The 54,648-nt window shown below is 42.3% G+C and overlaps 1 protein-coding gene across 1 annotated transcript; it reads right to left on the minus strand.

Annotated features, from left to right (window-relative positions):
* Positions 1–21,270: 21,270 nt before the first annotated feature.
* gpr142 (G protein-coupled receptor 142) lies at positions 21,271–48,040 on the minus strand. Its single transcript, XM_014212558.2, is given in 5 exon segments — positions 21,271–24,885; positions 24,887–25,549; positions 25,867–26,024; positions 27,835–27,995; positions 47,838–48,040. Coding segments are annotated over 4 exon segments (1,122 nt in total). The 5' UTR covers positions 27,980–27,995; positions 47,838–48,040; the 3' UTR covers positions 21,271–24,729.
* Between the last annotated feature and the right edge of the window lie 6,608 nt (positions 48,041–54,648).

The following is a 54,648-nucleotide window of genomic DNA, read 5'->3' on the forward strand; positions in this document are numbered from 1 at the left end:
TGTAGGTATGAGGAGACACCTGGTGGTAGGGCAGTGTTTACTGGGCAGTGGTTACTAGACTAGTAGGCCTAGTCCAACTGTTGATCATTTTGACGTCAAAGCCACAAGGTGGCGGCACACTCCATGAACTAGAATATGTCACAAATGGCTATTTGAAATGCAGCCCCTTTGCTTTTGATTGTGATAATACCATTGTTTTCGTCTTCCTTCTAAACAGTCAATTATCAACTTTATTATTGCCGTTAGATTGTGAGAAAAACACTTCCACCCTCCTGTGTAAAAAAAGCATGTTTGTTAGACAGTGTTGTCGCCTGGTTGATACCTTCTCTCTGATCTCTGTAAGCTGCGCACCCGTTCCCGCCACACCACCATGACACAATCAACGTGGCCTCTAAAAGGACAAATAGAAGAATAGCTGATTGCCTCTGGTTTCTTTCCTCCGGTGGTTGTTGCTGTTGTTGCCCATGTGACAAGGTAACTTCATCCAAAAATACATCACCTGGCTTTCCATGATGTGTGTTGTGGTACAGACACAGCTATATGAATGTGACATATAGAGACACTATTGGAATAGGCCAGTATGTAGTGGCTATCCATAATGTGTGTTGTGGTGCAGACACAGCTAAATGAATGTGACATATGTACAGAGACACAATTGTGTTTTACTTCTGTGCCTGGGAATAGCCTTTAAAGAACAGCCTTCTTTAAAATCATATCCCCATTTAATTCACACTGTGGGCCAGGGTTGGCCCTTGCCTTTTGGGGCCCCCCACCTTGCGGGCAAACATTTAATTGGCCTGAGTTCATTTCCGAAAATTCTACACATTTTGCCATTAGGCAAAGAGAAAATATTGCAGTTTTAAAGCAAGGTTGCTAGAATTATATATATTTTTGCTATGGGGCGTCGGATAAAGCGGACCAAGACGCAGCAGGGAAATGTGCACTCATCTTTTTTTATTTAGTTGGCAAAGAAAGTGAACCAAAAATAAACACGTACACAAAAAGAAACAACGACGAATAACAGTCCTGTAAGGCTTGAAGCTATACACAGAAACAATCTCCCACAAAACACAAACCTATATATAGGACTCTCAATCAGACGCAACTAAAAACACCTGCCTCCAATTGAGAGTCCAACACCCAATTACCTAGACATAGAAATACTAAACTAGAGAGAACATAGAAATACAAAAAACATAGAACATAACCCAAAACCCGGAAATAATAAATCAAACACCCTTCTAAACAAACCACCACCCCGAACCACATAAAACAAATACCCCCTGCCACGTCCTGACCCAACTACAATACAAATAACCCCTATTACTGGTCAGGACATGACAGTACCCCCCCCCCCCACCCCGAACCACATAAAACAAATACCCCCTGCCACGTCCTGACCAAACTACAATACAAATAACCCCTATTACTGGTCAGGACGTGACGGAAGTTTCAACTATTTTATACCACATTTCATGTGTGGGTTGAGTGATTGTCAGTGACTGATAAAACAAGCGATAACCTGCTATTGCACAATTACATTTTGAATTACACCTTGGGTATTCTACTATTCTAACACTCAAGCTAAGGAGTCCATTGATCCGGCCCCTAAGTGACCGCTTATGTCGTTTATGCCTAGGGCTGGCCCTGCTGTAGGCTATTTTCTCCAGAGGTATCTCTCTCCACAGAATCCTCACTGTGTGAACATAGAATCTCTGGAGGTTTATAGGTTGTTATCAATAAGTGTCATAGTAAGGTGCAGAACGTTCAATTCACCTAGGGGGCAGGGAGACTCCCAGCTCCGCCATTGACAACTGAATGTTGCTTTCAAGGGATTGTCAAATACATTTTACAACTATTTTGTTGTAATACGATTACCTCTTGAAGAGCAGTTAGATTCTTCCGATTACTCTATGCAAAGGACAACCATCTCTGCAGCACTCCACCAATCAGGCCTTTATGCTAGAGTGGTCAGACGGAAGCCCCTCCTCAGTAAAAGGCACATGACAGCCTGCTTGGAGTTTGCCAAAAGCCACCTAAAGGACTCTTAGACCATGAGAAACAAGGTTCTCTGGGCTGATAAAACCAAGATTGAACTCTTTGGTCTGCATGCCAAGCGTCACGTCTGGAGGAAACCAGGCACCATACCTACGGTGAAGCATGGTGGTGGCAGCATCATGCTGTGGGGATGTTTTTCAGTGGCAGTGACTGGGTGACTAGTCGGGCTCAAGGGACAGATGAACGGAACAAAGTACTGAGAGATCCTTGATGAAAACCTGCTCCAGAGTGTTCAGGACCTCAGACTGGGGTGAAGGTTTACCTTCCAACAGGACAAGGACGTTAAACACACAGCCAAGACAGTGCAGGAGTGACTTCGGGACAAATCTCTGGATGTCCTTGAGTGGCCCAGCCAGAGCCCGGACTTGAACCCTATAAAACATTTTTGGAGAGACCTGAAAAAATTGTGCAGCAACGCTCCTCATCCAACCTGACAGAGATTGAGAATGGAAGAAACTGCCCAAACACAGTACAGATGTGACAAGCTTGTAGCGTCATACCCAAAAAGACTTGAGGCTGTAATCGCTGCCAAAGGTGCTTCAATAAAGTACTGAGTAAAGGGTCTGACTACTTAAATGTGATATTTCAGTTTCTAGAATAAGGCTGTAACGTAACAAAATGTAGAAAAAGTCAACTGGTCTGAATACTTTCCAAATACATTGTAGCTAGCTAGCTAGCTGAACAAACAACTTGTGTAATTTATCTTGACCCAACAAATCTCTGTAGCTCAAACATTGTGTATTTGAGCTACAGACTTCAGGGTAGTACCAATGGATTTGTCTATTACCGCTAGTCTGTGTGATTAACGGGGACTACGCTAGTAGCCGGGTCTTTTTACAATTAATGGGGGCTACGCTAGTAGCTGAGCCGGGTCTTTTTACAAAAACGTCTCTAGAGTCAGAATGGTTTGAGCTGCAAACGATTCAAATCTATCTATGAAAAGCTGAGACTCTCATGAACATACACGTTTTGCTCTATGATGCTTCGATAGAATGTTAAGGGTTCTTCTACATAGAAGATCATAGGAAATCCCAGGACATAGTGTCTATAATACGTTCACATAGCTGTCACAAACTCCATACAGTTGTCACTGACTATTTGGATATTCATTTCCTTGTGAGCAAACCATTTCTGTACTTGCAGCATTAATATAATAACCTTTTTATCAGGTTTTTGCTTTGGCTGACCTTTTTTTATTGACTTTTGTCATCAAAACTCATGAATGCAACTGTTTTTGTTTTTGTAAAGTAATAAAGCAGTTGAAATATTTTGGTTAGATGATCCTAAAACTGACTGTAACTATATACGGAGGAAAATTATGAAGTATGAAAAGGCTTGTTCATTCACATGTCAGGAATTCACTATGATATCATAATATTTGTATATGTTTTTTTTATTATGTATTAGATCATACGGGTTGAAAAGTGTCTGAGTGTTGGAGTGTGCCCCTGGCTATCTGTAAAGTCAAAAAAACATGAAAATGGTGCCATCTGGTTTGCTTAATGTGAGCAATTTTAAATGATTCATACTTTTACTTTTGATACTTAAGTATATTTTTGCAATTACATTTACTTTTGATACTTAAGTTTAACACCAAATACATTAAGACTTTTACTCAAGTAGTATTTTACCACTGCACCTCACACACATATGGTTATTGGCACAAATTGAAGAAGACACCTGTACCATGTCAAATATTGAGTTTATTACACTTTGTATGCAACGCATAACATTAAAGCATAAAACACAATTTTTTGTTTTATGAGGTTTACTGTACATGACAAGTCACATTGGTCAATATATTGACCAACAGTACACTGTTGGTCAATATTCTCCATCGGTGACTCCGTATCATCTTGTCAACATGTGCAAAAAAGCAGATATCTCATACAATCTGTCTGTACACAGTATATTTTATACCAATCTGTCTGTATACTGTATATCTCATACAATCTGTCTGTACACTGTATATCTTATACCAATCTGTCTGTATATATATTATACAATCTGTCTGTATATATCTTATATAATCTGTCTGTATAATGTATATCTTATACAATCTGTCTGTATATGTCTTGTACAATCTGTCTGTATATATCTTATACAATCTGTCTGTATATATCTTATACAATCTGTCTACATATGATTTTATCCATAACATGGCCAGGCGTCCATTATGTAAATAAGTAAGCCTTGGACAAGTAAACTTTGTCAACCGCCCATCGGGGCAAGAGCGTCAGCCTATCTTCTGTTTCTGTAGCGTGAAGCTGCTTGATGTACAAGTACACCCCCTGGACAAGATGCTCCATCTCCTTAATACTGAGTACCTAGCACAGGCATCTGGTCCTCCTGGACAGGGAGCTCCATCTCCTGAATACTGAGTACCTAGCACAGGCATCTGGTCCCCCTGGACAGGGAGCTCCATCTCCTTAATACTGAGTACCTAGCACAGGCATCTGGTCCCCCTGGACAGGGAGCTCCATCTCCTTAATACTGAGTACCTAACACAGGCATCTGGTCCCATTTTTAGTCTTTGGTAGGACTCGACGGGGGATCGAACTTCCAATCTCAGGGAAGACACCACAAGGCCACTGAGTTGTTTCCAGGTGTCTTTTATGCGTAAAAAATGTCCAATTGTCAATTTCTATCACTTACATGAAAGCATTTTTAAGGCCAAAAGAACATTCTTTGATACTATAACGTGTTTATGTATTCATGAGTGTTTCCCAGTGGGGACAGATGTAATTTCAACATCTAGTTTTGGTTTACATTTGGTTGAGTTGTCAACTTTACTGATTTATTTCTTTCTATTTAACCTTTATTTAACTAGGCAAGTCAGTTAAGAACAAATTCTTATTTAAAATGACGGCCTACCAAAAGGAAAAAGGCCTTCTGTGGGGACAGGGGATGGAATAAAAAATAATATATACTGCTCAAAAAAATAAAGGGAACACTTAAACAACACATCCTAGATCTGAATGAAAGAAATAATCGTATTAAATACTTTTTTCTTTACATAGTTGAATGTGCTGACAACAAAATCCCACAAAAATAATCAATGGAAATCCAATTTATCAACCCATGGAGGTCTGGATTTGGAGTCACACTCAAAATTAAAGTGGAAAACCACACTACAGGCTGATCCAACTTTGATGTAACGTCCTTAAAACAAGTCAAAATGAGGCTCAGTAGTGTGTGTGGCCTCCACGTGCCTGTATGACCTCCCTACAATGCCTGGGCATGCTCCTGATTAGGTGGCGGATGGTCTCCTGAGGGATCTCCTCCCAGACCTGGACTAAATCATCCGCCAACTCCTGGACTAAAGTCTGTGGTGCAACGTGGCGTTGGTGGATGGAGCGAGACATGATGTCCCAGATGTGCTCAATTGGATTCAGGTCTGGGGAAGGGGCGGGCCAGTCCATAGCATCAATGCCTTCCTCTTGCAGGAACTGCTGACACACTCCAGCCACATGAGGTCTAGCATTGTCTTGCATTAGGAGGAACCCAGGGCCAACCGCACCAGCATATGGTCTCACAAGGGGTCTGAGGATCTCATCTCGGTACCTAATGGCAGTCAGGCTACCTCTGGCGAGCACATGGAGGGCTGTGCGGCCCACCAAAGAAATGCCACAACACCATGACTGACCCACCGCCAAACCGGTCATGCTGGAGGATGTTGCAGGCAGCAGAACGTTCTCCACGGCGTCTCCAGACTCTGTCAAGTCTGTCACGTGCTCAGTGTGAACCTGCTTTCATCTGTGAAGAGCACAGGGCGCCAGTGGCGAATTTGCCAATCTTGGTGTTCTCTGGCAAATGCCAAACGTCCTGCACGGTGTTGGGCTGTAAGCATAACCCCCACCTGTGGACGTCGGGCTCTCATACCACCCTCATGGAGTCTGTTTCTTACTGTTTGAGCAGACACATGCACATTTGTGGCCTGCTGGAGGTCATTTTGCAGGGCTCTGGCAGTGCTTCTCCTGCTCCTCCTTGCACAAAGGCAGAGGTAGCGGTCCTGCTGCTGGGTTGTTGCCCTCCTACGGCCTCCTCCACGTCTCCTGATGTACTGGCCTGTCTCCTGGTAGTGCCTCCATGCTCTGGACACTACGCTGACAGACACAGCAAACCTTCTTGCCACAGCTCGCATTGATGTGCCATCCTGGATGAGCTGCACTACCTGAGCCACTTGTGTGGGTTGTAGACTCCGTCTCATGCTACCACTAGAGTGAAAGCACCGCCAGCATTCAAAAGTGACCAAAACATCAGCCAGGAAGCATAGGAACTGAGAAGTGGTCTGTGGTCCCCACCTGCAGAACCACTCCTTTATTGGGGGTGTCTTGCTAATTGCCTATAATTTCCACCTGTTGTCTATTCCATTTGCACAACAGCATGTGAAATGTATTGTCAATCAGTGTTGCTTCCTAAGTGGACAGTTTGATTTCACAGAAGTGTGATTGACTTTGAGTTACATTGTGTTGTTTAAGTGTTCCCTTTATTTTTTTGAGCAGTGTATATATATATATACACACACTACCATTCAAAAGTTTGGGGTCACTTAGAAATGTCCTTGTTTTTGAAAGAAAATCAAAAAATTTGGTCCATTAAAATAACATCAAATTGATCAGAAATACAGTGTAGACATAGTTAATGTTGTAAATGACTATTGTAACTGGAAACGGCAGATTTTCTATGGAATCTCTACATAGGCGTACAGAGGCCCATTATCAGCAACCATCACTCTTGTGTTCGCTAATCCAAGTTTATCATTTTAAAAGGCTAATTGATCATTAGAAAACCCTTTTGCAATTATGTTAGCACAGCTGAAAACTGTTGTTCTCACATGGAATAGCATTCATATCTCAGAACAAGAATCAGAACAAGAACAAGAATAGACTGACAAGTTTCAGAAGAATGTACTTTGTTTCCGGATATTTTGAGCCTGTAATCGAACCCACAAATGCTGATGCTCCAGATACTAGACTAGTCTAAAGAAGTGCTATGCTAACATAATTTCAAAAGGGTTTTCTAATGATCCTTTTAAATTATAAACTTTGATTAGCAAACACAACGTGCAGGGGGAACACAGGAGTGATGGTTGCTGATAATGGGCCTCTGTACGCCTATTTACATATTCCATAAACAATCTGCCGTTTCCAGCTACAATAGTAATTTACAACATTAACAATGTCTACATTGTATTTCTGATAAATGTTATGTTATTTTAATGGGCACAAATGTGCTTTTCTTTCAAAACAAGGACCTTTCTAAGTGACCCCAAACTCTTGAACAGTAGTGTATATATGTAAATATAGGACAAAACACACACCCCAACAAGAGAGTCAACACAACATAAAGAAAGACCTAAGACAACAACATAGCAAGGCAGCAACACATGACAACACAGCATGGTAGCAACACAACATGACAACAACATGCTAGCAACACAGCATGGGAGCAGTACAAAACATGGTACAAACTTTATTGGGCACAGACAACAACACAAAGGGCAAAAAGTTAGAGACAACAATAATATCTAACTAACGTGAATTCAATGTGAAATCAATAAAAACTGCCGCCATGTCGTTGGATTTAAGTTAAACATTTGGTGTAAAAATATAAAATTCCCTTACATTAATGACTTCTTGCATCAGTTTTCCACATCAAATTACATTTTTTTGTTGTTGAAATGACATGAAAACAACATTGAGTTTAGGTCCATAACTGGCCTCTTTCTCCTTAGATCTCATTCATGGTTTCGTTTAGCATTTATTTTTGTGCCAGGGACCGGCAAGGCATGGCGTTCTTTCTCTGGGGACCGTTTGCGTAAAAAATGATTGCCCTAACACATATAACTATTTTGAAGAGCCAGTGCAATCACAAACATGATTTTCCAGTGTTTTATATACATTTTCAAAATACTGTGCAATTGTTAAAGTTATGATAACCCCCTTTAAGTGTAAGGGCTGTTTGAAAAAAACAGGGATATGTATTTATGTAAGGGGGTGTTTGATTTATGTGTTCCGAGGTTTTTGGGTAATGTTCTTGTTTTGTATTTCTATGTTTTTCTTTGTTGTGTATTTCTTTGTTGGCCTGGTATGGCTCTCAATCAGGAACAGCTGTACATCGTTGTTGCTGATTGAGAGTCATCCTTAAGTAGCCCTGTTTTCACCTGTCCCTTTGTGGGAAGTTGTGTGTGTGTGTGTGTGTGTGTGTGTGTGTGTGTGTGTGTGTGTGTGTGTGTGTGTGTGTGTGTGTGTGTGTGTGTGTGTGTGTGTGTGTGTGTGTGTGTGTGTGTGTGTGTGTGTGTGTGTGTGTGTGTGTGTGTGTGTGTGTGTGTGTGTGTCTGTGTCCTGCAATCCTGTTCATTCGATCGTTTTGTTTAATTTTGTGTTCAATAAAAGTCACTATGAGCACTCGACCCGCTGTGCCTTGGTCCACTACGTACGACGACCATTACATGGACAAAATGTCACACAAAGATATTTCAAATGAGGAATCCCACATTTTTATCTGAAGGATTCATGGTTTGTATTGAGTGAATAGTGCTCTGCGATTAGTGCTTTTTGAGGTCAGTTTGGTTTCAGTTCAATTACTGAAAAAATGATCATGGTTTTCAATTTCGGCTTCAAAATGTTTTTGTAAACATTAAATGCATTATTAAATAATGAAATTCAAATGATTTTAGAGCTTTTTAATGGAAATTCCAAGCCCAAAATAATGAACGTCAAATTGGCAAAACATTGAAAATATTTCATTCTCTGTCAGGTCCACACTGGTTAGACATCAATAGAGTAACAGGAAATGACTATAAAATAATAAAACATTTCAGTTGTGTATTTTATTTTTCACTCCTTGAAGTGATCATCTCATCTCTGCTCAGGCAGTCGCAGCCAGACCATCTGACGCTATCTCTGTGCTCCCCATACTGTACTGTCTTTAGTCATCCTATTTAGCTAGGCTAGCCTGTTTAAGTATGCTGTAGAGATTTCTGACAAAATAATTGTGCTAGTTCTTCAGAGTAGATAAGGCAGACTTTCACAAGCTGTCTTTATCCCTCTGGTTGTTGTGTACATTCCTCTCTCATGTGGTCTATGCGGTCTGTAGCAGGCGTAAAAGTGTGTCCATATGTGTCCAAGCTAGAAAGAACAGGCGCCACGGATTATGGTCATTGTAGTTAATTTCCATGTTTCTGTGCTGATTGAAACTAGATTGAATATTTGCTTAATGAAAACTACAACTCCCTTCAGCCCAACGTCCCACATAGGTGTTGACTACAGTAACATTTAATTTCATACTGAAAGAAATCTTGCACCCTAACCATTCACATCATGTTTTTGCTAAGATGACCCTTCAATGGAGGAAGAAACCGGCTGTTCACAGCAGAGAAGGAACAACACATAGTGAATATGGTCATTTCAAACAACAGCATACATTTACGACAACTGCATCACCACATCGCTGACAACACAACATTCAGTAACATAAATAGGGTGAGTTTATCCGCACTTGGTTGTCTCCTGAAACGCCATCATATTCGTATGAAGCAGCTCTACAGAGTACCATTTGAGCGAAATTCTGACAGAGTGAAACAACTGCGCTATGAATACGATCAAGTAATCCTGTCATTGGTACTGTATTCCAGTGTATTGTGCTACACATTGACTGCTCTATGTCTATTCATACTGTCATACAATGATGTTTTATCTTGTCTGTTTCAGATAGTTATGGAACTAGATGCTGCTGCAGAGCATCATGATTTTGTCTACATTGATGAGGTCGGCTTTAACCTAGCCAAAACAAGACGCAGGGGAAGAAACCTCATAGGACACTAAACTAAACTATTGAAAGAGCTGCTTCCTGTGCTTGGCCCTCCTATGTTGAACATAATAAACGGGAGTCTATCCACCGGATGTGTACCAAACTCACTAAAAGTGGCAGTAATAAAGCCTCTTGAAAAAGCCAAACCTTTACCCAGAAAATATTTTAAAAAATATCGGCCTATATTGAATCTCCCACTCCTCAAATTTTTTGGGGAAAAAGCTGTTGTGCAGCAACTCACTGCCTTCCTGAAGACAAACAATGTATAAGAATCGCTTCAGTCTGGTTTTAGACCCCATCATAGCACTGAGACTGCACTTGTGAAGGTGGTAAATGACCTTTTAATGGCGTCAGACCGAGGCTCTGCATCTGTCCTCATGCTCCTAGACCTTAGTGCTGCTTTTGATACTTTCGATCATCACATTGTTTTGGAGAGATTGGAAACCCAAATTGTTCTACACGGACAAGTTCTGGCCTGGTTTAGATCTTATATGTCGGAAAGATATCTGTTTGTCTCTGTAGATGGTTTGTCCTCTGACAAATCAACTGTAAATTTTGGTGTTCCTCAAGGCTCAATTTTAGGACCACTATTGTTTTCACTATATATTTTACCTCTTGGTGATGTCATTCGGAAACATAATGTTAACTTTCACTGCTATGCGGACGACACACAGCTGTACATTTCGATGAGACATGGTGAAGCCCCAAAATTGCCCTCGCTGGAAGTCGGTGTTTCAGACATAAGGAAGTGGATGGCGGCAAATGTTCTACTTTTAAACTCGGACAAAACAGAGATGCTAGTTCTATGTCCCAAGAAACAAAGAGATCTTCTGTTGAATCTGACAATTAATCTTGGTGGTTGTACAGTCGTCTCAAATAAAACTGTGAAGGACCTTGACGTTACTCTGGAACCTGATCTCTCTTTTGACGAACATATCAAGACTGTTTCAAGGACAGCTTTTTTCCATCTACGTAACTTTGAAAGAATGAGAAACTTTCCAAAAATGATGCAGAAAAATGTATCCATGCTTTTGTCAGGCCTAGGTTAGACTACTGCAATGCTCTACTTTCCAGCTACCCGGATAAAGCACTAAAGACACTTCAGTTAATACTAAACACCACTGCTAGAATCTTGACTAGAACCAACAAAAATTGATCATATTTCTCCAGTGCTAGCCTCTCTACACTGGCTTCCTGTTAAGGCTAGGGCTGATTTCAAGGTTTTCCAGCTAACCTACAAAGTATTACATGGGCTTGCACCTACTTATCTTTCCGATTTGGTCCTGCCGTATATACCTGCACGTACGCTACGGTCACAAGATACAGGCCTCCTTACTGTCCCTAGAATTTCTAAGCAAACAGTTGGAGGCAGGGCTTTCTCCTATAGAGCTCCATTTTTATGGAATGGTCTGCCTATCCATGTGAGAGACGTGGACTCGGTCTCGATCTTTAAGTCTTTATTGAAGTCTAATCTCTTCAGTAGGTCCTATGTTTGAGTGTAGTCTGGCCCAGGAGTGTGAAGGTGAACTGAAAGGCACTGGAGCAACGAACCGCCCTTGCTGTCTCTGCCTGGCAGGTTCCCCTCTCTCCACTGAGATTCTCTGCCTCAAACCCTATTGCAGGGGCTGAGTCACTGGCTTACTGGTGCTCTTCCATGCTGTCCCTAGGAGGGGTGCGTCACTTGAGTGGGTTGAGTCACTGATGTGATCTTCCTGTCCGGGTTGGCACCCCCCCTTGGGTTCGTGCCATAGGGGAGATCTTTGTGGGCTATACTCGGCCTTGTCTCAGGATAGTAAGTTGGTGGTTGAAGCTATCCCTCTAGTGGTGTGGGGTTATATCCTGCCTGTTTGGCCCTGTCTGGGGGTATCGTCGGACGGGGACAGAGTGTCTCCCGACCCCTCCTGTCTCAGCCTCCAGTATTTATGCTGCAATAGTTTGTGTCAGGGGGCTAGGGTCAGTCTGTTATTTCTGGAGTATTTCTCCTGTCTTATCTGGTGTCCTGTGTGAATTTAAGTATGCTCTCTCTTTCTCTCTCTCTTTCTCTCGGAGGACCTGAGAGAAAGAGGACCATGCCTCAGGATTACCTGGCCTGATGACTTCTTGCTGTCCTCATTCCACCTGGTTGTGCTGCTGCTCCAGTTTCAACTGTTCTGCCTGTGGCTATGGCTGGACTAAAGGGCGGCATTCCCAGTCTTCACTTCCCCCACCTTCCTTTCACTGGCTGCCACTCTGGCCTCCAAGGCTGATAGTTGTGCTGCTTGGGTGGCATTGGGGCTCCCGAGTGGCGCAGCGGTCTAAGTCACTGCATCTCAGTGCTTGATGCGTCACTACAGACACTCTGGTTTGATTGAAGGCTAAATCACAACCGGCCGTGATTGGGAGTCCCATAGAGAAGTGCACAATTGGCCCAGCGTTGTGATTGGCTGGTGTTGGCTGTCGTTGTAAATAAGAATTTGTTCTTAACTGGCTTGCCTAGTTACATAAAAAATGTATATATCTTTCTTCAGCTCTACCAACTCTCCCTCACTAGCTGTCAGTCTGGACTCAATTGTGGCATTCTTTCTCTTCAGCTCCTCCACCTCTACCTCACTGGCTGTCACTTTGGCCTGCGCGGTTGTCAGCTCGGTCGCTAATTCTTCTACAGTTCTTGTATTGAGGACCATATTGATTTCTATTTTGTACACCATGTCCTCGCTGTTCCTCAGTCTGTTCTCTATGTTCATCAGCTCCACTCTCTGCTCCACCACCATGTCTCTCAGCACTGTCAGCTCAGCTCAGCTTTGGTTATTTCTAGAGCTTCACCCTCACTCTTTCCCTGAGCCCCCCATTCCCCAGATTGTTTCAGATGGGAAGCATGTGGATGCCTTTAGTTATCTTCAGCACCGGTAGAAGTAGTAAACGAAATAATGAATACCATTTAACATTTATTTTCTTTCCATACAAAAGTACAACTCCAGTATCAGTGCTTGATGACAGGACAAGAACATTCTGTGCATTACATTATTGTGCTGTGGTGGGGAAAAGATAGCCTGTTCCTAGATTTGTTTGTGTTGTCTTATCAATTCCAACTGACCATATCACTTGGCAAAAACAGCACAAAGAGATCTGGGAACAGGTTAAGGAAAGCGGTCATAACCTAAAACCACAAAGTAAACATTGATCATGATGCCACTTGACAACAGTGAGACAGTGAGGCAACATGCAAGACAAGAGCAACATGCCGAAGAAAGGTATTTTCTTTAGGTTCTCAATTCTCCATAACATTCATTTAAAGAAACACGTTAGGCAGGCAGCACGAAAACATCATTCTTAGCTTCACTTTCATAGCAATTAGGTAAATATAAAAGGGATCATCTGAGTGCACCATCAGGTTGCATTGTAAAAGAGGAAAATTACAGTTTCATAGTAAGAGCAATGTTGATTGTCAGATAAGTGCATCTTTATCAGCTTGCACTCTCCCCCGAATTGTACTTAAAGGGGTACACACGCTTGTCACTGTGTTAGTACCCTGTAAGTTACATCCTTTATACCATTAGTTAAAGGTACATAATTGCACCCCAGTTTGTACCTTTCTTACATATATTCCACAGGTACAAAAGCGCACCTTTAGAAAAGGTACAATTTTGCCTTTTCAGGGTACCACACAGTGACAAAGCCGTTTGTTCCTTTTAAGTGGCAATAATGACCCGCTTCTCTATATCAAGTCCCTCACATGTACACACACCTCTAGTGATGTGCAGTTCACAAATTACTTGTTATTTTTGAATTACTTTTTTTACTGACTCGAGAGTCATGATTCGTTTTTCAGAGTGTATCATTTCTTTTAGTCATTCGTTTTGACCTGTTGGCCACAAGGAATTCTACAGCAAGGTTAATATAAACTCCTCCGGCTCAGCTGCTCTGGACACGTGCTCCAACCAGAAATTGTTTATCAGGTGTGCGAGGGAAAATAGATCATGCTGCAGGCCAACCTAGACAAGAAAATAATTGTTTTGAACTGATGATTGACCACATGGTGAAAGAATGAATGCTATTAATTGATTATTCAGTGTCATCGATGGACACAGTTTTGTAGAACCAAAGCATACACAGCCTGCCTCTCTGCTCAACACTCAAACTCGAGAACGAATCATTTGGGGGTGTTATGGATACAGTTATCCTGTGTATGTATCCTGTGTGTGTATTTCTTTTCTCTCCTTCTCCCCTCACAGGTGACAATTATCAGTCACCAACCAAGACACCTGCTCCTTTTCCCTCAACCAATCACATCCCTTTCCCTTGGTTTAAAACCCCAGTCAGTTGTTTTCTCTGTCGCTCAATCTCTCTGTCGTTCAATCTCTCTGTCTCTCCCTGTCTCTCCCTGTCTCTCCCTGTCTCTCCCTGTCTCTCCCTCTCTCTGTCTCTCTCTGTCTCTCCCTCTCTCTTTGCAAGCTCGATCTCTCTTTTGTTTTGCACCTACATGTCACATTTGTCTGGTACCTGTGAGTATTGTTTTGTTGAGGTGCATGACTGTTTGTTTGTTGGTGGGAAAAGGGGTACCAAGACAAGTCGCCCATGGGCATACACTACCCGTAGGTAAAAGTTGTCTAAATACCCTAGTTAGAACTGGGCGGACCACCCACTGTATTTTTGGTTAGTTAGCTAGCTGTTATTGAAGTAGGCTAGTCTAGTTTAGGGGTGTTTTTGGATTATTGTTTCTTTCCTTGGGTCCAGCTCAGCCCCTCTTCCCACACCCCATTACCGTGTGTTTAGAAATAAACCAATAGTGTTTGACGGTAGATTTAAGTTGTCTGTGGTTTTTGTTCTCACTGTTCCTTTTCACTATTATAATTTGCATGAGTTATGTTACGGGTCTCGTTTCCATCCCCCCTAGACTGCAGGGCCAAAGGGATTCGTAACAGGGGGTCTGCGTCAGTACGCAAACGATTTAATGCTAATCTCCCTTGCTGCAGTCAAGCAGTGTCATTCCGCCAAGAGTCGTTCTAATCCGGTTGCTGCCACAACTAGCCTTTTTACAAAGGTATCAATAAACAATATTTTTGTTGTATGCGTAGCAATCACAAATGTACATTGTTTGAAGCATACTTTCATAAGTCTTATAACAAATGACAGCTCCAATTAGCCCCTTATGGTGAATGACATGTGAACGAGAGGCTTGTAGAATCATGACTCTTTCGAGTTTTCACTTCATCGTTCGCCAGTAGGGGGTCCTGCATGCTCTGGGCATTACTGAAACGAGTTCAAAGATTTGTTCTTTGACTGAATGAGTTTGAAAAGATCAGAGTCAGTAAAAAGAGTTGAACTTCCCATCACTAAATCCCTGACACCAATTCAGCGAATTCAGGCGGTAGCCCTGACTAGGACTCAAATCTGAGTCTTGTGAATGAATGTCAAACAAACACCCATTACAGCAAGAGGTCAGGTTTACATGGTCATGGTTTAGTGGCCACATCAGACCGGCAAATCACATTATGCTGGTTTGCAAAGTGATGTTTAATTCCTATTGGATTCCAGTCAGAGTTAAAACATCCAACATTTGGAATTGTTTTATTCACCCACATACTACATTCAGAAAGACTGTCAGGGTTAGGAACATGATAAAGGAGACTACCTAAACCATTTAAACTGGAACAACCATTTCAGTATCAGGTACAATAAATCTAACTAACTGATTGGATTAGTTTTGAAAAAATATATGGTATTTATCTTTGTGTAGCATAAGATTAGTCAATCAATTAAAGTACATGTAAAAACACAGATATTAAAAACAATCCTTAAAAAAAATCTAACTGCAGTAGACCATGCTGGGAAATATGATAATGATGGGCGTGGTTTTAATGGGACTGTTTTACCCTCCACAGAGTAAAACGTACTTCATCACACTCTCACACTCAACTCTGGTTATTAACACCAACACTGGGGTTATTTTACACCACTGAGTGTTCATTTAAAACAACACTAGAAATGTTACACTGAAATCAACACTAGGTAACACTGGCCAATTTGCTCTGAACCTCATGGTACAAATTACCTTTTTAGGGTAGCACCACAATGACAAAGCCATTAGTTCCATTAAAGTGGCAAAAGTTCATAATTGTACGTTATGGTTGGGCACATATGTACCTTTCTTCAACACATTCTCAATTTGGAGCTTTTCTGCTAAGCAAAGGTACAGATCAGAACCGTCAAGAATTATTAGTGCACTCTTGAGGTACACAAAATATGCTTGTACCCTGGGGAAACAGAAATGTACCTTCCCCGTACCCCTTTTTTTGAAAGCGATAGTGTGATGATTGTACCTTTATATCTAAATGATTGGGTACAGAAAATGTACCATATACTAGATTATCCGCTCATGTACCCTAAAGGTTAGCGAACTGTACCATATGTGATTATATGCGTACATCAAAAGGTACTTTATGTGTATTTTGAACTTGTTGTACCCCAGGGAACAATAAAGTAGCCTAACATTGCCCCTTTCTGAGCATGGGGAGCATATTGAGATGAAACATTCCTATAGAGATGTAATCAACAACCAACATGTATTTTCTATGCCCTGGTTCTCATTGTGAGATATAAACAGCTGGTAGAGAGCAGAGCAGGTCACACTGATGGGGGTGGAGTGTATAGCAGTTGGCCTAGACAGGTGTCTGAGCAGGCACACAACATATGATAAGCAAGTAGAAAGATGTGCTGGGAATGTGTGGCAAGAGGGGAAAACCTTCCTCTTCCATGTCACTCCCTCCCTCCCTCCCTTCCTCCTCTTCTCTCCCCTCCTCCATAAAGGAGCATTTCTGTGTCCCAAATGGCACCCTGCTCCCTATAAAGAGCACTACTTAGGGCATTCCATTTGGGACACAGACATAATCATCATCATTAAAGCTGTGTCGGCGCCTCCATTAAGATACTAATCAGAGTCTGCCCTGACATATCACCACCGTGTTAACGTTTAAACTCTAAACTGTTTTCTCCCATGATCCCTCATGATACCGCCGACGTCCCCACTGTGTGTGTTCCCCTGGGGTCGCTACAGTTACACCCTCTCTCATCCCCCTTGCTGGGTGGGGGGACGTCTTCAAAGAAACGTTCGGTAAAATCTGCGTCTGTACCCTGAGGCCAAGCCCCTGTCTTAACTGGTCATAGGATGGACACATAGAGAGACCAACAGAACCTATTAGGCTATGGTCACTGGAGACATGGGGTGCATTGTTAGATGGACAGCTGTACACAGAGAAGAGTGGACACCTCCGAGTGCTGTCACACTCTCCCTCTCTTAGTTGGGTGAAGAATGGACACATAGAGTGACTCTCAGAAGTCAGTATGCTATGGTCACTAGCAGTACGACATGGACACACAGCTGCATGAGGTAACATCTGTGTCTGTGCCTCAGGCCGGGCACCCTCTGAGCTCGTAACAGGATGAATACATAGAGAGACTCTTAGAACTCAGTATGGATGGATGGACACACAGCTGCACACAGAGGGGCCAGCTCTATGCAAATCAAAATCAAATCACATTTTATTTGTCACATGCGCCGATTACAACAGGTGTAGGCATTATCGTGAAATTCTTACTTACAAGCCCTTAACCAACAATGCAGTTCAAGAAATAGAGTTAAGAAAATATTTACAAAACAAACTAAAGTAAAAAAATCTAATCAAATCAAAAAGTAACACAAGAAAATTACATAACAATGATGAGGCTATATACAAGGGGTACTGACACCTAGTCAATGTGCAGGGGTACAGGTAGGTTGAGGTAATTTGTAAAGTGACTATGCATAGATAATAGACAGCGAGTAGCAGCAGTGTAAAAACAAAGGGGGGGGGGGATTCCTCTGACACCACCTAGTATATAGGTCCTGGGTGTCAGGAAGCTTGGCCCCAGTGATGTACTGGGCCGTACGCACTATCCTCTGTAGCGTCTTACGGTCAGATACCAAGCAGTTGCATACCAGGCGGTGATGCAACAGGTCAGGATGCTCTAGATGCTGCAGCTGTTGAACTTTTTGAGGATTTTGGGACCATGCCAAATCTTTTCAGAAAAGGTGTTGTCGTGCCCTCTTCACAACTGTCTTGGTGTGTTTGGACCATGATAGTTCATTGGTGATGTGGACACCAAGGAACTTGAATCTCTCAACTCGCTTCACTTCAGCCCCGTCGATGTTAATGGGGGCCTGTTTGGCCCTCCTTTTCCTGTAGTCCACGAACAGCTCCTTTGTCTTGCTCGCATTGAGGGAGAGGTTGTTGTCCTGGCTCCACACTGTCAAGTCTCTGACCTCCCCTCTATAGGCTGTCTCATTATTGTAGGTGATCAGGCTTACCACTGTTGTGTCATCAGCAAACTTAATGATGGTGTTGGAGTCATGCTTGGCTACATAGTCGTGGGTGAACAGGGAGTACAGGAGGGGACTAAGCACGCACCCCTGAGGGCACCAGTGTTGAGGATCAGCGTGACAGATGTGTCGTTGCCTACCCTTACCACCTGGGGGTCGAACGTCAGGAAGTCCAGGATCCAGTTGCAGAGGGAGGTGTTTAGTCACAGGGTCCTTAGCTTAGTAATGAGGTTTGTGGGCACAATGATGTTGAACGCTGAGCTGTAGTCAATGAACAGCATTCTCACATAGGTGTTCATTTTGTCCAGGTGGTTAAGGGCAGTGTGGAGTGCGATTGAGATTGCATCATCTGTGGATCTGTTGGGGTGATATGCAAATTGGAGTGGGTCTAGGGTTTTCGGAATGATGGCATTGATGTGAGCCATGACCAGCCTTTCAAAGCACTTCATGGCTACCGACGTGAGTGCTACGGGGCGGTAATCATTTAGGCAGGTTACCTTCGCTATCTTGGACACAAGGACTATGGTGGTCTGTTTGAAACATGTAGGTATTACAGACTGGGCCAGGGAGAGCTTGAAAATGTCAGTGAAGATGTTGCCTGTTATCCATGGCTTCTGGTTGGGATATGTACGTACGGTCACTGTGGGGACGACGTCGTTGATGCACTTATTGATGCAGCCGTGACAAAGGTGGTATGCTCCTCAATGCCATTGGATGAATCCAGGAACATATCTGTGCTACCAAAACAGTCCTGTAGCATAGCATCCGCTTCATCTGACCACTTCCTTATTGAGTGAGTCACTGGTACTTTCTGCTTTCGTTTTTGCTTGTAAGCAGGAATCAGGAGGATAGAATTATGTTCAGATTTGGAGGGCGAGGGAAAGCTTTGTATGTGTCTCTATGTGTGGAGTAAAGGAGGTCTAGATTTTTTCCCTCTGGTTGCACATTTAACATGCTGGTAGAAATGAGTTAAAATGGATTTAAGTTTGCCTGCATTAAAGTCCCCGGCTACTAGGAGCGCCGCTTCTGGATGAGCATTTTCTTGTTTGCTTATGGCCTTATACAGCTCGTTGAGTGCAGTCTTAGTGCCAGCATTGGTTTGTGGTGGTAAATAGACGACTACAAATAGTATAGATGACAACTCTCTTGGAAGATAGTGTGGTCTACAGCTTATCATGAGGTATTCTACCTCAGGTGAGCAATACCTTGAGCAATATTATTGACAGATAGACATCCCCGCCCCTCGTTTTACCAGACGTAGCTGCTCTGTCCTGCTGATGCACTGATAAGCCAGCCAGCTCTATTTTATCCTTGCTGTCCTTCAGCCACGTCTTGGTGAAACATAAGATATTACAGTTTTTAATGTCCCGTTGGTAGGATAGTCTTAATCGACGATTGCACGTTGGCCAATAATACGGAGAGTGCTTTACTGTCTATTAGAGAGAGACTTGTCAGTGGAGGGGGACACGATGAGCTGGTGGCACTTGGAGAATAACTTAATTTCTATGCTTCTCTAATGTTGGTATTGAACTTCATACTGTACGTATCAAACAACTACAATCACATTATATGACTGTACTGCTTAACTCTATAGTATACTGTATTAAACAACTACTGTACAATCACATTATATGACTATGCTTAGCACTGTAGTATACCGTACTATAAACTGGGTGGTTCGAGCCCTGAATGCTGATTGGCTGAAAGCCGTGGTATATGAGACCGTATACCACGGGAATGACAAAACTTTCATTTTTACTGTTCTAATTACATTTCTGATCAGTTTATAATAGTAATAAGGTACCTCGTAGTTTGTGGTATATGGCCAAGGGCTGTATCCATGCACACCGCGTTGTGTCGTGCATAAGAACAGCCCATGGTATAGTAGCCATATACCACACCCCCTTGGGACTTTTTCTTAATTAATACTGTACAACCACATTATATAACTGACTTGCTTAACCCTATAGTATAGCGTATTAAACAACCACTGTCCAATCACATTATATGACTGTACTGCTCAAAGAAGTTCACAGAGGTATTTGTTTATTTGGTCTTGTGCTCATGTATGATAATACATGATCACTGGTATGGTAATATGATGATTATAACATCTATGATAATAAATCAAACAACAGTATGTTGATTACTCATTCAACTGGTCACACACTTATGTGGACAACTACAAATACCTAGGTGTCTGGTTAGACTGTAAACTCTCCTTCCACTCACATTAAACATCTCCAATCCAAAATTAAATCTAGAATCAGCTTCCTATTTCGCAACAAAGCATCCTTCACTCATGCTGCCAAACATACCCTCGTAAAACTGACCATCCTACCGATCCTTGACTTCGGCGATGTCATTTACAAAATGGCCTCCAACACTCTACTCAACAAATTGGATGCAGTCTATTACAGTGCCATCCATTTTGTTAACAAAGCCCCATATACTACCCACCACTGCGACCTGTATGCTCTCGTTGGCTGGCCCCCGCTTCATATTCGTCGCCAAACTCACTGGCTCCAGGTCATCTACAAGTCTCTGCTAGGTAAAGCCCCACCTTATCTCAGCTCACTGGTCACCATAGCAGCACCCACCCGTAGCATGCGCTCCAGCAGGTATATCTCACTGGTCACCCCCAAAGCCAATTCTTCCTTTGGCCACCTCTCCTTCCAGTTCTCTGCTGCCAATGACTGGAACGAACTGCAAAAATCACTAAAGCTGGAGACTCTTACCTCCCTCACTAGCTTTAAGCACCAGCTGTCAGAGCAGCTCACAGATCTCTCCATCTGTAAATTAGCCCATCCAATCTACCTCATCCCCATACTGTATTTATTTATTTATCTTGCTCCTTTGCATCCCAGTATCTCTATTTGCACATACATCTTCTGCACATTCTTCCATTCCAGTGTTTAATTGCTATATTGTAATTACTTCACCACTATGGCCTATTTATTGCCTTACCTCTCTTATCCTACCTCATTTGCGCATGCTGTATATAGATTTTTCTACTGTATTATTGATTATATGTTTGTTTATTCCATGTGTAACTGTGTTGTTGTATGTGTCGAACTGCTTTGCTTTATCTTGGCCAGGTCGCAGTTGCAAATGAGAACTTGTTCTCAACTAGCCTACCTGGTTAAATAAAGGTGAAATAAAATAAAACACACATTATCTATTTACAAACACTAAACTGCAAGGAATGATCCAGTTGTAGTGGGAATGATGAGCATTTAGGCTGCCATCTGAAAGACTTAAGGTTATAACAATCATCATGGCAGATAGTCATTTTAGTGTGCTTTCACATGTACATGATTTAAAATCAGTGAAGGCTGCTGAGGGGAGGATGGCTCGTAATAATGTCCGCAACGGAGCGAATGGAATGGCATCAAACACATGGAAACCATTTGTTTGATACATTTGATACCATTTCACCTATTCTGCTACAGCCATTACCACAAGCCCATCCTCCCCAATTGAGGTGCCACCAGCTGTCTAAGGCACTGCATCACAGTGCTTGAAGTGTCCCTACAGACCTGGGTTCAATCCCAGGCTGTGTCATAACCTGCTGTGACAGAGAGTTCCATAGGGCGGCACACAATTGGCCCAGGGTCATCTGGGTCAGAGGAGGGGTTGGCCGGGGGGGGCTTTGCTTGGCTCTTTGCACTCCTTGTGGTGGGCTGGGCAACTGCAGGCTGACCTCACTTGTCAGTTGAATGGCGTCGCCAAACTCTGACACATTGGTGCAGCTTGCTTTCAGATTAAGCAGGCAGGTTTTAAGGAGCGTGATTTGGTGGGTCATGTTTTTCTTGACTTGACTTTTGCCTCTCCCAAGCTCGTTGGGGAGTTGCAGCGATGAGACAAGATCGCAATTGGATGTCACAAAAAAGTGTATTATATAGTAGTGACTAAATGATTTCACCCTGAAAAGGGATAACCGAGTGGTTATAAGATGAATGTACTAATGTGTGTGTGTGTAGGAAAAGTTGAAGCTTAATGATTTAGCAATGTAAGCAAGACATTCAAGGGAAAAGGGGAACTGTTACCAGACAGCAGACAACTTGTGACTACTGTGAAACTGATAACAGGAAGAAGGTCTCCTCACCCAGGGAGGGGAGAAACCGTTAGGCTTGCAGTAGATTATGTAGCATGTGCAGGACATGATAAGCAATGCATGTATTGGAGCAGCATTGACAATGTTAGAGAAGAGGAGGGGCATTTATATGACGAAATGAGTAATATAAATGGCTGTGTGCATTGTATGAATTTCAGACCTCTCGTAAATAAGCGTTCTGACCATTGTTAGCTGGGCCTCAGTCTGTTTCTTTCAACCGGAACCTTACACCTTCTGGTATACAAACTGAGTAGTTAAATTGAAGTTCGGTTTAGGAACATTGATAACCTAAATCACGTAACAAGTGGGCAATTAGCTTACTCCCAATTTCACTAAGACAAAATATATGCCATTTAGCAGTCGCTTTTATCCAAAACAACTTACAAGTGCATACATTTTACATATGGGTAGTTGCAGAAATTGAACCCTCTGGCATTAGAAGCACTGTGCTCTACCAACTGAGCTACAGAGGAACACAGGAGATGTAATCAACAAAAATGTGTCCTTCTTTCTTACTGCCTGTTCCTATTAGTGCAAACAAATTAACTATCTTATGTAGTTGAAACATCTTCTCAAACTAGTTATACAATGGCTATGAGGAGGACAGAAAAGTATGTCCTTATTGAAAAGCCTTTCACTGAGGACTTATTGATGAGCCAGAGGTGCGTGATTAAAATGGTTATTTCAAGATCAAAGTCTAAACATTGTTCATTAACTCTTGGGGCTAAATTAATTAATTGCATGAAAAATCAATACACCAACAGATTTCACTTGCCAACTGTTAATTCAGTCATTAGTTAGAACCATGTATAGAGAAGAGAACACTCAGCTCCAAACAAATACTGATGTCACAAAGTGCTTGTTGATCCCATTTACACATGATAATGCAAATTTGTCAGTAAGTGTAGATGTTTCAAGAGGACACCTTAGCCCTGTGCTATCTACAATAAAACACAGGTTCTCATGCCTTATTGATGAAATATCTCGTATTAAAAATTGTCATTTGAATTTGTCCTTATCGTCTTATTGCACAGGAGCAGATGGAAAATGTACTTTCTGTGTGCCGTCTGTCAGTCTGATGTGGGATTTGTTTAGCTAGCTGAGCTGAAGCCCACAGGGAGAGTGTGTTTGCAGAACAGGGTCTTCTTCCCCTGCTGCGGCTTTTAGGCACTTACAGCAAGCATTCATTTAAACCTCCATCCACTTGCGTTTTCATGAAAAATAACCACAGCTGTGGTTTGCTCCTCGCTCTCACTGTTGAAATGAAGTACTTAATGCTATTTGTTTGCTTGATTGGTTCAGTTGTGCTGCTCAGCAAGCCTGTCACACTGTCATTTGGGCAAATAGGCATGTGGAGTGTTCTCTCCATAGTAAAGAATAATGCACTATATGAAAATACAGTCTTACTATTACTTAACTTATGTTCTGTAAAGGAAGAGCATTTTGAATTTCCTTCTATTGTAAAGTGATTCACATAGAACTAAACTGTCCCCCTGTAGAGAACTGAGAGGAAATGATGAGGCTATGCTCAATGTGTAAATAGATAGATGAGCCATTCACTTTAAGTAGCATGCACATGATGAAAGCATCATCTCTTTTCACAGTGTCTCTTCTCTCTATGTGTTAACTAAAGCACCATGTTCATCTGCAGCCACCAAGACCATATAATGTCCATATGGCATTCCTTCTTTTTTTTACCAATATAAACAATAGCATGTTACATAATTACAACTAGCTTCCATATATGGAAAGTAACATAAAGTCAAGCCAAGCACTCGTAATATCACAAGCCAAATTTTCCCCCTAACAAAAAATAAATACTTTGTGCCATTATAATCTGATTCCCGCTGGACATAATAAATAACATGTTGAATCAGAAAACATTCTGCTTGTTTTGAGTCCAACAACAGTTCAGTAAAAGGCTGGAATGCACTCTGTGGTTCTCTGTGGTTCAGAGGTCATAAGTGCTTAGGGCGACCGTGGGATAGGGGGATGGATGGTGGGATGAGGGATAGAGAGATGAGGCAATAAGAGGATGGGTAAAGGAGGTTGATCTGGGGTCTCAGGGTGAAGGTCACATGGTTCGTGGGATGAGGGAATGGGGTGAGGGGAGGGTTTGGTCTCAATTAAGGGGTGTCTAACCTTCAAGGTCACTTGGTCCGTGGGATGGGGTGTTGGGGGGACAGTGGGATGGGGGGATGGAGCAGACGGATAGAGGGATGGAATAGGAGACGGATGGAAAAGGGTACAGGGTTTGTCTCAATTAGGGAGGTCCCATAGTTAAGGTCGAAGTCACATTGTTCATGGGCTGTAGGAATGGCATAATAGAGGGGATGGAGAGATGGGGTGGACGAAGGGGTTGGTCTCAATTAGGGGGGTCTCATCTCAGGATTAAGGATCAAGGTCAGGGCCACATGGTCTCGTTAGCTCTGCAGGGTGTTAGGGGGGTGCGGTTGGTAGTCTCGGTGTGAGCGTTTGTCCCGCTAGACAGCAAGGACGTAGAGGCTTTGGCGGGGGCCTGCTGGTTGGGGATTATCCTTCGGTGGTACAACGGACCCCCCCCTGAGCAACAGAACATCCCTCACGGCCGCTCTGAATGGCTTACTGACGAAACAGTAGAGGAAGAAGTTGACCGCAGTGTTGAGCATGGCCAGCATGTTAGACAGGTCATAGGCCAGGTGGACCCGCCAGTCCTTGTGGACCGAGGACACGTATAGATGATAGATGACCACTATAGTCCTGGGGGCCCAAAGGATGGCGAACGCGGAGGTAATGGCGAGCAGCATGGCGGTGCTCTTACCCAGGCGCCGCCGCGGGGCCAACCGGGCCCCGCTACCACCACGCTCGTCCTGGCACGGGACCTGTCTCTGCCGCGCCTGCAGCCGGTGAATGATCAGCAAGTTCAGAACCAGGAAGATGCTACACGGCAGGAAGTAGATTATCGTCACGTGTGTCCATATGAGGGCAGAGTCCAGGGAAGTGGGCGGGCGGGCGACGCGCCACATGTCAGACCACCAGAAGAACGGTATGCCTGACAACAGCGCCAGGAAAAAGACGACGGTGATGATCCGCCACGCTCGTGCCGGGTAGCTGATCTGGCGGTGGAGGAGCGGATGGCACAGCGCCACGTAGCGGTCCACGGTTAGGGGTACGGTGGCCCAGATGGAGGCGTGATTGGCAGCAAACTCTGCCATGCTAACCGAGCGCAGCAGGAGGGTGGGGACCTAGAATACAATTAAACACAAAAACTACATTTTATGTGAGAAGTCAGGACAAAGAGAAAGGAAATTCACATGAGCAGCAAAACGACAACATTGATCTACTGTACTTTAAACAACATGTAGGCAGGTCGATTAGAATTCAAACTTTCTCCCAAAACAGATCACTACACCTTTATCGTCCATTCATTACAACAAACAATAAAATGTTTGTTTTCTCAACCTAATTGGGCCCACTTTTCTTCAGTGCACTGTCAGGGATTTGAGCTGGCAATCCTTTAGCTATACGTCCACCTCCTTAACCACTGGATTACTGTACCTACTTCACGGTGGAACACAGCTGTTTCTAGCAGAAAGCCCATGAAGATAATGAAGAGCTGGGAGAGGATGTCAGAGCCGGTCAGAGCCAGCAGGTACACATGCATAGCCTTCTTAGTACGGGCTGCCAGCCGGGATAGAGCCACCGCAGTCAGTATGTTTACTGATAGATTGAAGGGGGAGGGAGTGGAGAGAGGCAGGGAGGGAGTGGGGAGGCAGAGAGATGGAGGAGGGAGAGAGGGGAAGCAGAGAGAGGGAGGGGGGATTGAGAGAGGGCAGGGTGGAGAAGGAGAGGGGGAAGAGGGAGAGAGGGGAGGGAGAGTGAGTAAGAGAGCGATAGAGAGAGAACATTTATTTCAACACCATTTGAAGTCCATTATACACTACATGACCAAAAGTATGTGGACACCTGCTTATCAAACATCTCCTTCCAAAATCATGGGCATTAATATAATTCATCCCGAAGGTGTTCGATGGGGTTGAGGTCAGGGCTCTGTGCAGGCCAGTCAAGTTCTTCCACACCGATTTTGACAAACCATTTCTGTGTGGACCGTGCTTGTGCACGACCACATTGTCATGCTGAAACAGGAAAGGGCCTCCAAACTGTTGCCACAAAGTTGGAAACACAGAATCGTCTCATGGTATGCTGAAGCATTAACATTTCCCTTCACTGAAACTAAGAGGCCTAAACCGAAACATGAAAAACAGCCCCTGTCCAATAGCGGCAAGCTTTACACCACTCCAGCCAACTCGCATTGCGCATGGTGATTTTAGCGTTGTGTGCGGCTGCTTGACCATGGAAACCCATTTCATGGAGCTCCCTACAAACAGTTCTTGTGCTGACGTTGCTTCCAGAGGCAGTTTGGAACTCGGTAGTGACTGTTGCAACCGAGGACTAACGATTTTTACGCACGATGCACTTCAGCACTCGATGGTCCAGTTCTGTGAGCTTGTGTGGCCTGTCACTTCACAGCTGAGCCAGTGCTGCTCCTAGACATTTCCACTTAAAAATAACAGCACTTACAGTTGACCGGGGCAGCTCTAGCAGAGCAGAAATTTGACAAACTGACTTGTTGGAAAGGTGGCATCCTATAACGGTGCCACGTTGAAAGTCACTGAGATCTTCAGTAAGGCCATTTTACTGCCAATGTTTGTCTATGGAGATTGCATGGCAGAGTGCCCGATATTATACACCTGTCAGCAATGGGTGTGGCTGAAATAGCAGAATCTACTAATTTCAAGGGGTGTCCACATACTTTATACATATAGTCTACTTGGCTCATGCAGTATTACCGGAAGATATTCTATGGAGGAGGGAGATATTTGTTCTCAGGAAGCAGATAGTATTTCCAAGAATCCTATTTTTATAGCCTGGCTGCCGTAACAGTGTCTGTGTATGTGTATGTGTATGTGTGTATGTGTGTTTGTGTGTATGTGTGTGTTTTTCCAGTAGTGTGACATACAGTAGCTGCATAGATTTCAGCTGTATTTATATGTAATCAGCTATCATTGTCTGGGTTTCTTTTTGGCGACTTTCAACAGCACGACAATCCCACTAAAAACAATTGGTGCACATTCTGTCTTCAGCCCTCTGCTCCAACCCACAGACCTCTCAGTCCCCACTGGGAGTAATTAGTTCACTGTGCCAAATGTCATCTGGAGGATTCCGAGCGAGGGAATGCAGGCGGCTGATCTCAGATGAGCCCTCTAGTCTCCTGCTTCCCCTCCCTCCCTACAACCCTCCCTGCCTATGTTGGATCAATAGCACATCACTGTGATCGGCACGTCTGCCGATGTTGTAGCCCCACAACAACACCGACAATGACAACACAGTTTACTTGAACTGAACACAATCCATTAATGTGACTGTTGTTTTGTCTTGTTGCTCAGGAACGTTGGCGTGTTCATTTTGGAGACTGAGACAGTGTGTGCGTGTGCCTGCATGTGTGTGTATACTGTATGCGTGCGTGTACCTGGTACTCCCACACAGAGGAGGGAGCTATAATAGATGACAGGGAAGAAGCCCAGGACACATGTAGACCTCTGCAGATCCTCGTCTCCTGGTTTCAGGCCCTGCTCTGAAGAGCTGGGCACTGTGATGTTGGGCCAATCAAACATGACCTAGGTCGTTCTCCTGGAAGAGAGAGGGAAAGATTTTAAGGGAGGGTGGTAAATGGGAAGAGAGGGAGGAAGGGAGATGGAGAGACAAAGAGATGGAGGGAGGGAGATATAACTATTACTATAAAATAACCATAAAACTATAACTATAAAATAACTATAAAATGACACTGAACAAAAATATAAATGCAACATGCAACAATTTCTACAATTTTACTGAGTTACAGTTCATATAAGGAAATCAATCGATTGAAATGAATTCATTAGGCCATAATCTATGGATTTCACATGACTGGGAATACAGATATGCATCTGCAAAGTTGCTGGATATTGGCGGGAACTGGAAAAAGCTGTCGTACACGTTGATCTAGAGCATTCCAAACATGCTCAATGGGTGGTGACATGTCTGATGAGTATGTAGGCCATGGAAGAACTGGGACATTTTCAGCTTCCAGGAATTGTGTACAGGTCCTAGTGACATGGGGCTGTGCATTCATGCTGAAATATGAGGTGAAGGGGGCGGATGAATGGCCTCAAGACAATAGGCCTCAGGATCTCATCATGATATCTCTATGCATTCCAATTGCCATCAATAAAATGCATTTGTGGTTGTTGTCTGTAGTTTATGACTGCCATACTATAGTCCCACCATGGGGCACTCTGTCCACAACGTTGACATCAGCTAACAGCTCGCCCACATGACACCATACACGCTGTCTGCCATCTTCCTGGTACAGTTGAAAACGGGATTCATCCGTGAAGATCACACTCAGTATACAGTACCAGTCAAAAGTTTGGACACACCTACTCATTCAAGGGTTTTTCTACATTGTAGAATAATAGTGTTGATGTCTTCACTATTATTCTACAATGTAGAAAATAGTAAAAATTAAGAAAAAACTTAAATGAGTAGGTGTTTCCAAACTTTTCACTGGTACTACATATATATATATATATATATATATATATATATATATATATATATATATATATATATACATACATACATACATACATACATACATACATACATACATACATACATATATATATATACACATATATAAACTCGTCAGACGTCATGATAAGTCATCAGAAGTGCGCATTGAATCTGAGGGCTGAGAGAACAGAGGGTGTGTTGTTAAGTGTTTGGAATGCAGCCATCAAATCAAATAAAATACAATTTGATTAGTCACATGCACCGAATACAACAGGTGTAGACCTTACAGTGAAATGCTTACTTACGAGGCTCTAACCAACAATGCAGTTAAAAAAAAAATATATATATATTCCTAAGTGACCCCAAACCTTTCAACGGTAGTGTTTTATATATATATATATATATATATAAAACACTACCGTTCAAAGGTTTGGGGTTACTTAGGAATATATATATATAATTTTTTTATATATATATATATATAGTAAAAAAAAAACCAAAAAAAAAACACTACCGTTCAAAGGTTTGGGGTCACTTAGGAATGTCCTTGTTTTTGAAAGAAAGGCACATTTTTGGTCCATTACAATAACAAAAAATTGATCAGAAATACAGTGTAGACATTGTTAATGTTGTAAATGACTATTGTAGCTGGAAATGGCTGATTTTGTATGGAATATCTACATAGGCTTACAGAGGCCCATTATCAGCAACCATCACTCCTGTGTTCCAATGGCACGTTGTGTTAGCTTATCCAAGTTTATAATTTTAAAAGGCTAATTGATCATTAGAAAACCCTTTTGCAATTATGTTAGCACAGCTGAAAACTGTTGTTCTGATTAAAGAAGCAAGAAAACGGTCCTTCTTTAGACTAGTTGAGTATCTGGAGCATCAGCATTTGTGGGTATGATTTCAGGCTCAAAATGTCCAGAAACAAAGACCTTTCTTCTGAAACTCGTCAGCCTATTCTTGTTCTGAGAAATTAAGGCTATTCCATGTGAGAAATTGCCAAGAAACTGAAGATCTCGTACAACGCTATGCACTACTCCCTTCACAGAACAGCGTAAACTGGCTCCAACCAGAATAGAAAGAGGAGTGGGAGGCCCCGGTGCATAACTGAGCAAGAGGACAAGTACATTAGAGTGTCTCGTTTGAGAAACCGATGTCTCACAAGTCCTCAACTGGCAGCTTCATTAAATTGTACCCGCAAAACAGCAGTCTCAATGTCAACAGTGAAGAGGCGACTCCGGGATGCTGGCCTTCTAGGCAGAGTTCCTCGGTCCAGTGTCTGTGTTTTTTCCCCCATCTTAATCTTTTCTTTTTATTGGCCAGTCTGAGATATGGCTTTTTCTTTGCAACTTTGCCTAGTAGGATAAAATTATGGTCAGATTTGCCTAATGGAGGGCAAGGGACAGCTTTGTATGCGTCTCTGTGTGTGGAGTAAAGGTGGTCCAGAGTTTTTTTCCCCCCGGGTTGCACATTTAACGTGCTGATAGAAATTTGCGAAGACGGATTTAAGATTCCCTGCATTAAAGTCCCTGGCTACCAGGAGCGCTGCCTCTGGGTGTCACGCCCTGACCATAGAGAGCCCTTGGTTCTCTTTGGTGTTGTTGGTCAGGGCGTGACTAGGGGGTGTTCTAGTTTTTTCTTTCTATGTTGGTGCTCTTGGTATGGTTCCCAAATCAGAGGCAGCTGATGTTCGTTGTCTCTAATTTGGGATCATACTTAAGGTCTCCATTGTTCCCACCTGGGTTGTGGGATATTGTTTTGTTGAGTGCTGATGTGCGCTCTGTTACTTCACGGTCGTTGTTTGTTTATTGTTTTGTTTAAGTTTCACTAATAAAAGTTGTGGAACTCGAATCACGCTGAGCCTTGGTCCGTCTATCCCAACAACCGTGACACTGGGTGAATGTTTTCCTGTTTGCTTATGGCAGAATACAGCTCATTCAGTGCAGTCTTAGTGCCAGCATCAGTCTGTGGTGGTATGTAGACAGCTACGGAAAATACAGATGAAAACTCTCTAGGTAGATCGTGTGGTCTACAGCTTATCATGAGATACTCTTCCTAAGACGTGCAAAACCTCGAGACTTCCTTAGATATCGTGCACCAGCTGTTATTTACAAAAATACATAGTCTGTTGCCCCTTGTCTTACCAGACACTGCTGTTCTATCCTGCCGGTACAGCAAACAACCAGCCAGCTGTATGTTGATAATGTCGTCGTTCAGCCATGACTCCGTGAAGCATAAGATATTACAGAAATCCAGGTGAAAGCTATGTTCCCTTATTGATGTCACCTGTTAAATCCACTCCAATCAGTGTGGATGAAGGAGAGGAGACAGGTTAAAGAAGGATTGTTAAGTCTTGAGACAAAGATTGTGTATGTCTGCTATTCAGAGGGTGAATGGGCAAGACAAAGGATTTAAGTGCCTTTGAACGGGGTATGGTAGTAGGTGCCAGGTGCACAGATTTGTGTCAAGAACTGCAAGTCTGCTAGGTTTTCCACACTCAACAGTTTCCCATGTGTATCAAGAATGGTCCACCAACGTTGGTGTAACTCAATATTAGGAAGGTGTCCTTAATGTTTTTAATGTGTACTCGACCAATACAATTTGATTTGTGATTGTGATGACCATGTAAAAGGCTCAGTGAACAGTGATTAAGGATGCTTTCCAGAGGGAAACTGTGTTAATGATGGTGAGTGAGGCCATGGAGTTTTGACCTCCCCCTCTATCTATCTATCTATCTATCTATCTATCTATCTATCTATCTATCTATCTATCTATCTATCTATCTATCTATCTATCTATCTATCTATCTATCTATCTATCTATCTATCTATCTATCTATCTATCTATCTATCTATCTATCTATCTATCTATCTATCTATCTATCTATCTATCTATCTATCTATCTATCTATCTATCTATCTATCTATCTATCTGTCTGTCTGTCTGTCTGTCTGTCTGTCTGTCTGTCTGTCTGTCTGTCTGTCTGTCTGTCTGTCTGTCTGTCTGTCTGTCTGTCTGTCTGTCTGTCTGTCTGTCTGTCTGTCTGTCTGTCTGTCTGTCTGTCTGTCTGTCTGTCTGTCTGTCTGTCTGTCTGTCTGTCTGTCTGTCTGTCTGTCTGTCTGTCTGTCTGTCTGTCTGTCTGTCTGTCTGTCTGTCTGTCTCAACTGTGTTAAGTGAGGTGAAAGTGGACCATGGAGTTGGTCAATTAGACTGATCTGAGCTCACAACAACAGATGGACAGGAATGACCCCATCAGTGGTGCTACGCTACGCTCCATGATGTCATAATTTCAATCTATATCTCTTTTCCCCTCTCTCTCTCTCACTCTCTCACACTGCCCTCCTCCTCCCATCTCTCCACACACACACACACAGACACACACACACACACACACACACACACACACACACACACACACACACACACACACACACACACACACACACACACACACACACACACACACACACACACACACACACACACACACACAGTTATATTTCAGTACAATATGTCATCAAAGCGGCTTTGCAGATCAGAGATGTGTGTTTAGCCATTTTAATGAGCCACACGGTCAGCATTTTGTTGTCTCCGATAATGTTGATACTGGAAATGTTATTGTGTCTAACACAAAAAAATCACTCTCAATTCTGCCAATTAAGCCACATGATAGAAATTCTTTAAAATGGATGTAAGACTTTGACCATTTATGCTGTGCTTTAGAGAAAGGTCTAATTTCCCTTGTCTTTGGCACTACTAGATAACATGACTTTACATTTACATTACGTGTAAAACACAGGCAGGTAATTGTTCCTGTAAGCCTGATGGTGCCATCTTTGGAACAAATCTATCTGTTTTAACAGTATTCCACTTCTTATCCATTTCCAGCCCTTGTAATCTACCAGTGAAATGTTGTAATGAATCCTTTATTATAATGTCCGCTTACTCCGCCGTGCTCCGCTCCGCCAGTCTTTGCACGGAGTCAGCAGCGACCCGATCGAGGGCCATAAATTAAGTTCCAGCTTGCCACTGTCTCTACCTCTCTCCAGAGGTGTGCCCTGAGTACTTGAATTCCTGTCTGTCGTTAGTCTGAAATATCTTTACTCATTATAAACGGTCTCTCTCACAGCCTGCACCGTTTATGTTATGTAAGTGCCACAAGCACACTTGAGACAGAATGTCCAGGTGTTTGTCCCAAATGTAACCCTATTCCCCTACACACTAAAAACAAATGGTTCTACATAGTGCCAAATATAGGTTCTTTGGCTCGTAACCATAGCGGATCCCTTTTTGGTGCTATGTAGCAGGGGTTCCGAAACGTTTTCACCCAGGGCCCCTTTCCAGCATTGGGGGACATCCTGTGCCCCTCCCCCTTGCATGTGCGTGCTACGTCTATTTCTATGGGCACAAGCAGTGTTCATGACATAAACTGTTCACACCCCTCTTGTTGGCGGAGAGAAAATGTTGCAGTTTTAAAGCAAATGTTCTTGCCATTTCTAATGTGTATTCATGTGCTATTTGAGTGACTTGAACATTACTATAAAATCTATGGGCAAAACATTCGAGCTAAAAAATGTTAGCTGACATGGGCTAGTTGATCTAGACATTTGTGGCAAGACATAAATAGACTGACATGACAAGAGGAAAGTTGATGATGCACTACCCAATTTCGAAATTGTGCATTTCAAGTTGAAAGCCAAACTGAGTTCCTTAGGGGGGCACAGGGGGGACCCATGCATTCCCCTTGCCGATCACTACAGTATATATAGCAGTTTGGGAACCACAGCTATATATACAGTGGTTCCTCCTTTTAAAGTTGCGTCATACTGCAACACACCTTGCGGGCTGCTGCAGCATTCTGTGGCACGTTATCTATTTGTCAGCCATTTTTTCTCTTAATGCAAGTTATTGCTAGTTTGACCACCAGAGGGCATCTTTGAGAAGCATTTGATGTTGATGAAGAAATGCTGTTTTGAGATGGAAATGTAACACTTTAGAGTACTTAAGCATCGAATACATTGCAAGTTGAGCTATTTTCACAACAGTAGCTGGGCTATAAAAAGTCTATTGTCCTGCTAATAGTAAACATTTGCATGATGGGCTACATTCTTTATTGTAACCATAATGTCACACATAATTTGTATCTACCTTTCCAATTACTTTTAGAGTTTGGGATTTACAAATGTGCTCTTTCATTATTAGTTACATTGTTTTAGTTCGAACGTGCAGACTTTTTTTCTTTAGATTATTGTTTTATGTAGGATGCTACATTTCTGACCAGTTGCAATTGTAAGTAGGCCTAATAAAAAAAATCCTACTTCTATTAGGCTGTTAAAACGTTCGGATGAAATACGTGCCCATATTAAACTGCCTCCTACTCAAACTCAGAAGCTAGGATATGCATATTATTAGTAGATTTGGATAGAAAACAGTCTGAAGTTTCTAAAACTGTTTGAATGATGTCTGTGAGTATAACAGAACTCATATGGCAGGCCAAAACCTGACAAGATTCCATACAGGAAGTGCCCGACAATTTGTCTAATCTCTATCGAAAATACAGCATCTGTGCGTAATGTGACACTTTCTAAGGCTTCCATTGGCTCTCTAAAGCCGCCAGAAAGTGGAATGGGGTGTCTTCTGTCTCAGGGCAAAGTACAGCAGCAGAGTTTGTAAGTGGTCAGCCTGGGGACAGTGAGACTGAGATGCGCGTTCACGAGACTTCTCAATTTTTTTCTTTCAGCCTTTGAATGAATACAATGTTGCCCGGTTGGAATATTATCACTATTTTACGCGAAAAATAGCATAAAAATAGATTTTAAACAGCGTTTGACATGCTTCTAAGTACGGTAATGGAATATTTTGATTTTTTTTGTCACGAAATGCGCTTGCGCATTACCTTTCGGATAGTGACCTGAACGCACGAACAAAACGGAGGTATTTGGATATAACTCTGGATTATTTGGAACCAAAACAACATTTGTTGTTGAAGTAGAAGTCCTGGGAGTGCATTCTGACGAAGAACAGCAAAGGTAATCAATTTTTTCTAATAGTAATTCTGAGTTTAGTGAGCCCCAAACTTGGTGGGTGTCAAATTAGCTAGCCTGTGATGGCCGAGCTATGTACTCAGAATATTGCAAAATGCGCTTTCGCCAAAAAGCTATTTTAAAATCTGACATAGCGTTTGCATAAAGGAGTTCTGTATCTATAATTCTTAAAATAATTGTTATGTATTTTGTCAACGTTTATCATGAGTAATTTAGTAAATTCACCGCAAGTTAGCGGTAGGTATGCTAGTTCTGAACATCACATGCTAATGTAAAAGGCTGGTTTTTGATATAAATATGAACTTGATTGAACAAAACATGCATGTATTGTATAACATAATGTCCTAGGAGTGTCATCTGATGAAGATCATCAAAGGTTAGTGCTGCATTTAGCTGTGGTTTTGGTTTTTGTGACATATATGCTTGCTTTGAAAATGGCTGTGTGATTATTTTTGGCAGGGTACTCTCCTGACATAATCTAATGTTTTGCTTTCGCTGTAAAGCCTTTTTGAAATCGGACAATTGTCACGTCCTGGCCAGTATAAGGGTTAATTGTCATTTTAGTTTGGTCAGGACGTGGCAGAGGGTATTTGTTTTATGTGGTTCAGGGTGGTGTGTTAGTTAGGAGGGCGTTTGATTTATTATTTCCGGGTTTTGAGTTATGGTCTATGTTGATGTATTTCTATGTGTAGTCTGGTTGATCTATTTCTATGTTGAGTTAATTGGGGTGGACTTCCAATTGAAGGCAGCTGTGTGGTGTTGCCTTTGATTGGAAGTCCTATATTAGTTGGGTGTGTTTGTCTGTGTATTTGTGGGAGATTGTTTCTTGTTTAGCGTGAGTGAGCCTAACAGGACTGTCTGTAAATCGTGAGTTCATTTTGTTCTTTTTGTATGTTCGTTTTTGAGTTTATTAAATGTTCAAAATGAACTATCACAACTCTGCTGCATATTGGTCCTCATTTTCCGACGATGATTTCGCCATATCGTCTGACGACGAAGAAATCCCTGACAACAACGTGGTTAGATCACGAGAGTCTTGTTTTTAAAATGGTGTAAAATAGTCATATGTTTGAGAAATTGAAGTTATAGCATTTTGGGGGGATTTGTATTTCGCGCCACGCGATTCCACTGGCTGTTGACTAGGGTGGGTCGCAAACGTCCCACCTAGCCCATAGAAGTTAAATCATCTGGCAACAACTATGGTGGACATTTCTGCATTCAGAATGCGAATTGCATGCTCTCTCAAAACTTGACATATGTGGCATTGTGTTGTGTGACAAAACTACATGTTTTACAGTGACTTTTTATTGTCCCCAGCGTCATGTACATGTGTAACGATCATGCTGTTTAATCAGCTTCTTGATATGCCATACCTGTCAGGTGGATGGATTATCTTGGCAATGAGAAATGCTCACTAACAGGGATGTAAACAAATTTCTGCACGAAATTTGAGAGAAATAATAGCTTTTTGTTTGTATGGAAAATTTCGGTGATCTTTTATTTCAGCTCATGAAACATGGGACCAACACTTTAAATGTTCCGTTTATATTTTTGTTCAGCATAGAACCCTTTTTTAAAGATTCTATAAAGAACCATGCTCACAAGGTTCTACATGGAACCTGTATGATGCTATAAAGAACCCTTTCCTAAGCTTCAAAAATAACTATTAAAAAAAGGTTCTACTGTATATAGCACCAAAAAGAGTTCCGCTATAGTTACAACCCTTTTTGGTGCTGTATGCAACCATTTTTAATGGTTCCTTATAGAACCTTCATGGATAATATATCAATCTCAAAGGTTCTACAAGGAACCATATGAAGAACCATGTAGGGTAATTTTTTTCCAGTTAGACATATTGTATTGTCAAAATTCTATAGGTGTTATTATTGACAAGTTGAATCAAGTGAGCTACCTCTGGAACAGCTGAGGAGAAATGTAAAACTGATGTAGACAACAGTTCTCAAGAGACACAAGGCCATACCATCACTGGTGTCATGACGTTGCCCTCTTTGGGTTTTCTATGCACCATCCCCCTACCCCTACCTCCCCCTACCCAGGCTCTGTGAGAGCGGTCGTAAATTCCTAAGAAAATGTCTCGCCTCATGGCCACAGTATAAAGAGAGAGTGGGTTTCATAGAAAGAACCCAGGAATTCTTCCACCTCACAGGACTGGAGAACCGAACGACATTTATGTTCTGGAGAAGGTATAAAAGATCCGTGAAGAATCCAGCTATGAACTGGTCCGTTTGGTACAATTTTGTGAAGCTCATGAGAGACAATACGGCCACATTACCATGGCGCTGTTTATATAATAGCCTCAGTTGTGAGACTTACATCTAATGGTTGTATAAAATGAATGAATAAGGATAAAGCTATTTGGAATATGTTGGGATGCTTGTAAGATGTTAATGTGAGAGAATTGTATTTCTGTTTAAAGTTTCACCAAGCCATCGGCACGCCCCCATGAACAGATGGGACCTGGCGTCATGAGACAGCCTTTTTCTGCTATTCCGAAGAAACCCTGGGTGGGGGTTATATATCACCAGACCGAGCTGACCTCCATTACGAGATGGCGGAAGGTTTGACCATGCATTCCTCGTTCTGAACTTTAACCATACCACGTGGTTAAACTCTTAGACTATCGATATCGACAGAATAATAACAAGTCTTTGATATTAATTACTAGTCTGCAGCTAGGAATTCGGTATCATTGAACGCGAAGACCGACGAAACATCTGTCCTATAAAGACATTAATGAATGTCACTTTGAAATATCCATTCTAACCGAGAGAGTACACAAACTCTCCAACAAAACGAACATTTCAACAAAGATCCCGACGACACACTGGGCGTAAATATATATATTGATTGCAATTGTTCCCGAATGAGTGAGCGTTCCTGTGCAAAGGCTAAGCATATCAATTGTTATAATTATCAACCCTTTGTCTAAGAAGCCGCCATGCCGGTTTAGCCCACTAGGGCACATTCACCTATCATTTCCTTGTAACCATAGCTACTGTTTGTTATGCATTTCTGTGAATTACTTAGTTAGTAAATAAATGATTTTAAGACAATTGATGTATGGATGACTCATAGTGAAAACTGGGTTCGTGCAGATAACCAACAATTTACGACGTTTGGAATGAGACTGACGAGGTAAACGAATACGTCATTAATCAGAAGACTCATAGATCAGATATTATGATATCTGAAAGTTATATTAGGAAAATTATAACTTTGTAATCTGAATATTTTCCTTGGTGCCCCGACTTCCTAGTTAATTACCGTTACACGATTAATCAGTTTAATCGCGTAATATTAATTACAGAGAGTTATTTGATAAACATGTCTTCAGTTTAATGATGCCAAAGACACGACATATTTGGAGCCCCCGTGCGAGGAATCTAAGATAGAATTGGACTTTGCTGTGGAATTCTATATATCAATTGTTCAAACAGGATTGTACAAACAGGCTGCTACCTATACAAATTAGTTGTGTGTGTATTCCCATCGGAACAAGCTATTTTGAAGTGTGTATCCGGTCGTATGTCGATAGCAATGAGGGATAAATTCCAGATTTAGTCCGTTAGGCCAAACGGTACTATTTCTGTCGGTCAATATTAACTTCTAGAGCAAGGGCATAGAGCCAGTAAGGTTAGAAATTATCAGATATCTGTTCAGTGACTGAGCCAGACTAGTCTGTTCGCCTACCGCATAGAGCCAGTGTGGGCACCATCAGGCGTATCTGCATTTATGTACCGTGTCGCTCCGGTCAACATAAACGCTAGCAAAGTATGCCGAATGGGTTAATGTGAGACGTCACTAGTAAACCCACCCTTTCCATTGTGAGAGGACCCTATTTTTGTGCTTGGAAGTGAGATTTCTGAACAAAGTAGGACTAGCTTGCACTTGATGCTAAGCTAAACAAAGGGGAAATTATTTCCTCTTCCTGTGCCCCGTTTAAATTCCTCCACCTGGCGCGACGGAAGTCCCGCCCTTTGTACTTCCGTTTGATTTCAGCATTCTGCATCACTGGTGGTGAAGAATCGCCAGTACATCTCTCTCTCATTGAAATATTTTATAGTGTGGATATTATTCACTATATTTAAGACTACTACTTCCTTATTACAAGAGGCAGCTGTGAGTGTTTAGATTCCTGGAAGGACATTCTTTTTTTTAGCAAGATGCTCTTTATTACAGTAGTCAGCATACATAGTCAACGATAAGACTATAAGCCTGAGACATTCTGTACCAAGTCATTGTCTACTTACTATAAGGTTAGTAGTCAATGTACAGCAAGACTATAAGCCTGAGACATTCTGTACCAAGTCATTGTCTACTTACTATAAGGTTAGTAGTCAATGTACAGCAAGACTATAACCCTGAGACATTCTGTACCAAGTCATTGTCTACTTACTATAAGGTCAATGTACAGCCTGAGAAATTGAACATTGGGACAGTCCTTCTTGTGCTAGGTCAATGTCATGGTCCTCCAACTGTGTGGTTTCCCCCAGTGGATTCAGGATCCTTGGCAGAAATTATGTGTCCCAGAAAGGCTACACAAGCTGAGGGTGAGTGTGACGTTCGTCAAAAGGAGTAGACCAAGGTGCAGCGTGGAAAGTGCTCATATTTATATTTATTGTAACTCAGAACACTCAAACAAAATAACAAACAAAGAAAAAACGAACGTCACATTCTGCAGGCTTACTGAGCTGACAAAAACAAGATCCCACACAGAAGGAGGGAAAAAGGGCTGCCTAAGTATGATTCCCAATCAGAGACAACGATAGACAGCTGCCTCTGATTGGAAACCATACTAGGCCAATCAAAGAAAAAACAACAACATAGAAATATGACACATAGAATGCCCACCCCATGTCACACCCTGACCTAACCAAACAGAGAAAAACGGCTCTCTCAGGTCAGGGCGTGACAGTGAGATTGTACTGTGGATTCCTGGCTCGCTGCTCTGTCTCCACTGAGAATGACTGTCTCCACCCTAATTGGTGTTAGAGCAACTACACCATACTGCTCTTCAGCAGCAGTCTGTAAAGCCTACACCACCATTAAGGTCTTGCTACCCAGGGGAAATATAGTCCGATTGTATAGATCTGATATACTCATAGACAATCTCCGTTCCCACCAGGCTGGTTTGCCAGCAAAGCATCAGCCTGAGCCGAGACAAAGGTCTCTGTGGAAATCTATGTGCAAATGAGGAAAACGCCTCATTCAAGACAACCAAATTAGTAGCCACTAGTCAACCCATGCAGGTTCTCATATGCAAATACCTGTAGTGTATGGGACTGTATTCAGGCACTATTATAATAAAGGTAAGGGCTGCCCTGGGGTTCAGGTCCATCCAGATGAGCAGTTGGGGAGTGGAGCGCCTGTGAGTGGAGCAGAGGTAGCCTGGTCCCAGTGACCCATGCCATTGATGACCATATAGGAGTTGGCAAGACAACACAGAGCAAATTCTCCAGTGTCTATATGGTTCCACACTTTTGAGTGTTAAATTAACACTGTGCTTAATGCAGACGCTGTTCCACTTAGTCAGTTATGGAATTAACACTTCCAGTTTTATGAATAACACCTTACATAGTATTTTTAACACTAGAAAGGGTATATAGTTTACACCAATTGTGTTATGCAATAACACTCCATATAGTATTTTTTTAACCATGACACCAAAAGGTACATATCTCTTGACAAGGTCACTCAGTGTTGGGTTAAAGACGATAAAATAAAAGTATTAATTGCCACATGCCCCTATGTAAGTATTTACAAACACTTCAGAACTGGTAGCAGGCACACTCAAACTTAAATTAATATAAGGATAGATCACTTAAACTGGTACAACACTTCCACTCACAGGGTGCCAAAAATAACATATTGAAAGCCACGCCCCCAACAAGCCAGGCCTCCAATACAGTGACAACCCATCATTCAGGGCAGGTGGGGCAGAGCCTGTTTTGCACGTCATTTCGGCATTAATAAGTGTGACATATCAGTTTGCAAACATTGTAAAAAATATATATATCATTGAGTTAATAAAGCTGCATACAAACATGGTCTCTTTCTTGTTTTCTTGAGTAAGGCAGCTCCAAAATGCAGATGTTTCAGCCTAGCTCAGTGTTTTCTGTGGTGGTGGGGCAAGCCAGCAGAAAATATGGAACGTTGCGCCGTGATTGGCTCAGTGTTCTGTCACTCATGCGGACATTACATCACCGCCAAGTCCAAGGGTAGAGCTAGAAAATTCTAGCCCCTTGGGTGCTGCCATAGAGTTACATTAGAAGTGCCCATCCAAAAAGGCTCAAGGTCATTGGGCACAGATAAAATGACGTCAAATCACATTATATGTACAGTAGATAGCAGTCATCATCATGAATCAAGTTGACAATCTACTGGCAAATACTTTTTAATCCTTGTCATATGAAGAGAAATAATGAAGCGAAATTATAGATAAAACATAATGGTGCTCATTGGCCATTGGACCTAAACATTACACAACAAGTTGGAAATCACAAATTCAACAATGAGTGGTTTGGAAGGAATCAGTGACAGTGGCTAACTGCAAGCATTGCGAAGCAGTCACTAGCCTGCTATTCTGTGGAGTGGCTGTGTGGTCCCAAATCTGGGATTAAGGGGCTCTTTTCCAGGTCTAAAATTATAAACGTTCAACATTGGCCATGCTGTCAATGAAGCATGATTTGTGCCAAGCTCAAAACAACTTAACTTGGAACTGTGGAAACTTGACATCAGTGAGTTCAAGACAACTGGGAAGTCGGGAATAAACGAGCTCTGACTGGCAAAATACATTTTGAACGGTCATCTAACTTGGAATTGTAAATCCGGCCTCTTTCTAGAGCTACGACCTGAATATCAATGACGTCATCATGATTCGACCTTGTTTTTTTCCGAGTTCCCAGTTGTTTTGAAAGCACCATAAATCCAGAGAATGTCAGACTTTGACGACAAAATTTGCCCATGAAAGACTGCCGTGACAACTTCTTGTTCAATAATGTATTGTTTGCTGCTGCATAAATGGTGTAATATGCCAGGGAGATATGTATACTGTAGCTAAGAAAGTAATACTAAGTGTATGTTGTGTAGTAAGATGTTCGTAGCCCATGTGCCTCACCCTAACAATTTGGTCTATTTACCCATTTTAATTTCGCCTACTGTTCTGACTTGGTGGTGCACATGTAGCCTATAACTTGTTTTAGAGAAATGTAATCATCGAATATTGTAAGAGCTTTCATTGTCTGCTTATAAGCCCCCTTTATTTATCCTACGGTTCTGACTTGGTGTACAGAGAGAACATTGTAAGAATGGCCCATGTTCAGAATTCTGTCGCTGTACATTTCAAAAGTGCTAAACAAATATTTATATTGACTATGTCCATCCTAGCTCGCTCATTCATGTCAAAATTACAGATTGCTTCTTATCCGCTTGTCGTCTCCTTATGCCATAGTGTAACGTCCGTCGTTAGGAATGGACCAAGGCGCAGCGGGAATGTGGATACTCATGTTTATTGATGAGAAACAAGTAAAGCATCCACATGAAAACCAACAAAAACAATACTCACGACGGCAACAGTGTGACAGACTAAACAACCAGTGATCACAAACAACTACCCACAATCCCAAAGAAAAACACATCCTTCTATATAGGACTCCCAATCAAAGGCAACTCAACACACCTGCCTTCAATTGGGAGTCCCATCCCCAACACAAACCCTTAACATACAAACAACCTGCCACATCCTGACCACAACTGATACAATACCTCCCTCTGCTGGTCAGGACGTGACACATAGTTTGTACATCTCAATTGTCAGTAGAAACCACATTTGTTTAAGCAAGTCAACCATATCAGCTATGTTTTTTTAAAAGGCAGTAAATGAGGCTGAATGAACTGTTTCGCTGCCAGACAAGGCTCCGCTGATAGCCAGGTTTAGCAGTTGTAAGATGTTGGGACTGCTGTTGGGACAGCTTTTTAACCTCTCTAGGCTAGGCGGGACGAATTCGTCCCACCTACGTAACAGCCACTGCCAGCCTGTGGCGCGATTTTCAAAACCTTAAAAATCCTATTACTTCAATTTCTCAAACATATGACTATTTTACAGCCATTTAAAGACAAGACTCTCGTTAATCTAACCACACTGTCCGATTTCAAAAAGGCTTTACAACGAAAGCAAAACATTAGATTATGTCAGCAGAGTACCAAGCCAGAAATAATCAGACACCCATTTTTCAAGCCAGCATATAATGTCACCAAAACCCAGAAGACAGCTAAATGCAGCACTCACCTTTGATGATCTTCATCAGATGACAACCCTAGGACATTATGTTATACAATACATGCATGTTTTGTTCAATCAAGTTCATATTTATATCAAAAACCAGCTTTTTACATTAGCATGTGACGTTCAGAACTAGCATACCCCCCGCAAACTTCCGGGGAATTCGCTAAGAATTTACATAATTACTCACGATAAACGTTCACAAAAAGCATAACAATTATTTTAAGAATTATAGATACAGACCTCCTCTATGCACTCGATATGTCCGATTTTAAAATAGCTTTTTGGTGAAAGCACATTTTGCAATATTCTAAGTACATAGCCCAGGCATCACGGGCTCGCTATTTAGACACCCGGCAAGTTTAGCACTCACCATAATCATATTTACTATTATAAAAGTTTGATTACCTTTTGTTGTCTTCGTCAGAATGCACACCCAGGACTGCTACTTCAATAACAAATGTTGGTTTGGTCCAAAATAATCCATCGTTATATCCGAATAGCGGCGTTTTGTTCGTGCGTTCCAGACACTATCCGAAATAGTAAAGAAGTGTCGCGCGCATGGCGCAATTCGTGACAATAAAATTCTAAGTATTCCATTACCGTACTTCGAAGCATGTCAACCGCTGTTTAAAATCAATTTTTACGACATTTTTCTCGTAGAAAAGCGATAATATTCCGACAGGGAATCTCCTTTTCGGCAAACAGAGGAAAAAATCCCAAAGGCGGGGGCGGTCGGGGTCACGCGCATAAGCCAGTGTCCCTTGATCGGCCACTTGAGAAAGGCGATAATGTGTTTCAGCCTGGGGCTGGAATGACGACATTCTGTTTTTTCCCGGGCTCTGAGCGCCTATGGACGACGTGGGAAGTGTCACGTTAGAGCAGAGATCCTTAGTAAATGATAGAGATGGAAAAGAAGTTCAAGAAATGGTCAGACAGGCCACTTCCTGTAAAGGAATCTCTCAGGTTTTGACCTGCCATTTGAGTTCTGTTATACTCACAGACACCATTCAAACAGTTTTAGAAAATTTAGGGTGTTTTCTATCCATATGTAATAAGTATATGCATATTCTAGTTACTGGGTAGGAGTGGTAACCAGATTAAATCGGGTATGTTTTTTTATCCAGCCGTGTCAATACTGCCCCCTATCCTAAACAGGATATAGGCCATTTGTGGGCACTGTTTGTCACCGTTACAGTGCAATTCATATATTCTTTAGTGTTGTGTTGTGGCTTTGCTGGCATGCATTTTTATGCCCCACAAAGATTTACATGTTGTATCGCCACTGCTCCAATATAATTTCCCAGTGCCTTTTCGAGTGACCACCCATGACTGTATTTGTTAGTGACAGAGATATGTTTGTTGAATTTCTTCATGTTCAGTCCTGTGAACTTCACCAAAAGAGATCCTACTGTGTAGGTGAATGTTATCATTAAAATTAAATGTTATGACAATACATATATCATAAGTCCTTTCTTTGATTGCCAAGTTTTACCTTAACACAGTGGTGTTAGGAACCTTTGGTTTACGGGCCACATCAGGCCTGAAAGTTACAGTATGCTGTCTTGCAAAGTGATTCTTATTGAATCCAGGTAGATCCAACAGTGGACTTTTTATCACTCACAACCTGCATTCAGAAGAACTAGCTTGCTCTGTAATACAGAATGAGTACTACTTGGATTTCAATTAATTATTTTTTTACATTCATTTATTAAAAATTAATATTGAAAATAAATATGTTGATTTCGCAAATGTAAAAATATATTGTTGAACATAATATATTATACGGGCATATCGGAGTTGTGATCCAATTTATAGGCATTACCAACAGAGTGAATGTGAAAATGCATTCAAAAGGGTCGCCCTCTGCTGATGATTTGGAGGATGTGCAAAGATACAAGTAAAAGGAGGGTTGTGAATGGTAACATTGGCTAGGTTTCCATCCAATTGGCGACAGATTTTCATGCGAATATTCTCAAATCTGCATGAAGAAAATATGTGCATTTTCACACCAGTGGTGTTTCACCAGACGGAGTTGTTGCGGATAAAAATCAGTGTGTGATGACATAGTGCACACAAAAACAAATGTTTCACTTAAGTTTTTATATACTGAATAAAAATCTAAAGTTCAATGTGTTTCCATCGCATTTTTAATTCTACCGATAGTTTTGTTAGAGGCTTTAAATAGCAAATGTGCCTACTCTGGTCTTGGCACGTGTGCTCTAGCCAACAGCTCGCAGATACAGTACAGGTAGGCTAGTCTACATTATGAGATTATTATGGATAAGAATATTTGTATTTGTCAAACGGCAGTCAAGCATCGATCATCATGTCATAATACCTTTTATTGGAAAGGAGCATCAAGATCACTGTGCACTCTCACCCTTTGAAGTTTGTCATAAATTATTTGATCTATTGCCTAATAAACTGCATGGTTTCCTGAGTCGTAGTGGGAGGACCACACATCATATCATTGCGTAACTCCAAGTTAACTTTTATATGATTTGCGCATAAAGAATATTCCACCACCATTTCTCGCATAATTAATTTTACCAGCACAAATGCAGGAATGCCGACATGCAGGAACACCCTTGAATTGCAGGCTGCAGTTGCACACTGTTGGTTGGAATGGTTTGTTTCAGTATCTTTGTTTGTGCATGTACTGTACATTGATTGATTGATTAATCTTGTGCCACTCAAACATAAATAAACATACATTTTTCTAAACTAATCCAATCAGTCAGTTAAAAATTTTTACACCCCGGTACTGAAATGTTTGTTCGAGTTTAATTGCCTTAGGTAATTATAATTCACAAAACATATGTAATAACTCCATTATGTTGCAATTATAAAGCAATTGCCAAAGTCCTATGTAACAACAATGTTTCTATTGTAATAATCACAAAGTTACGGTAACACTTGATATCAAGTTCTTATATATGTGTAGTATTACCTTATGTCTCACTTATTAAGAAAAAAAGGGGTATTCAAAATACTTTCAAATATTATTTGTTTTTCTGAAACCCGTATTTGAATAGCAAAGAAAATAGTTGCCTTTTAGTTGAAACTCTTTATAAACTATATTCGACTACCTTGAGAATTTGAAAAGTTGGTATTTTCAAATAAACTACAATATATAACTATTTTTGGCCCAGGTCTGCTCAACATTGGTTATTACCACCAACACTGGGGTTCCTTTACACCATTGAGTGGTAATTTCATTCTTAGAGAGTTAATTTAACTCCTGCATCAACAATAGAAATATTACACTGAAAAATCAACACTAGGTAACATTGGCCGATTTGCTGTGCATGAACAGTCCTGAGACAAGGCTAGATCTGAGCGGGGTTTGGTATCTTGTGTCCATCGCTAAGCTGAAATAACCTCTATCTTTAGATTAGCCCCTCTGCTCCACTCAGTCTTCTCAATTATTCATGCAAAGGGACAGTTTCAGTTCACCTGCTGGGCGCTCATCTCGCGGCCTGGGACTGGGAGATAGAGATAGCTAGGGCAGGGCTCAAGGACAGGACGCCGGCTGGTGCGGTCAACATAGTGATATTGTGCATTTCGGTGATATCACCATTTCAGATGAAGATCAGAGAAAGGAAAGGAGAATAATATATTTCACCTTTTGAGAGGAAAGTGTGGGTGAGAGTTCAGGTTTCATTTTGGCAGCTAAGGCTGCTGCGTACAGTACAGTACAGTGCTGGTTGTGACAGGAGGACAAACGGAAAAGCTGACAAGACACCAGAATGTGTCAGTTAAAGAAGCCTTCAATTCACTCCTTTCAGTTCATAGTTAGACACACTCTCTCCCTGTCACACACACACTGGACGGAGCACTGTCGTTCACATTTTACAACTCTGAAACTGACCTGTATTTCCAGGGCAGGCGGCCACAGATATTAACATGACATAATCCAGAAGTACACTTTGGCATCAGAAGTAATTGGCTGCTATTTTTACTCCACAAATCACTCTAGAGTAGCTCTTCCATATAAAACTTGAGGTTGTTGAAAATAACAGAGAGTCAAACATATCCTAGATGTGCAGATTCCCAGAAAGTACTTTTTAGTCAGACTCTCTCTCTGGTTCATTTTATATTCATGTAATTTAGCAGACACTCTTATCCAGAGCGATTTACATGAGCAATTAGGGTTAAGTGCCTTGCTCAAGGGCATATGGACAGACATTTCACCTAGACAGCTCAGGGATTCAAAAGAGCAACTTTCGGTAACTGGCCCAAAGCTAGGCTGCCTGCCGCCCTTCTGCCTTCTACTAGGGAGTTTTTCCTCCATGGTGTAAACTTTTACAATCCTGCGCACTATAGGGATTAACAATAAAAGTAAAATGAATGTAAAAATTATCAGAAAAGATAGAACTGACATAACTGTATACCTCAAAGAACAGTAAAACATACAGTAATCCAGTATATAAACATTTGAAGAGATAGCAGCCTTTCCTTTGTACTCTATTCCCATGTACGGTCAGCATCTGTTGTACCTGTGATGCCAAACTAAACTAGTCATCAAGTGTCATCAGGTAAAAGGAGAAGTAAGACTCTTACCTTTACAACCGTTCTTCACAGTATCTCCCCATCTGTCTCATAGGTCCCTGTGTCTGTTGACCTCCATCTGTAGCCGATTCCCTACCACTGCAGCTGCCAGTGACACTAACGACCCACACAGCCACTGGAGAAGAGGAAGAGGAGAGGAAGAACAGAACTGAGCTCCCTGCAGCAGGCTCATCACTGCGGCGAGTGCAAGAGTAAGTGAATGAGGAGAGGAGGAGAGGAGAGGTGAGACCGAGGAGAGGGAGAGAGAAAGAGAGAGAGGGAGAGAGAGGGAGGGGTGGGGATCAAGAAAAGGGATATTGATTTTAGGATGGATAGAAACAGGTAAAGGAGGGAAACTGTTTGTGGAAAACATAGAGAAACAAAGACAATGAGAGCAAGAAACAGCATAGAAAGTAAAAGCTTTTATTCAATAACCCTACAGTGCACATATAGCAGAGCTGTACACTCCCCAGACTGAAACAAGTCTGTGGACTAAAATGCAGTAAAACCTTTTTACCTAATTTCTACCAGCAGGTCACATGTGCAACCAGAGGAAAAAAAGAGATGCATACGAAGCTCTCCCTCGCCCTCCAATTAAAAAAACCTAACCATAATTCTATCCCCCTGATTCCTGCTTTCAAGCAAAAACTAAAGCAGGTAGTAATACGAAAGTGGTCAGGTGAAGCAGATGCTACGCTACAGGACTGTTTTGCTAGCACAGATTGGAATATGTTTCGGGATTCATCCAATGGCATTAAGAAGTATAACACCTCATTCACCGGCTTCATCAATAAGTGCATCGACGACGTCGTCCCCACAGTGACCGTGTGTACATATCCCAACCAGAAGCCATGGAATACAGGCAACATCCGCACCAAGCTAAATGTCTTTTTTGCTGGCTTTGAGGCAAGTGACACTGAAGCATGCATGAGAGCACCAGCTGTTCTGGACGACTGTGTGATCACGCTCTCCATAGCCGATGTTCACAAGGCCACGGGGCCAGACGGATTACCAGGACGTGTACTCAGATTATGCGCATACAAATTGGCAAGTGTCTTCACTGACATTTTCATCCTCTTCCTGACCGAATCCGTAAAACCAACATGTTTCACGCAGACCACTATAGTCCATATGCCCAAGAAAGCAAAGGTAACCTGCCTAAATGACTACTGCCCTGTTGCACTCATGTCGGTAGCCATGAAGTGCTTTGAAAGGCTGGTCATGACTCACATCAACACCATCATCCCGGAAACCCTAGACCCAGTCCAATTGGCATTCCACCCCAACAGATCTACAGATGACGCAATCTCAATCGCACTCCACACTGCCCTTTCTCACCCGGACAAAATAAACACGTGTGAGAATGCTGTTCATTGACTACATCCCTCTGCAACTGGATCCTGGACTTCTTGAAAGGCCGCCCCCAGGTGGTAAGTGTAGGCAACAACACATATGCCACGTTGATCCTCAACACTGGGGCCCCTCAGGGGTGCGTGCTTAGTCCCCTTCTCTAATCCCTGTTCACCCACGACTGTGTGGCCAAGCACGACTCCAACACAATCATTAAGTTTGCTGACAACACAACAATGGTAGGCCTGATCACCGACAACGATGAGACAGCCTATAAGGAGGAGGTCAGAGACAGTGTGGTGCCAGGACAACAACCTCTCCCTCAATGTGAGCTAGTCAAAGGAGCTAATCATGGACTACAGGAGAAGGAGGGCCAAACAGGACCCCATTAACATTGACAAGGCTGTAGGGGAGCGGGTTGAGAGCTTCAAGTTCCTTGGTGTCCACATCACCAACAAACTATCATGGTCCAAATACACCAAGACAGTCGTGAAGAGGGTACGACAACACCTTTTCCCCTCAGGAGACTGAAAATATTTGGTATGGGTACTCAGATCCTCAAAAAGTTCTACAGCTGCACCATCGAGAGCATCCTAGCCAGTTGCATCACCGCCTGGTATGGCAACTGCTCGGTATCCGACCATATTGCGCTACAGAGGGTAGTGCGTACGGCCCAATACATCGCTGGGGCCAAGCTTCCTGCCATCCAGGACCTATATACTTGGCCCAAAAATGTGTCAAAGACTCCAGTCACCCAAGTCATAGACTGTTCTCTCTGCTACCGCACAACAAGCGGTACCAGAGCACCAAGTCTCGGACCAAAAGGCTCCTTAACAGCTTCTACCCCCAAGCCATAAGACTGCTGAACAATTAATCAAATGGCCACCCTGACTATTTACATTAACACCACCCCCCCCCCTCCCCTTTGTTTTTACAATGCTGCTACTCCCTGTTTATTATCTATGCATAGTCACTTTACCCCTACCTACATGTACAAATCACCTCGACTAACCTGTACCCCTGCACATTGACTCGGTACCGGTACCCCCTGTATATAGCCTCATTATTGTTATTTTGTTACTTTTTATTTTATTTTATTTTTTACTTTAGTTTATTTAGAAACATTTTCTTAACTCTATTTCTTGAACTGGTGGTTAAGGGCTTTGTTAGTAAGCATTTCACGGAAAGGTCTACACTTGTTGTATTCAGCGCATGTGACAAATCAAATTTGATTAGATGTGAGACAGACTGTATAACACACAGGCAAACCAAGGTGACAACTAAATGTCTGATTATTTAGCTGCATTAAATACACTGTAAAACATTTCCTTTAATTCTTACAATAAATTACTGTCAGCACAGAAGCCAGTCAATTACTGTAGATTTACAGGACCTTTACTGAAACCAAAATTTACAGCATATTACTGGAGCTCCACACTACAGCAATATGCTGTATTTCTAGAATTTACAGTGTACGGGACGCAGAGTGGTTAGTAAACTGTTAGTTTAAAGTGCAGGCAGCTAGTGCCGATGATGGGCAGTATTTATGTTACAGTGCATTTGGAAAGTATTCAGACCCCTTGAATTCTTCCACATTTGTTACGTTACAGCCTTCTAAAATTGATTCAATTGTTTTTCCCTCATCGATCTACACATAATACCCCATAATAACAAAGCAAAAACAGGTTTTTAGAAATTTTTGCAAATGTATATATATACACTTCCGTTCAAAAGTTTGGGGTCACTTAGAAATGTCCTTGTTTTTGAAAGAAAAGCTAATTTTGTGTCCATTAAAATAACATCAAATTGATCAGAAATACAGTGTAGACACTGTTAATGTTGTAAATGACTATTGTAACTGGAATCATCAGATTTTTTATGGAATATCTACATAGGCGTACAGGGGTCCATTATCAGCAACCATCGCTCCTGTGTTCCAATGGCACGTTAAGAAATTGTCAAGAAACTGAAGATCTTGTACAACGCTGTGTACTACTACTACCTTCACAGAACAGCGCAAACTGTCTCTAACCAGAGTAAAAAGAGGAGTGGGAGGCCCCGGTGCACAACTGAGCAAGAGGACAACTACATTAGTGTCTAGTTTGAGAAACAAACGCCTCACAAGTCCTCAACTGGCAGCTTCATTAAATAGTACCCACAAAACACCAGTCTCAACGTCAACAATGAAGATGCTGGCATTCTAGGCAGAGTTGCAAAGAAAAAGCCATATCTCAAACTGGCCAATAAAAATACAAGATTAAGATGGGCAAAAGAACACAGACACTGGACAGAGGAACTCTGCCTAGAAGGCCAGCATCCCTGAGTCGCCTCTTCATGTGTCTTTTACTAAGGAGTGGGTTCTGTCTGGCCACTACCACAAAGGCCTGATTGATGGAGTGCTGCAGAGATGGTTGTTCTTCTGGAAGGTTTTCCCATCTCCACAGAGGAACTCTGGAACTCTTTCAGGGTGACCGTTGGGTTCTTGGTCACCTCTCTGACAGCTCTAGGAAGAGTCTTGGTGGTATCAAATTTCTTCCATTTAAGAATGATGGAGACCACTGTGTTCTTGTGGACCTTCAATGCTGCAGAAATGTTTTGGTACCCTTCCCCAGATCTGTGCCTTGACACAATCCTGTCTCGGAGCTCTACGGACAATTCCTTTGACTTCATGGCTTAGTTTTTGCTCTGACATGCACTGTCAACTGTAGGACCTTATATAGACAGGTTTGTGCCTTTCTATATCATGTCCAATCAATTGAATTTACCACAGGAGGACTCCAATCAAGTTGTAAAAACAGCTCAAGGATGATCAATGGAAACAGGATGGACCTGAACTCAATTTCGAGTCCTAATAGCAAAGGGCCTGAACACTTATGTAAATAAGGTATTTCTGTTTTGTCGTACTGAAAAAAAATATTTAATCAATTTTATAATAAGGCTGTAACGTAACAAAATGTGGAAAATGGGAAGGGGTCTGAATACTTTCTGAATGCACTGTACCGTACAATACAATAACAAAAATATGTGGACACCTGCTCGTCGAACATCTCATTCCAAAATCATGGCCATAAAAATGGATTTGTTCCCCCCTTTGCTGCTATAACTGCCTTCACTCTTCTGGCAAGGCTTTCCACTAGATGTTGGAACATTTCTGCAAGGACTTGCTTCCATTCAGCCGCAACCGCATTAGTGAGGTCAAGCACTGATGTTGGGTGATTAGGTCTGGTTCGCAGTCAGCATTCCAATTCATCCCAAAGGCGTTCGATGGGGTTGACGTCAGGGATTTAAAAAATATAAATATACACTGCTCAAAAAAATAAAGGGAACACTAAAATAAGACATCCTAGATCTGAATGAATGAAATAATCTTATTAAATACTTTTTTCTTTACATAGTTGAATGTGCTGACAACAAAATCACACAAAAATAATCAATGGAAATCCAATTTATCAACCCATGGAGGTCTGGATTTGGAGTCACACTCAAAATTAAAGTGGACAACCACACTACAGGCTGATCCAACTTTGATGTAATGTCCTTAAAACAAGTCAAAATGAGGCTCAGTAGTGTGTGTGGCCTCCACGTGCCTGTATGACCTCCCTACAACGGCTGGGCATGCTCCTGATGAGGTGACGGATGGTCTCCTGAGGGATCTCCTCCCAGACCTGGACTAAAGTCTGTGGTGCAACATGGCATTGGTGGATGGAGCGAGACATGATGTCCCAGATGTGCTCAATTGGATTCAGGTCTGGGGAACGGGCGGGCCAGTCCATAGCATCAATGCCTTCCTCTTGCAGGAACTGCTGACACACTCCAGCCACATGAGGTCTAGCATTGTCTTGCATTAGGAGGAACCCAGGGCCAACCGCACCAGCATATGGTCTCACAAGGGGTCTGAGGATCTCATCTCAGTACCTAATGGCAGTCAGGCTACCTCTGGCGAGCACATGGAGGGCTTTGCGGCCCCCCAAAGAAATGCCACCCCACACCATGGCTGACCCACCGCCAAACCGGTCATGCTGGAGGATGTTGCAGGCAGCAGAACATTCTCCACGGCGTCTCCAGACTCTGTCACGTCTGTCACATGTGCTCAGTGTGAACCTGCTTTCATCTGTGAAGAGCACAGGGCGCCAGTGGCGAATTTGCCAATCTTGGTGTTCTCTGGCAAATGCCAAACGTCCTGCACGGTGTTGGGCTGTAAGCACAACCCCCACCTGTGGACGTCGGGCCCTCATACCACCCTCATGGAGTCTGTTTCTGACCGTTTGAGCAGACACATGCACATTTGTGGCCTGCTGGAGGTCATTTTGCAGGGCTCTGGCAGTGCTTCTCCTGCTCCTCCTTGCACAAAGGCGGAGGTAGCGGTCCTGCTACTGGGTTGTTGCCCTCCTACGGCCTCCTCCACGTCTCCTGATGTACTAGCCTGTCTCCTGGTTGCGCCTCCATGCTCTGGACACTTGCGCAGTAGGTCCTATGATTAAGTATAGTCTGGCCCAGGAGTGTGAAGGTGAACGGAAAGGCTGGAGCAACGAACCGCCCTTGCTGTCTCTGCCTTGCCGGTTCCCCTCTTTCCACTGGGATTCTCTGCCTCTAACCCTTTTACAGAGGCTGAGTCACTGGCCTACTGGTGTTCTTCCATGCCGTCCATGGGAGGGGTGCGTCACTTGAGTGGGTTGAGTCACTGACGTGGTCTTCCTGTCTGGGTTGGCGCCACCGTGCTTCTTTCACATGCTTTGCTTGCTGTTTGGGGTTTTAGGCTGGGTTTCTGTACAGCACTTTGAGAATATCAGCTGATGTACGAAGGGCTATATAAAAAATAAATTTGATTTTGATTTTGATTTGAATACCTATTATGTAATTTGTATTTCACTGGCCTAAACTAGAATTCATGAATTTTGTAACAATTTAATTAGAACACATGTATTTTATTTTTTATTTTTATTAAAAAAAGAACATGCAAGTAGCCCACTTAACTATAACAACATTCTCGGTAACATAATATCTTTGTAACGGCTGTCGTATAGAGGGGACCAAAGCGCAGCATTTTGAGTGCTCATGATGATAATTTATTATAACTCAAAATACTGAAGCAAAATAACAAAGAGAAAGAACGACAACGCACAGTTCTGTCAGGTACAGAGATTAAACAGAAAACAACTGCCCACCAACACAGGTGGAAAAACCCCTACTTAAATATGATCTCCAATTAGAGACAACGATGACCAGCTGCCTCCAATTGGAGATCAACCCCCCCCCCAAAAAACATAGAAATAGAAACCTAGAACTAAAACCTAGAAATACAAAACCTAGAAAAACACAAAACACCCCCTGTCACGCCCTGACCTACTCTACCATAGAAAATAACCTCTTACTATGGTCAGGACGTGACAACCCCCCCCCCTCCAAAGGTGCAGACTCCGAATGCTCCTAAACAAAAACAAAAGGGAGGGTAGGGTGGGGTGGGCAACTCCTG

The sequence above is a fragment of the Salmo salar genome, chromosome ssa01, assembly GCF_905237065.1.
Source record: "Salmo salar chromosome ssa01, Ssal_v3.1, whole genome shotgun sequence".
NCBI lineage: Eukaryota > Metazoa > Chordata > Actinopteri > Salmoniformes > Salmonidae > Salmo > Salmo salar.